This window comes from Sinohyriopsis cumingii, chromosome 1 (genome assembly GCF_028554795.1).
Source record: "Sinohyriopsis cumingii isolate HCF-2022 chromosome 1, ASM2855479v2, whole genome shotgun sequence".
NCBI classification, from domain to species: Eukaryota; Metazoa; Mollusca; class Bivalvia; order Unionida; family Unionidae; genus Sinohyriopsis; species Sinohyriopsis cumingii.
The window spans coordinates 111,273,849-111,345,937 of NC_142961.1; the positions used below are offsets into that span (position 1 = coordinate 111,273,849).

General features: G+C 36.4%; 2 protein-coding genes and 1 long non-coding RNA gene across 4 annotated transcripts; 2 read left to right on the forward strand and 1 right to left on the reverse strand.

Annotated features, from left to right (window-relative positions):
• Positions 1-5,566: 5,566 nt before the first annotated feature.
• On the reverse strand, positions 5,567-12,611 carry LOC149807611 (uncharacterized). 2 transcript variants are annotated; one of them, XR_016423053.1, is made up of 3 exons: positions 10,926-12,611; positions 7,370-7,516; positions 5,567-6,106 (listed from the first exon to the last, which is right to left on the reverse strand). It is a non-coding gene; the product is annotated as an uncharacterized LOC149807611 (long non-coding RNA). The 2 variants fall into 2 exon arrangements; XR_016423052.1 differs by having other exon boundaries at positions 10,832-12,611.
• A 341-nt stretch (positions 12,612-12,952) lies between these two features.
• On the forward strand, positions 12,953-18,416 carry LOC149807612 (growth arrest and DNA damage-inducible protein GADD45 gamma-like). Its single transcript, XM_089968821.1, has 5 exons — positions 12,953-13,145; positions 13,798-13,908; positions 16,758-16,878; positions 17,275-17,524; positions 17,859-18,416. Exons 1-4 carry the CDS (start codon positions 13,099-13,101, stop codon positions 17,491-17,493), a joined length of 498 nt encoding a protein of 165 aa, XP_089824947.1. The 5' UTR covers positions 12,953-13,098; the 3' UTR covers positions 17,494-17,524; positions 17,859-18,416.
• A 29,955-nt stretch (positions 18,417-48,371) lies between these two features.
• LOC149807613 (growth arrest and DNA damage-inducible protein GADD45 gamma-like) lies at positions 48,372-51,761 on the forward strand. The gene is made up of 5 exons (XM_089968843.1): positions 48,372-48,555; positions 49,195-49,305; positions 50,031-50,151; positions 50,525-50,774; positions 51,121-51,761. Exons 1-4 carry the CDS (start codon positions 48,509-48,511, stop codon positions 50,741-50,743), a joined length of 498 nt encoding a protein of 165 aa, XP_089824969.1. The 5' UTR covers positions 48,372-48,508; the 3' UTR covers positions 50,744-50,774; positions 51,121-51,761.
• The last annotated feature ends 20,328 nt before the right edge of the window (positions 51,762-72,089 follow it).

Below are 72,089 nucleotides of genomic sequence, written 5' to 3' on the forward strand. Positions count from 1 at the left end.
AGATATCAGACGATTTTGGTTCTATGGATAAATTGTGCATAAACAAATTTAGCAATTGAATATTTTTTGAAGAGGTATTATTTTTACCTGAATTTATACTTATCATAAATTTAACGCTTGCAAGTACACAACATATAGCGCTATACTAACAAGTTGCATGATGACGATCCTAGTAAATAAATCAATCGGATTATCAGCTCTCCGCCTTACTACGTGAAGATCTGATGACGACCGCTTAAGGATCATGTTCTGGTGACCTTTGAATTGACCAATGGAAATGCAGCTTTCAAAAATCTGAAATTGAATCAAATCGATCGGTACGCTTTCATGCTCTTCATCCATAGTGTTCTGTCTCCAAGCGCGTAGATATAAGACTTAGTCTGACTGGTTGATAAAATTAGTGATTATAGTAATATCGTAAGTTACCAGACATGACTCATAAGGGGTTGATGTCAGATCTTCATGTATAAGAGCAGAGATCTGATTTTAATCAGATTGGTAAATAAATAGGACTAACTCTATGAAATATTTTCTTTTATGCTCTTCTCCATTTTTCGAAATGGAAAGACGCTATTAATATTGCCGAACGCTATTCACAGTGATTTAGCGAGTGGAAAACTCAATACTATTTATAGAACTAATTCGTACAAATGAGAACATGTGACAAGCACAGGGAAATGTACATACCACTCAAATACTGAATAACTGCAAAATAATAATAATAATAATAAATGTAAAAACCCAAGATTGGCCTAGAAATTATACAAGATCATCGTTGCATTAAATACATATAGATTAACTGACTGATTGATTTCTCAACATGGCCTAAAAATAACCAGTGTTGATTTGAGATAACATTAGTTATTTCGTATTAAGGAAGTTACTTACGGGGACAATAAAATAACATGGTACAGCGACAATAAAATAACATGGTACCTGAAATTTCATACATTAGTTCTTAATAGGTTAAACAGTTCAAATTCTGTATTGATTTATCCGGATATCCTGACTCGGATGAAATCAGATAAAATTTTCGGCCAAGAAATCTAAAGGAGCCAAATACTTGCATATTTTACGAAGAGTGGGGGTGGAGACAGTGGTGGGCAATGTTTATTCGTGTCGATAAGCTACCCTAAATATCCTCAATATCACCTTAATCCATTTCCAGCTATGATTCTATTAAAGACGGCTGGAACCATATGCTTTTTACCCCTTATTACGGATAAATCTTTTAACCTGATAAAACGGGGCATATGTACATATATATTATGCCCCCCCCCCCTTTTATTGTCTGGCAATTCAACATTCATTAGCATCCGTTAATATTCACGCCGGAATATGTCCTCTTAGTGACATTGAAGTCATTTTCAGTAATACGTATCGAGGTATTGCGCGACAAAGATCACAAGTTTGACGCTAATCTCCACGTATTTCTCTCATTTATTCACCCACCAAGGTCTCCACTTCAATTAACCGACAATGAATATGGCCCCCCACCCTCAATTAAGCGACAATAAAATCTCTCTCTCTCTCTCTCTCTGTCTCTGTCTCTCTGTCTTAACAGTTTGTTGTACATATCAAGTGCTTTTTAGTCGGACTGTTTTGACTGCACGTGCCGTCATATGACCTCTTGTCATGCGTTGTTTGTCAAACTTAGAGCTTGTCACTGCTGTATACTCGTGACAGCGTTATCTATAGTAGCTGTGTTTTTTTTTTTTTTTTACAAACGGATATTTTGGGTCTGTTTTTATTTCTAAGTAAATGAGTACTTCATTACTGGGCCCTCTTTTACACCTTCATGAAGAAAGGTAAATTTTAACACTAGAACGGTGTACAATGCATATACGATGTATGGTGTGCCCGATAATATTGAACCCTCTTTCGCACCTTAATGCTTGACTAAGTTGAAATAGCAGGATAGACTATCGGTCCCTTACTTAGTAAATAAGCATCAAATTTATTTTAATGATATCATGTCTCTTTTTCGCTTTCTGTGCATGTATAAGGAGTAGGCATTCGGACCACTTCGACTATTTCTGTCCCTCGGATTGATCATCGACATCCTTCTTCGGTCAGACCTGGATTTTCTAGAGTCTGCGCAATTACATTTGACACTTCATGCGGTAGGCTAAAAATAGATTTTCATTATTGTTTGCAGTTATAATCTGGTGTGAACTTCAAGGAGCACCATTATCAAAATACATTTGTATGCATTCTTTCTGTAACCTTTGTTATTTTACTGTCCGATTGAAAATGTTGAAAAATCGTGAAATTAAGACTGTTTAATGTGCCGAAAATTACGTTGAAAGAAGGTGAAAGGTGAGGTTTAGTTGACGGTTGGGTTATCACCAGCTAAAAATAGACCATGCCAAAAATAGACTATGCCAACGAGTACGTATAGTTAGATGACACCTCAATGTGTAGCCTGCGACTAGTCTGGTTCCCTGATATCTCTCCAGTCCGTTACTCTTCGTTATGAGGGTCCCTCATAACAAAGAGTAACGGAGTGGAGAGAGGTCAGGGAACCAGACTAGCCTGAGACACGAATGTTTGGTATATGATCTAAAGTTAATTTCTTTGATAATAAGACAACGATTTACTGCTGTCGTATTTGGGATGAAATTGTTGTGTTCCACTGTGATGTATTTTCCAAGGAGTAATGCAATTTTGATCAGCAGAATCTGAATCAATATTTAAAGCAACTCTCTCTCTCTCTCTCTCTCTCACACACACACACACACACACACACACACACATTAGTTGGATTTATACGGCGATCAAACCTGCAAAGTATCTATTACGTTGCTTGTTGTCGTCGTGCGTTGTTTGCTAGCTGCAAAGCTTGTCACCGACAGACTTATTACCTTTTACGTTGGCTTTAGTTTCGTTTCCGTTAGATACCTAATTTCTCGTCCCATATATAGGTCGCCTCACGTTTTGGAGTTCGTATTATCTTGTCTTAGAGAAGTACAAATGAGAGAGAGAGAGAGAGAGAGAGAGAGAGCATATGGATGACATGAGCCGGCTGATGTGTATAGCTGCATGCTGTTAATAGTTTCGCAAACATTTTCCATTTGCACGATTGTACAATATTGGTATTGTTTGGAGGATTAGACTGTGACATTATATACTTGTAGCCTTGAATTGTATTCCAAAATAATTATACACCAAGTGTCCCCGCATTACAGCGTTTTGTTTCTATTAGAAACAAATTAAAGTGTACGCCCTAATTTATTCTACTCAATCGTAGGCGGTGGTCCCTAATCTTTCCCAAAGAAATAATTCCTTTCATCAGATTTAGACAGCTCAGAATCTGTGTACGACAGTGCGTGACAATTTCCCTTTGAAAATATGATAAGTGGAGATAGGTTCCTAACAAGCAAAATGTCAACCTACTTCAGCATTGCTTTTTGCCGTATATACTTCTCGGGTCGGGTAAATAATGACCTTCAAACCGATATAGATGTATCAAGATCCAAATAAAGCGAATAATTGCTATTTAATGGAAGGACCAATTACTGCAATACTCGTTGTTGAAAAACATGCATGACCTGTATGACTTTTACTATAGTAGGTCCTACGTTTGTCACTATGTGCTGACAATCGGCAAAACTTTGGGCCAACATAATGTGGCGTTTGGTAGGGTTGGGGTGGGGTGCTCCCAATATATTATTTAAATTACTATGGAAGTCCCACCCGGGCTCGATTTTGCAGGAAGTGAAATTAGTGATAGAGAGAGGTAAAGCTCCGAGCCTCCAGCCAGCAATGCTGACAGTTAAATTATTGAGAACACACAGGTGAAATTCAAAGGAATAACTTTAATACAATTCAATATTCAAATGATAAATGTAAATGTTTTGTAAAAATCATGTCCTTACCTGAATCTGTATTGTCGTTTGATTAACTAAAGAATACCACATGACATCAAATTAGTGTAGATTTACTTTCCGATATGGCATTATAACTTTACACCCCAACATTTACAGGTTGTGGAACTAGTTTTTTTCTATGGATAATGACGTAAATGTAATGTTTAAAATGGTAATAAAGTGACGCTATTTTGTCTATTTTGACATCCTTTCACAAGTAAATCAAGGATTATAAATGCACACTATACAATATTCCAAAAGCTATGGACATAAACAATACCTTTTTGGTGGCATTTTTATACTGGAAATCTGGCCTACGTGCATGTTGAAAATTAATGTGAGTGGGTAAACGGAGCAAGCGTTATGAACGAGGTTTTACTATGCGTGTGGTGGGTTTGCGACCATGAAGACGATCTGACAAAAGGTGGAAACTGACTTGCGTAACAACTCTTTTGCTTGATAGCAGGGTATCATACTTTACAGGTACCAGTGACCCAGATTTTATGAAACCCATGACGGACTTTTCTGTACCATAGTGCTCGGGTTCGAAACCCAGATGCAACAATTGAATATAACTTAAGATTACTCAAAGAGTCTGCAAAGTATAGAAGAGAATGCAGTTGATACACAGACAGACAGGTAGACCGATAAAGCAGAGGGGGTTTAGCATATTTAGGAAGCATCCCGTGATGCCTGGCATTTAGGTATCGGAACAATAATTATTTTACAGGCAGTCAGCTGGTAGGTAAATAGATAATATCTTACAAGAGGTTCTGAGATGCACCCGTTGCTAATAAACGGATTTTTTCCATTAGAAATGTCTTAAATATATGTACTATAGTTGATAACACGCTATTTGCATTTTAATTAGATATTCTATATTACATTTCTTTTTGACAAAATGTATGACTCGTGGAGCAAGGATGTGTGTTCACCCATTAGGTTCACCTGTTTAACAGCAAGACATTCAAAAAAATGAAGAAGATACATGCTTTACAACCATTCGTGGTTTGCATGCCGATCTAATGCACAAATGACATTAATGTTTAATATATTAATATAAAGTTTTATGGGAAATTAATTAGTGCTCAGATCCCATTCAAATCTTGTGCTCAATTGGTAACATCTGTGGACCTGATTCTCATGAAAATGATTATGTAAATTGATTTATTATGTAAATTGATTAATTATGTAAATTGATCAATTATGCAAATTGATTAATTAGCTGGATCTGTATCAGCAATGCCTATCCAGGGTTAAAGAGTCAAACTAGTTTATTCTAATTTTTACCAGTGAAATATTGTCATATTTGCTGATAATTTTGAAGCTTGGAAAGGTGATATTTACAGGTAAGCAATAAAATTCATAATATTTCAAGCAGTTTGGTACAGATAACATTTTTGACGGACTAGATAGAAATTCTTACCATTTAGATACCTTACTATTTGGCATCATAAACTATAACATCATTTGCTTTAAAGCGATGGCATAATTTATTTGTATGGTTTATGCACATAAAGGATTTAACTGAAGAAATTGAGAAGAAACTCTGCTATTGCACAAAGTTCATTTTATATGCAATGTCTCAATATGCTTGTTTCCAACTACAGAGCTAATGAAAACAAACAGTGCAGACAAAAATACCGTGATCATTCTGTACGAACGAAAGAGCAGAAAATAAATAAATGGAAAATACATGTAATTACTTTGTTTAATTTCATACTTACAGAAAAAGAGAGAAAAGAAAGCAACAAATAAACCAAACAAACAAGAAAACTTTGATAACTGGGTGAAAGTTTAAACCTCTACGCGTCCTGAAATATGAAATATAGTTGAATGTCATACATACTTGCTAAGATGACGAATGTTCATTAAAATATTTGAATATAAGAAGGTAAGAGGACTATAGCCAGTACAAATATATTCAGGTAACAAGGTAAGAGGGTTATAACCATTGCTACTATCTCCAGGTAAGAAGGTATGATGTCTATGACCGTTGTAAATATTTCCAGGTTAGAAGGCAAGGGGGTTATAGCCATTGCTGATATCTCCAGGTAAGATGGCTATGTTCACTGTAAATATTTCTAGGTTAGAAGGCAAGAGGGTTATAGCCATTGCTAATATCTCCAGGTAAGATGGCCATGTCCATTGCAAATAATTCCAGGTTAGAAGGCAAGAGGGTAACATCCATTGCTAATATCTCCAGGTAAGATGGCTATGTCCATTGTAAACATCTCCTGTGAGAAAAAAGTAATAAAATATGACATACATAACATATATTTGTTTTCGCTCTATTCAGAATCTATCGCAGGTATGGTGTGTCTAAAAAGACCGCTAGATTTACCTCTCTTCTTTATTCGCTTGTCAGAGGCGTAGCTATGATATTTTGCGCCCGGGGACGAACTATAAAATTGGCGCCCCAGCCCCCTCCCCGTTTAATCACATTTTTGAATATTACCCTTGTTTACTTATTATAATGTAACGTTGTAAGCCTCATTTTGGCGCCCCTGTACCTTGGCGCCCGGGGACATATGTACCCCCCTGCCCCCCCCCCCCCCGCTACGCCTCTGTCTCTACAATATGCCTTAGTCTTTAGTCAAAATAAAACTGTTGATATGGTTCTTTCCGCTGAAACAAATATTGAAACAAGCAAAAACTGAGTTTAAAAAATGAAAATGAAATAATCTTAACGTACAGATAAATAGAAAACTGAGCATGAAACAATCGACTTCTTTTCCTGTTGGATATATGTCCATGAGGTCGTGAGAAAGTACCTGCCATATTTAAAAGTTAGTTTAGTATTATAGTGAAAATATGGAAATCTTTATATTGTATATCAATTTACGGCCTTTGCACATTTAGAACACTAGCCCAAATGCGAAAAATGCAGGGGCAGATCTACCATCTCGCCGGCAAATCAAGATCTCGGATGTTCAATATTATTTATCGACGAAGTGTAATACTGCCTGTGCATATTATGACAACACAGGCTCTATATACATGGCCTGATATGATTTTTGATAACACACACACACACACACACACACACACACACACAGATATATAATTGTGTACAAAACTTCATATATAAAATTTTAATTAATTGGATATTTTGCTGGTTAATCTTCTATTCACACGAATTACTTGCTCCATTTGCAAAAGCTGTTTTATTTCAGACAAAACCCTAAACTGCGCATGAATATGCATGTCCACAAAGATAAACACACACATACACATATGTATAATGTTCATCGATATTCTTACTCCATTCGTTTTTCTTACAGGTCATGCAAAATGAATTTTGAAAATGAGAAAAAGTGATATCGACACAGACTAAAGAGTACGAAGATGTAAATCGATTATAGTATTAAGTATTTAGTCTAACATCAGTGTTTTTCAGACGTAATTACATACTTACATATATATATATATATATATATATATATATATATATATATATATATATATATATATATATATGAGTAATAAATGCAACATACCTTTCTAACATCATTTGGTAGGACTATAGTCTACAATGAAAACTCTCCAGAGTCAGGGAAAATCAACTCTGTGCCGAATCGAACGTCACAAATTTCATGTGCTGTTCACGGTACTCTTGTTTCCCATCCACGAACACGTGAAATGTCCTAATATGAGATACGATAAATGGTAAAATCGCCCTTTACACCTTTATTATTGTCAATGCTTATGATGATAAGTTCAAATAAATTGGTCTCTTTGGATTAAATAAGGCATTGCCTTTAACACCAATTTATTTCTCCTATCACTTTTATGCAATTATTTCTCTAAACAAATATATTCAGAGTATTCGATGTACCTTACGAACCACCAGGGAATATGCATCTGAGATGGCTTGTCTATCACAGTCTGTTTGGAAATTTCTTTGAATCTAATTTGTACATGCTTAATTCTAAAAAAGAAACAACTCTCCGCTCACTCGTTCCCACCCGTCCCCCATCTCACAGTCACATAATCCACATCTCGTGACTGCTCTCTGGGGCATTCGAATCGGCCATATATCAGGCACAAGATTAATTGAACTTTTAAATTGGTTAAAATTTAAATATCATATGTCGAGAATCCCTAATTAACACGTTGTATGCAGCTGTTTGTGATGAAAATTCCATTTAATATGGCGAGTATTTATATTTCATCTGTTGAATTTCATTGTAACGAGAAGCAGCCTCTTTGTTGAAATTTCAACCACCGCCGTGTAATTCAAACGACACAATCTAAAACCTTGACATAAAAATATAACTTTCAACCACTACAGTTTAATTCAACAGATACAATCTAAAATCTTGACCTGGAAAATGGAACTTTACTGACAAGCATTTTTGATGCTACACGTGAAATTGGAATCTGGACATATGACATTCAAATTTCAACGGCAACGTTCTGATTGGACAAGCTTTTGTCCGCTACGACGCCTCATAGTATAAAACAGATGCGCCCTCTTGCGTGGTGGAAGAGGGCACTAATAGAGGTCTGTGCGATAACTCTGTGATTGTGTCCAACTGAGGTCTTGAATTTTCTTTTTTCTTTTTTTTAAAACAATTTTTGTTGATTATACAGAAATACATCTGACCTTATTTTGTACGTATATTACCCTATTTTAACCTTAGCTTTGGTTTGCATGCACTTTGTGTGGTTTTGTGCAAATCGTAGCATGGTATATATTGTCGTATGATGAATATGTACCTTTGATTACACTTTGTTTGCATCCCTGGAAATTTTGGCAAGAATATGCCATTTGTACTACCTATTGTTCGGAAATCCATCCATCCATCCATCCATCCTCAGACTCAACTCAAATTTATACCTCGTAATTCGCCATTGATTTGACCTTCTCCAATCAGACAAAAGACTTTTGAGATGGGTATGGTAGTTATTGTATATATGTGGTCATAGCCCTCTTACCTTGTTCCCTGGATATATTTGCAATGGTCATAACCCTCTTACGGTCTTACCTGAAGATATCGGCATTGATCATAACCTTTTCATTTTGGCATTTGAACTAGACCTAATGTTCTAAACGTGACAAAGACCGTAAATATGCAACACAAGATTTCCCTATTTTCACTATCGTACTTAACTATTTGTAAAATCTGTGTGTGTGTGTGTGTGTGTGTGTGTGTGTGTGTGTGTGTGTTTGGATTTTTAACGTAGCTTTTTTAGCACTTTTTTTAAAGTCATATCGCTACGATGTCTGCAGTGTGACAGTTTATAGTGATGTCTAGCACTGGGGAATCATGCCGCAGACATGTAGCATGATGTCCCACCCAGTCCTAACACTAACCTCTTAATGTTGAGTGCCAAGCGAGGTAGCTGTTTGTACCATTTTTGTAAGTCTTTGGTATGATTCGGCGGGGGATCGAACACACGACCTCCCGCATTCGAGGAGGACGCTCTAACTACTAGGCCACCGGAGCGGTCGGCACGTATTCATGTACTGTTTTGGATATACACAGATGTGCAGTACAGAAAATGAAGCAAATTGCTCTCTTCTGTCTTTATTTGAACTTTAGGAATTAAAAAATAAAAAACTTTTCTCAGCGGAAAGAATGAGGTCAACAGTTTTATTTTACCATAACGCTACACGCATAAAGCGCAAGCGAATAGGGATGGGAGGTAATTCTATCAGTCAGGTAACATTCAGATATAATAGTAACACACTGTTACAATAATAATTGTAGAATCTTATGTAAACCGTGCGCCACCTTTTCACTGATGACTTTAATATCCATCAGCTGTATTGATACAGTGATCTAGATTTTAATGTGAATGTTTTTTGGACAAAAATATTAGATTGTAACCATTCCAGTTATTCAGTTTGACAAGGACACGTTGTTTTAGTTCTAAAGTTGACCTTTTCACTCAAGACTATTCATATGCAAAACTGATAACGAGAAATAAGATTTACCAGAAAGATTATATAAATCCAGTTCGTACGTTGTTCAGTCAGTAAACCAACGTTGAAAAGGAAAATGACAAAGTGTGCAATATCCTATACTGAATATTAATAAAGAGAAATTATAAAATTGATATGCTGCTAATTTGTTTGGACGATCTTCAGGAGAACACTAATATGCAAGTTAAACATTATGAGGAAATGTAAGACATAAAAGGTTTGTTGTTGTTGTAGGGTTTAACGCCATTTTTCAGCACAGGATAGGCTATACATGGCGGCCAGTATTAATGGTGGAGGAAGAACCCGGGAAAACCCCGGAAAGAACCAACGACGCACGAGAAGTTTCCCGCAAGCTTTCTCACATATTTACATTGGCCGAGCCCGAGACTCGAACCCACGCAGTAAAAGGTTTGTTCAAAACGCATGATTTATGGACATTATCAGAGAAGAATAAACGGAGCAAACGAAAGGAGAATAACTGATAAAATTAAGCAGAACCTAAATATGTTTTCGGAATTATGTAACATGTGTCATGAAACACACACACACACACACACACACACACACACACACACATATATATATATATATATATATATATATATATATATATATATATATATATAGAGAGAGAGAGAGAGAGAGAGAGAGAGAGAGAGAGAGAAATTAAATTTGTTTCAGTAAGAATTAGTGACTTTAGTTAGATTAGAATGAAGATACTTCTGATATTTGTATACATGCAGAAATATTATATACACTTTTATCCAATATATTTATTTTATGTATGCAGATCTGTTATATATATATATATATATATATATATATATATATATATATATATATATATATATATATGTTGTTTTTTTCGTAAACATAACATCAGCATAATCTTCACAACAGTATGTAAATTCAAATAGCAAGAAATATTGATAAAGTCCAAGAAGTTAACAGTATAGGTGAGCAACAATATATACATGAAGAATAGAAATGTTAGTGAAAGTTACTTTAAAAAGTGATGTGCAAGATGTACCTAATTTTTGAACGTCGGTGGGAAAAGTTGCCAAGACCAAAGTATTAACTACATAAACGTCCACAGATCATCCACCAGACTTGTTATCCGTTACCTTTAATGAACACAGATCATCCACCAGACTTGTTAGCCATTGCCTTCAAGATACCCAGATCATCCACCAGATTTGTTAGCCATTGCCTTTAATGTACACATATCGTCCACCAGACTTGTCATCGACTGCCTTTAATGTAAACCGCTCGTCCACCAGACTTTTTAGCCATTGCCTTTAATATACACAGATCATTTACCAGACTTGTTAGCCATTATCTTTAATGAACACTGATCATCCACCAGACTTGTTAGCCATTGACTTTAATGTACACATATCATCCACCAGATTTGTCATAGATTGCCTTTAATGTAAACCGCTCGTCCACCAGACTTTTTAGCCATTGCCTTTAATATACACAGATCATCCACCAGACTTGTTAGCCATTATCTTTAATGTACACAGATCATCCATCAGACTTGTTAGCCATTGCCTTTAATGTACACATATCATGCACCAGACTTGTCATCGACTGCCTTTAATGTAAACCGCTCGTCCACCAGACTTTTTAGCCGTTGCCTTTAATATACACAGACCATTTACCAGACTTGTTAGCCATTATCTTTAATGAACACAGATTATCCACCAGACTTGTTAGCCATTGCCTTCAGTGGACACAGATCATCCACCAGATTGTTAGCCATTATCTTTAATGAACACAGATCATCCACCAGGTTTGTTAGCCATTGCCTTTAATGTACACAGATTATCCACCAGACTTGTTAGCCATTACCTTTAATGTACAGAGATCATCCACCAGACTTGTCATCGACTGCCTTTAATGTAAACCGCTCATCCACCAGACTTTTTAGCCATTATCTTTAATGAATACAGATCATCCACCAGACTTGTTAGCCATTGCCTTTAATGCACACAGATCATCCACTAGGCTTGTCATCGATTGCCTTTATTGTACACAGATCATCCATCAGACTTGTCAGCGATTGCTTTTAATGTACCTGATTATAACGATATTGAAATTTTCAAGGCTACACAAGTAAAATGATGATATTTCCAATTGTGTCACATTGTTGACCAACCCCTCTTTTTTACATTCATTTCTGACAGCAAGGAGCTATTTTGAATATTTTCCTGTGACAAGGCAGCTAAAAGAATCAGTATGTGCATTATGCATGAATAAAGTTCACTAGTACTATAACAAATTATCATACTTTCACCCCTCAACCATCTAGATTTTTAGATATTTACCTCTTTAGCAGACACATGTAAATACGTAAGTCACGTTGGCTGTTCATTTGCAGCCCACGTTATGCATTTTATCTCCAATCCTGTCTACCTGTGAGAGCCATTCACCGAAAGGCCAACCCATTTCCAAGCCTAACTCAAAGTAAATATAAAAACCACATTACAAATTTAGCTTCTGTGTGAATTGTAATATAATCTTAATAAAACAAAACGGAACAAGTCGGGAAGGCCAGGAATCCAAGGGTCACAGCTATTTATAGACACACGGAACAAATATGAATGCACAATTCAACTTCTGCCCAGCAACATTTCCAGTACTCTGCCGATAATACGTTTCAAAGTAGAAAAAAACCCGTATATATATATATATATATATATATATATATATATATATATATATATATATATATATATATATATATATATATAGTTTAGACGTGGATGAAACTGCACCGGCTGACTCAGCAAAGGATTATGCAATATCAGAATTCGTTTGCTTCACGTTTGGACGGAGATTTTACTAGTATCACGTGATATGACGTAACTACTGTTAGTAAGGAGAATTGAGTCTTCCATCACAAATCGGTCACATAATTCAGCAAATATTATGAAACTAACCTTCACAATTTTGCATGGTCATCGTCTATTGTAGTTATTTTAGCTATTTTTTATATAAAGCATGGTAAGAAATTAATGAAAAGTTGCATGATTTAATTGTTACTATGCATTCTTAAGGAAGAGCCATAGCATCGGCTCATAGCCAATCAGTTGAGGTGTTGCCCGGCTTATAGCCAATCACTTGAGGTGTTCCGGGAAAAGTCCTCTGATGGTAATCAAAATTGTCGATCGTCATTCTTGCTGGCTTTCCATTGCTTGAGATCGAACGGATTACACCTGACACCTCATAACTATTGTACTGATTATTCCTCTGTTGGATTATTCTTTCAAACAGGAATTAATTACCAGTGAAATGACATTCCCAGACGTTGTGGAGGAAACTGAACAGAAAACCGATCTGTAAGTGTGACTTTAACACTTTAACTTTAGGTTACTATGGTATGGACTATTGATAAAATATTGATTTGTATTCTTTATAGGCCTATTCAGTTTTATGTAGGTCGTCTTCAGTGCCCGATATTTTGTCGTAAAAGTTAATGTAAAATCATTTTATTAAAAAGTGAAAAAGGTTCTACCTGAGTGATCTATCAAAAACTTACTTTTTTAATAGACCTATGCTAATAAGATGATTATTGCGAGACAGGAATGAATAAGCAACACATGCGACTCAAGTCGAATAAATCTATGCGTGATTTAAAATATCAACATTTACCTTCCTGTGCGTTTTTAGGAATATTTCGACAGAGTAACGTGATGGAAATCTTGACATGTGGCTGAGCCCTTTTTTTTAAAAAAATTTTGTATTCAGAAGAAAATGTGTACTATGAAATGCCTTTTTATCAGGGACGTCATTTCAACTTTTTTCGGGGAGGGGGCACAACCTGCCCCTCCCCCCCATGACGTCCCTGCTTTTTATAACACCTTTTGTATTAAGAAGAAAATGTGTACTATCAAATGCTTTTTAGCAAGTAAGAGTACTTGTTTAATTTGATGTAATTACAATGTGATTCATTCTTCTTAATCACTACTACTACTTGGTTTTTCATTACAGAGATACAACGAACGTGAAAACTGCGGAGTTTCTGCAGATGGTACTGCTGAAGGCAATGTCCGAGGGAAGGCTAACCAGTGGAATATTTGAATGTGCAAATGTTTTCCGAATGTAAGTATGTCAATAACTTTTCAGACTATATTAAATAGTGGGCGGTTTTCAAAATAAATACGTGACTCTTTGGAAATATACTGATAAAAATCGCAGGAAATTTTTTGAGATTAATACTATAAGAAACATCCCAACTAATTGGGCGGGAAAGGGCGGTATCGATATGAAGTCAGTATAACCCTTTCTGACGAAACGATAGCTGCAGTTGGTGTGAGTGGAGAACATGATACTACAGGACTGATAACCTATTTCCCAATATTTTCCTTTGTTTCGTTTTTGACCTTACAAAAGAACGAATATTTTCTGTCTCAGATTACACTGGACAACAAATTTTTACAAAAGTCATGTTACTGAAATAAAATTAGTCAATTCTTATCAATTTTTATGTGCTGAACACGAATATGACAGTCAAATTGCAAAATTGGCTCTAGTTTTTTTGTAATCTGCAAGAAATTAATGTTTACATAACGAAATGCATTCCAATAGTAAAAGGTCAACTGTAATAGCCTACCTATAAAAAATCAAGTCATTGACTACATCTTAGATTTCTTCGCCTGTCTCTTGTACAGCTGTTCGGGAGCATCTCTGAGGAGTGTCCAGCAGTAGTCAGCCAGCATTGTAGTGGACCATTTTCCCTGGTATCTTTGTTCCATTGTTGCGATATCTTGATGAAAACGTTCGCCGTGTTCATCACTAACAATACCACAGTTGCTAGGAAAGAAATCCAAATGGGAATGAAGGAAGTGAATCTTTAGAGACATATTGCAGCCAAGTTTCTTATACTTCATCAACATGTCTTCTGCTAGTTCCTTATTGTTTTCTGCCCTAACATTTCCGAGGAAGTTTGTAGAAACTAGGCGAAAAGCATTCCATGCTTGTTTCGCGTCACCTTCCAGCAAGTTGTTGAACCGGTCATCTTTGAAAAGCTCTCGAATCTGAGGACCCACAAAAACTCCCTCTTTAATCTTTGCTTCGCTGAGTCGAGGGAATTTTTCATGCAGGTATCGGAATGCTGGCAAAGTCCGGTCAATGGCTTTCACGAAGTTCTTCATCAAACCTAGTTTGATGTGAAGGGGTGGTAGCAAGATTTTCTGAGCCTCAACCAGAGCTGGGTGTTGGATATTCTTCTCTCCAATGGCTACATTCTGCCTGTGAGTCCATTCCTTCCTCATGTAGTGCATTTCCCTTGCTCGGCTATCCCACTCGCATAAGAAACACATGTATTTTGTATATCCTTGCTGCAGTCCCATTAAAAGGGCAACTACCTTCAAATCACCACAGAGGTGCCAGCTGTACTTGTTATACTCAATGGAATTCAGTAGCTGCCTTAAGTTATCGTATGTCTCTTTCATGTGGACAGCATACGCTACTGGAATAGATGGAAGAATGTTTCCATTGTGCAAAAGCACAGCCTTGAGACTCAGTTTCGAAGAGTCCACAAATAGTCTCCATTCTTGTGGGTCATGAGTGATTTTTAAAGCATTCACGAGGCCCTCAATATCGGAACAGAATATCAGATTACTTTCCTTTCTGAAGAAAGGCTCCAATTGCTGGTGGCGCTTTCGATATGCAGTAATTATGACATCTTCTTCTAGAAGATTCCATTGTTGGAGTCTTGATCCTAGCAATTCTGCCTTGTTCTTTGATAAGTCCAAATCACGAATCAGGTCATTTAGTTCTTCCTGTGTTATTCTGTGTGGGGTTGATGATGCACCACAGTGAAAATCTGGATCACTGCATGCTGATGGACCAGGAGAAGAACAGGTTGACTCACCTTTGTCTTCGTCAGATGAATCAAGAGAATATTCTGCTGGAGGTTCTGGAATAGGAAGTCCCTCACCATGTGGAACTGGTCTCAATGCAGACGGAATGTTTGGGTAGACTATTCTCGACTTCTTTCGCTTCGTTATTCCGCCGGAAAGAGGAGGAACCAAGCAGAAGTAACAGTCATTTAGGTGGTTGCTTGGCTCTCTCCACACCATTGGGACTGCAAACGGCATTGATGACCTTTTGCAATTCAACCACTGTGAAAGCTGTGTTGTACATGTAGCACAGCATATATGCGGAGCCCAAGGCTTGTCTTGGTCACCAACCTTGCATCCGAAGTAAAGATGATATGCCTTCTTCACTTGAGAATTGATACTTTTCTTCTGGTTGGCAAATGTCACTTCCCCACAAATATAGCAAAAATTGTCCGCGGTATTAACACACTTTCGAGGCATTACTGTTCTTTATTGTACGTAAATGGATAAAATAATAAGTTTTATGTAACAGTAGCTTGAACTGTCTCGCACAACGTCTAAAATATTTTAAATGCTGAACCTATCTGATTGGGCTTTATATAGTACACTGCTTACGTCAGCTTCAGCAGCCGCCTGGCATTAGTATAATAGGCCTACACATGTATAGTACACTGCTGACGTCAACTTACTTCAGCAGCTGCATGGCATTAGTATTGCATTGCATCAGAAAATGATGCAATCAACTGTGGATGATGTGAGCATGATGCTATTATGCAATGTTACATCATTATTCCGGATGTTGCTGCAGTCCTACTGGAGAAATTTACACAGTGAAACATAGAAAATGAGGTATATGAATATCTTCAAAACGAGAGCCAATACAAATTTTTCACGGTTATATTCGTGTTCGGCACACCAAAATACTACAGATTAGGGCCTTTTCAAGTCAGTAATGATTTCACTGTTGACCAGTGTTATTTATAATTCATAATTAAGTTTTATTCTGCATTCTTCTCAGTATCGTAATGTTTAAGTATCCATAACATATTCAGTTTTTTCTTCTTAGCAATATCTCATTGACTGATCGAGATTGTATGTGTTTTTCAGGGATCCGGACAAAGTAAGACTGTGTATTTTGCCAGTGTCAGCATCTACGGACGTGTCTGTCCACATTCAACATAAGCTGATTGAAGCCTACTGCTGGGAGAACGAGATACATCTGTTGAAGGTAATGGCCTTGATATATTTACACACGCTGCTGCTATGAGACGAGAACTAACTAATCATGTGATGATATGGGATCACTAAAGCCTATAATTATACATGTTAATTAGTAATTCAGATGTTAAGAAGAAATGACATCTAGAGAAAAGATACCATTAGCATTCTTCTATTTTATATGAAAAATAAAGAATAATCAAGCTCTGACCAGAAATAAACAAACCATTAAAAAATAAATTCTTTACATCACATTGCTGTTTTGTTTATCATGCAAGAACAGCACTGTAAAGCCAAGGTGTATCTGCTCTCCAAGTCATCACGTTATTTACTACATATAAAAATTCTTATGTTTCAAAAACACGTGATTACAAAGATTCTCATTCAAACGATTTCTTGATTGCAGGTAGACAGCGTTGAAAAATTGTCAACCATATTGAATTTTGGGGAAAAGAAAATGCACCAGAAAAGCAAAAATGCCATGCCAGTGACAACAGCCAGCGTGGATTGCAGTTGTGTCCTGGTGACATATCCACCGAAAGATGAACGGGATAAAGACGAGGAGAGCTACGCATTCATGGAGCACATTTCGACTCATCACGTGATTGAACTTCCACCCGACTGACAGCTACGTTACAACAGTGGATTGATTAGAGGTACATTTTAAGTCTAGATTCTCCTGCAAATGACCTTTAGCAGAGCTGCATGTTATAATGTCAAAGCAAAGAAGACATTTTCAGCTAAACAGAGGGAATCATGGACAAGAATTAAAAAAAAAAATGTATACCTTACTTACCCTTATTTTTCTCTGATACCACGTGTTTACTGCTCTCAAGTTATTTTATGTACATACGTTGAGTTTTTCGGGGAAGACTGGTCTATTGCCAAATGCATCACCTCGTTAAGTAAAGTGTAACGGAAAAAAATAAATAAATAAGCTGGCACTTGCTTGTGTCAACTGTTTTGACAATTTTGTTCTCATCTTTTCAGGTTGAAAAAATACCAAAAATATTTGCTGTACAGTTCTTGCCTCTGCATCGAGGTTAAATCACCCTCATCACAAGGGATATGACTCATCACGAGGACGATTGGACAAAGTCAACATAGAGCTTCATCGGGTGTCATACAAGGATTCCTGATATCACATTGACTGTTTCCAAGTATCTAAAGGAAGAGAGATAACTCTGTCTACTGCGGGCCGAGTTTGGTGCTCAAAAGGGCATATTCAATAAGTGCACAAGACACTCGATAGGAATAGACATGTAAAGTAAAGGTGGCATCCACCCCCTTCTATTATGTGCATTTGATCCATAACAAGTATGAAATGTTGTCAGACATAAGTGTTAACATGTAACGAGTTAATTTAAAAGTTTTCTCATATGACATGTAAATCCAAGATGGTCACAACTTGCAATTATAAGAACCATTTTGTCACAGAATCGGATAAGCAAGTATTTAGCTACATGTTGTGACCTAGATCAGTTGCTATGTTCCTTTGTACTAACAGTACTTATCAATACTTATCTGCTGAATATATATATATATATATATATATATATATATATATATATATATATATATATATATATATATATATATATATATATATATATATTGATGTTAATAGAATATTTCTTGGGGTATTTTATAACATCTTGCCTATAAGTGTGTCTTGAATAAACTGATATGGATAAATCAAATATGTTGATATTTTATTATTGTGCAAAATATTATTCATGAATAGCAGCAAGAATTTATGTATACAATAATGAACACGAATATTTCTTTTCTTGTGCATCTATCCACTGGATAATCAACATAAGAAGCTTAAGTATTCTTTTCATGTCCATCTTAGACCATTTAGTACATACTTTTTCGTATCACGGTTTCGTATAAACCCACACAGATATATATATATATATATATATATATATATATATATATATATATATATATATATATATATATATATCTTCTAATGTCGACCTCTTAGTAAGAGGGGTGGTTAATCGGATTTGGCTGGCGTTATCTAGAGGATGACCTACCTCGATATTATAGCCCGGTGGGAGTGGATGATAGACTTTCAACCGAGAACTGATTAAGTATATTGGGAAGAAATAGTGCAATACGAGCCCCCTTGGACAATTTTTTTTTAAAAATCAAAACAAATTAATAGCGGCAATTCCAAGTCAGTCTAACTTATGTCAAGATAATTTAATAGCAATGTCTAATTTGGATTTATTTCATCATAATAACGAGTGGTGAAAGGAGCGCAATGTCCACGACTGATTGCATCACCTTCCTCCCTTTTCCGTGTATCAACGTCTTCCTGTTTCCTCGAGCCTTCCTATTCTCTATGCTTCACCAATTCTTGGACTTCCTAGTCCTTTATTCTGAATTCGTCACTCCTTTTTTCGGACTTCTGTCCTCGAACTGTCCCGTCTCTCCCCAGAAAGCTGTTCCTTAAAGGACAAAATTACCCCATAATTCTCTGTATGTACCACTTTCTTCATGTTTATAAAATTCCCACACTTACGTTACTCAGAAGCATACTAGCTATCCACACTACATAAATTCTGAATTAATCCGATGGAACATCACCCTTGCTTCACAGCGACAGGCCATAATTAACACGTTAGCGGTATATCTAACGTTACCGTATATCTTACCTACGCTACCACATGCTCGATTACTATTGCATGGGGCCCCGAGTGGCCGAGTTGTCTAAAGCGCTCTCCGTTACGGATCACTGCCATCTCACCTCTATCTGCGTGGGTTCGAGTCTAGGATTCGGCTAATGTGGGTATGTGAGAAAGCTTGCCAGTAGCTTCTCGTGGGTCGGTGGTTCTTCCCGGGGTTTTCCTGGGTTCTTCCTCCACCATTAATACTGGCCGCCATGCATAGCCCATCATGTGTTGAAAAATGGCGTTAAACCCCACAACAACAACAACAACAACTATTGCATGAAATTCACAAAATTAGAGCTCACAGCAATCCCTAACTTACAAGATTATTTAAACATTCAAAATCAGATAAAAATATCCGATTATCGTTAACTCACGATAATCAGCATCGTCCTAACAGACAAAGAAATTTATTTCATATAACACTATGAAATCATACACATATGAAAAATTGGATAGCTTGCAATCGTCAGTTCTATCAATGAACTAGTAACTGTAAAATTAAAGAGATAAATTTTATAACAACTCTAGCATCAACATATTTCCATGAAATTGAAATAACGATAATAATATGGATCATAGTCATATCAAACACATTTGCATAAAACAAACAATAAAAAATAGAAAGTTATGTGGAAAATAAAATTGCGTACCTTAATGCTATTCTCTTTCAGAAATTGTGCGTCCTAGCACTAAAGCTTGTCTTTTCTTACAAGACAGCCACCTGGTCCAATTTTCTTGTTTAAGGAGGAAAGCACTATCCTTTTTAGGCTTCCTCTGCGTCGAACTACTCATCTTCCACGAAATTTGAGACTAAAGAATTTCGACCAATGTCGTCACTTTAAATTCACATTACTTTCAAAGTATACGCCTTGATTTACTCTGCCCAATCGTAAGCAGCGGTTCCTAAATTTTTCCCAAGATAATCATTTTTTTTCGTCAGATCTTAGACAGCTTACGGTGAATATCAATTTCCCTTTGAAAATGATAATTTGACATGGGTTCCTATCAAGTGGTTATGGTTGGTAGCTCAAATGTTTACTTTCTGAGCACAGCGTAACAATGCCCTGGTCGAATCTCACTGAGTCATAAATGCTAGCCTTTTAAGTTTTAATGTTCTGAACATTATCACCTTTGGCCTCGTCTTACAAAATGGGAAATTCAATTTCAGCTCTTTTGGTAAATCACTTGCGCGTGACGCTTGATTTGTGACATTTCTAACTTATAAAACTGACGTAATTGTGGTGGTTTAATCTGGGCCTGAAGGTGAAAGAAAATGGAGATTCACACCTGATTAAACAACCCAACTTAGATGGTCAACTTAAAGACAACAATCACTCCTATGCATGGCGCCATGATGTACATCTCTTTATATATATATATATATATATATATATATATATATATATATATATATATATATATATATATATATATATATATACGTAGGGAAAGTGAGTAAATGTTCGACTCACATGTAATCATGTCTCTTAGTTTTTCTTAAGTTTTCCTCTTCCATTTTTTTATTCCGTCTTCTTTTTACTCATTTTTATATTCATTCTAAGTAGTAGGATATATTTGTCAGTCTTAACATGCAAAATCAGATATGTCTGTCTTCAGTTTTAATATCGCAATGTGCTGCGTTGTGTTGAAAACAAGTGGTGGCCTTCGAGTCAGAGACAATTACATAAATAAGACCCCGTCGATATCTGGCCGTCCTGCTTGTCTAATCGCGTGATCTTCAGCACGTCACGATGAGTGACATCATCAGATTTACCCATGTGATTTGTTTGTCACACTTTATTACTAATAAGAGATACGTGGTTTTCACCTACAGCTTAATTTAAACTTGTTGAAATGCGTTATTTTTTTGGGTGGGGTGGGGGGTAAAAATGCGGAGAACTTAATTTGATTTTGCGCATCTCACCTCCCCACTGCCCCAATTAATACCCACTTTGCGCATCTCACCTCTCCACATCTATAATTAATTCCCGAAGGACAGTAAGGTCGATTAATACAATTGTTCGTTTAACCTTGACATATCAGTTGATTTTGGTTCTATGAATAAGTCATGTATAAACAAGTGTTTTCAACTAAATATTTTGTCCACTGATATTTTACCTGAATGTAATTTACTAATGCTTGCATGTACACAATATATAGCGCTGTACTAACACATTGCATGATGTTGATGATCCTAGTAAATAAACATGACTAACTTTATTAAATATGTTATGTTATGTTATTCTCCATATTGCGCAGTGGAAAGACCATTAATATTGCCGAATGGTATTCGCAGTTCTTTAACGTGGAAAACTAACAATACATGTCTTATTTATAGAATCATTCGTGCAACTGAGAACATGTGCCAGTCACGGAAGAATGTACCTTCGGCGCAAATAATGAATAACTGCTAAAGACTAAACATGATTGGCGTCGAAATTATACGCGATAAAGTTAGCTTTGAATACATACAATGGATTTGTTGGCTGGGCCTAAATTAACCAGTTTTGATTTGAGATAGCATTGGGGTTTTTTTTCTATTTAACAAAGTTCATTACAGGGTGTTACGGAGTTCTTTGAAACCGCACAGTGCAATAACAAAGTTTTCGAACAAAATTAAAAAGGCTGGATAAATAAAATTGAAGAGTCCCTGTTTCCATCTATTGTGTACATTTCTATGCAATTATCTTAGCTGATGAAATTTTATAGTTCTAGCATAGCTCTGGTAGTTAGGGTTCTGTCAAATAGTATAATGTGGAAGCACTCATTGATTCGCTAAATATTTCTAAATTCCAAATGCAACATTTTGCACAACATCCAGCACAAACGCTTTAGATCCACTTAAAAACAAACTGATCAGCATTACGAAAGTACTGAATTTACTCTGATCCTCCACTGATGTAAATTAAAATAATTATATAATAAAGTGATCTAAACAAGAAATACATGAGTAGGCAAACTTTAACAATCCTAATTATTTTGGCTTTTAATATAAATGTTCTCCTTTTCTGTCATTCTCCTTGCGCTTCCGGTCTGTGTTCTTATTTATCTTCTTTAGGAAGGGCCATTATCAAAACTGAATCCAGTTTTAAAACTGGACCACAGATCCACCAAAATCCACGGCGAAAAAAGTTTTCATTTCAAAACTGAGTCCAAAGTTTCAACAGACCTTGAATAATTTCACTTTATCCACGGCTCATTATAAAAAACTGAATATAAAGTTTTAAACTAGACTTGAAGTACTTTCACGGAATCCAGCAAATTCGCTACAATGTCATTATGGTCCTATCCCTTGAAACTTATCCAAGTTTCTTTTTTCCCGCCCTTATCTTCTTCATGTTAGGGATCCAAACGCTGCCACCAAGCGTTACAGGATCTCTTTAAAACCACACAGTGAAATAATTAGTATAGCTTTAGAATTCGTTCATGTTCACCCAAGCTAGGGCTTAAGACGACTGCTAGCACACAGGACATATTGGTATTTTTACAACAGGGCGATAGTTTATCAAAACTATGGAATAAAGAATAAGTCAGAGTTTCATTAATAGTAGAAATTCTTGCCTTTACAGTGATGACAAATAGACCCAAGTCTTATGGGTCAGCCCGATAACCAGGATTAAAAGTGTGAACTATGCAGAATTTATTTCTAACCTTACCAAATGTGACCGTTTAAAGTCTTTTAGATATAAAATACGATTTACTTGAAGACTTCTTGACTTAAGGACGGGGACCGTAGAGAGCGATCACGGGCCTGGGGTAAAAAACAGCCGGGCCTCTCCTAATTCTTGTTCAAACAAAAAATTTCTTAATAAAATTAAAACGTGTCGATCGGCCTGGACCACCTTACGGGCTCGGGCCCCGGGGATATGTTCCCAGTTGTCCCCCCCCCCTTCTCAGCCCTGCTAAAGGATAATTAATATTTATGCAATAACTTGGAGGGAAATGTTAGGAATTAATAAATATTACGGCAACACGGGGACAACATAATACTATGATACATGGAACTTCATCCAATAGTTGTAAATCGATTAAAAATCTAAATTTCTGTATTGATTTGTGCGATATCCTGATTCAGATTAAATTAGATAGCCTCTTGGATAAATTTTCACAGCCGGCCAAAAATGTAAAGGTGCCAATGCTTCCATAATTCAGGAAGAGTGGGGGGTGGGGGTGGCGGAGGATTAGGTGGGTGGGAGGGCAAGGTTTATACATATTCATGTCCTCTGTATCACCTTAATCCATTTACAACTATGATGCGGAAGTTGAAGTCATCAGCATTATTCCTTATTATGGATAAATCTTTTAACCTGATAAAACGGGATATATGTAAATATATATCATGCGCCCTTCCCCTTTAATGCTCGGCACCGACAACATTCATTCGCATCCAATAATATCCATGAAGGAATATGTCCTCTTAGTGACACTGAAGTCAGCTTAAAAAATACGAAGTCGAGTGTAATTCACGACAAATATCACAATCTTGACACTAATATCTACATATTTGTTTCTCAGTTAATCTATCTCCATTTCAACTTTTTTTGGGGGGGGGGGCAAAACTTGATTGGGGGGGCAAAACTTGATTGGAGGGGCAAAACTTGATGGGGGGGGGGCAAAACTTGACGGGCTTGTTACTTTTCGTATATAGGCTACAGCAATTTTACAGCGCATGCAAGTTCGGGGGGGGGGGGGCGAATGCCCCCTGCCCCCACCCCCCAATGACGTCCCTGCTTTTAGCCAGACTCTGTTTTGACTGCACGTGCCGTCATATGACCTATTGTCATGCGTTGTTTGCCAGCTTTAGAGTTTGTCACTGCTGTATACTCATGACAGCATTATCTATAGTAGATTGGTTATTTGCATACGGATGTTTTGGGCCTGTTTTTATTTCTAAAGTAAATGAGTGCTTCGTTATTGGACTGACGTCACACTTTCATGAAGAAATGTAAACATCAACACCAAAATGGTGTTGTACAATGTAAATAGTTTGTTGTGCCCGACAACATCGAACTAGCTTTTTCACCTTCACGCTTAGTTAATTTGAAATATCAGAAAAGAGTACCGGTCCCTAACTTAGTAAAATTAAATATCAGATTTATTTTTGATGATGTCATGGCCCTTTTCCGTTTTCTGTGCTTGGTTAAAGAGTAGGCATTCGGGCCAACTCGATTATTTCTGTCCCTCGGATTGACAGACCCGGCCCTGGGGCAAGGCGAACGAGGTAACAACCTTGGACCCCGCGCTTTCAGGTGCCCCGCGCTGCTGACGGAAGTCAACTCCGCAATGCCATCTTTTTACTTGGGGCCCCACTCATTGCATGCTGCCTTGGGCTCTGCACATCCCAGGGCCGGGCTTGCGGATTGACCACCAACATCCTTTTTCGGTCAGACTTGGATGTTATAGTGTCTGCGCAATTACATCAGACACTTTATAGGGCAGGCTCAAAATAGATTTCTACGAATTTTCATTGTTAATGTGAGCAGTTAAAATTTGCGGCGACACTTCAAAGAGCACCTTTTAAAAAAAAAAATGTTCATACATTTTCTTTGAACTTGTGTTTTGTCTTCTTTTAACTCTCAGATTCAAAATGTAAAAAAATCGTGAAATTAAGACTGTTTTGTAGGTCAAGGTCGAAAATTGCGTTGAAAGAAGGTAAAAGGGGGTGTTTTGCTGTAGGTTGGGTTATTCCCAGCTAAAAATAGACCATTCCCCGATTTAAGACGGTCACGTGACGCCTAACTGGTTAGTCTGAGGCGCGAATAGTGGGTAGATAACCGATCGTTAATTTCTTTGATAATAGAAGACTATTGTTGTCGCTTATGGGATGAAATCGTTATGATGTACAGTACTGTATTCTCCAAGGAGTAATGCCATTTTGGTAAGCAGTATTTGAAGGAACAGATAAAGCAAGTCATATACTGTGTATTGGGATCGAGGTGATCATTCCATGTTTCCAAGTGAACGCTTACGTTATGATATACATTCCCCCTTCTCTCTCTCTCTCTCTCTCTCTCTCTCACACACACACACACACACACATTAGCTGGATATATACAGCGATCAAAGCTGCAAAGTATGTCACTCTTTATCGCTTGAAGCTCATGTTCCAAGACAAAGTTGCACGTATGGTCATGCAACTGTTGTATGTATAGTCATGCAACTGTTGTATGTATGGGCATGCCAGAGGCGTAGCTGGGGGGGGGGGGGGCAGGGGGTACATATGTCCCCGGGCGCCAAGGTACAGGGGCGCCAAAATGAGGCTTACAGCGTTACATTATAATAAGTAAACAAGGGTAATATTCAAAAATGTGATTAAACGGGGAGGGGGCTGGGGCGCCAATTTTATAGTTCGTCCCCGGGCGCAAAATATCATAGCTACGCCTCTGGGGCATGCAACTGTTGTATGTATGGGCATGCAACTGTTGTATGTATGGGCATGCAACTGTTGTATGTATAGTCATGCAACTGTTGTATGTATGGGCATGCAACTGTTGTATGTATGGGCATGCAACTGTTGTATGTATGGGCATGCAACTGTTGTATGTATAGTCATGCAACTGTTGTATGTATGGGCATGCAGTTTGATGTATGTATGGGCATGCAACTGTTGTATGTATGGGCATGCAACTGTTGTATGTATAGTCATGCAACTGTTGTATGTATGGGCATGCAACTGTTGTATGTATGGGCATGCAACTGTTGTATGTATAGTCATGCAACTGTTGTATGTATGTTGTATGTATAGTCATGCAACTGTTGTATGTATGGGCATGCAACTGTTGTATGTATGGGCATGCAACTGTTGTATGTATGGGCATGCAACTGTTGTATGTATAGTCATGCAACTGTTGTATGTATGGGCATGCAGTTTGATGTATGTATGGGCATGCAACTGTTGTATGTATGGGCATGCAACTGTTGTATGTATAGTCATGCAACTGTTGTATGTATGGGCATGCAACTGTTGTATGTATGGGCATGCAACTGTTGTATGTATTGTCATGCAACTGTTGTATGTATGGGCATGCAGTTTGATGTCTGCATTCCGATTCGTCACTTATGTTAACACCCATGCAAACTTAATGGTGGTTGAAATAACCTATGCTTGCTATACTGTCTGTTGCAAGAATTTTGAGTATGTGCTATACGGGCGACACAGACAAGGACATCATTCAACATGTTCATTCTTAGCACAGACGTTCAAATCTGTATCCAATTATAAGCTTGAAAGATGAAAATATGTTTCATTTTTAGTTTGAATTCATGCATTGTTCTATATTTCATTCCCGCCCCTCTTTACTGTTCTTGCAATCTGCCTGAAGTTTTATCAAGATTTGTCTGCAACCTGTAGTGCCATCACCGAATTATTTATTATCTATATGGTACCTGTCGTTGTTGTCATGGGTTGTTTGCCACTTGTAAAGCCTGTCACCGACAGAATTATTATTACGTTGCCTGGCGATATTTCATGCGTTGTCTAGCTGTAAAGCCTGTCACCGAGTTATTATTACACAGCCTTTTACGCTGCCTGACGATTTGTCATTCGTTGTCTAGCTGTAAAGCCTGTCACCGACATTTATTATTACGCTGCCTGACGATTTGTCATGCGTTTTCTAGATTTAAATCCTGTCACCGACAGAGTTATTGTTACGTTGCCTGACGATTTGTCATGCGTTTTCTAGTTGTAAATCCTGTCACTATCACCCGAAGAGAATTCAATTAGTTTTACTATTACCCGAAGAGAATTCAATTAGTTTTACTATTACCCGAAGAGAATTCAATCAGTTTTACTATTATACCCGAAGAGAATTCAATCAGTTTTGCTTGAAGAGAATTCAATCAGTTATACTATTACCCGAAGAGAATTCAATTAGTTTTACTATTACCCGAAGAGAATTCAATTAGTTTTACTATTACCCGAAGAGAATTCAATCAGTTTTACCCGAAGAGAATTCAATCAGTTATACTAGTACCCGAAGAGAATTCAATCAGTTTTACTATCACCCGAAGAGAATCAATCAGTTTTACTAGTACCCGAAGAGAAATCAGTCAGTTTTACTATCACCCGAAGAGAATTCAATCAGTTTTACTTTTACCCGAAGAGAATTCAATCAGTTTTACTAGTACCCGAAGAGAATTCAATCAGTTTTACTATTACCCGAAGAGAATTCAATCAGTTATACTAGTACCCGAAGAAAATTCAATCAGTTTTACTATCACCCGAAGAGAATCAATCAGTTTTACTAGTACCCGAAGAGAAATCAGTCAGTTTTACTATCACCCGAAAAGAATTCAGTCAGTTTTACTATTACCCGAAGAGAATTTAATCAGTTTTACTATTACCCGAAGAGAATTTAATCAGTTTTACCCGAAGAGAATTCAATCAGTTTTACTATCACCCGAAGAGAATTCAATCAGTTTTACTATTACCCGAAGAGAATCAATCAGTTTTACTATCACCCGAAGAGAATTCAATCAGTTTTACTTTTAGCCGAAGAGAATTCAATCACTTTTACCCGAAGAGAATTCAATCAGTTTTACTATTACCCGAAGAGAATTCAATCAGTTTTATCCGAAGAGAATTCAATCAGTTATACTAATACCCGAAGAGAATTCAATCAGTTTTACTAGTACCCGAAGAGAATTGAATCAGTTTTACTATTACCCGAAGAGAATCAATCAGTTTTACTAGTACCCGAAGAGAATTCAATCAGTTTTACTATTACCCGAAGAGAATTCAATAAGTTTTACTATTACCCGAAGAGAATGTAATCAGTTTACCCGAAGAGAATTCGGTCAGTTTTACTATTACCCGAAGAGAATTCAATCAGTTTTACTAGTACCCGAAGAGAATTCAATCAGTTTTACTAGTACCCGAAGAGAATTCAATCAGTTGTACTATTACCCGAAGAGAATTCAATTAGTTTTACTATTACCCGAAGAGAATTCAATCAGTTTTACCCGAAGAGAATTCAATCAGTTATACTAGTACCCGAAGAGAATTCAATCAGTTTTACTATCACCCGAAGAGAATCAATCAGTTTTACTAGAACCCGAAGAGATATCAGTCAGTTTTACTATCACCCGAAGAGAATTCAATCAGTTTTACTTTTACCCGAAGAGAATTCAATCACTTTTACCCGAAGAGAATTCAATCAGTTTTACTATCATCCGAAGAGAATTCAATCAGTTTTACCCGAAGAGAATTCAATCAGTTATACTAGTACCCGAAGAGAATTCAATCAGTTATACTATTACCCGAAGAGAATTCAATTAGTTTTACTATTACCCGAAGAGAATTCAATCAGTTTTACCCGAAGAGAATTCAATCAGTTATACTAGTACCCGAAGAGAATTCAATCAGTTATACTAGTACCCGAAGAGAATTCAATCAGTTTTACTATCACCCGAAGAGAATCAATCAGTTTTACTAGTACCCGAAGAGATATCAGTCAGTTTTACTATCACCCGAAGAGAATTCAATCAGTTTTACTTTTACCCGAAGAGAATTCAATCACTTTTACCCGAAGAGAATTCAATCAGTTTTACCCGAAGAGAATTCAATCAGTTTTACTAGTACCCGAAGAGAATTCAATCAGTTTTACTATTACCCGAAGAGAATTCAATCAGTTATACTAGTACCCGCAGAGAATTCAATCAGTTTTACTATCACCCGAAGAGAATCAATCAGTTTTACTAGTACCCGAAGAGAAATCAGTCAGTTTTACTATCACCCGAAGAGAATTCAATCAGTTTTACTATCACCCGAAGAGAATTCAATCACTTTTACCCGAAGAGAATTCAATCAGTTTTACCCGAAGAGAATTGAATCAGTTTTACTATTACCCGAAGAGAATTTAATCAGTTTTACCCGAAGAGAATTTAATCAGTTTTACTATCACCCGAAGAGAATTCAATCAGTTTTACTATTACCCGAAGAGAATCAATCAGTTTTACTAGTACACGAAGAGAAATCAGTCAGTTTTACTATCACCCGAAGAGAATTCAATCAGTTTTACTTTTAGCCGAAGAGAATTCAATCACTTTTACCCGAAGAGAATTCAATCAGTTTTACTATTACCCGAAGAGAATTCAATCAGTTTTATCCGAAGAGAATTCAATCAGTTATACTAGTACCCGAAGAGAATTCAATCAGTTTTACTAGTACCCGAAGAGAATTGAATCAGTTTTACTATTACCCGAAGAGAATCAATCAGTTTTACTAGTACCCGAAGAGAATTCAATCAGTTTTACTATTACCAGAAGAGAATTCAATAAGTTTTACTATTACCCGAAGAGAATGTAATCAGTTTACCCGAAGAGAATTCAGTCAGTTTTACTATTACCCGAAGATAATTCAATCAGTTTCACTATTACTCGAAGAGAATTTAATCAGTTTACCCGAAGAGAATTCAATCAGTTGTACTATTACCCGAAGAGAATTCAATCAGTTTTACTATTACCCGAAGAGAATTCAGTCAGTTTCACTATTACTCGAAGAGAATTTACTCAGTTTACCCGAAGAGAATTCAATCAGTTGTACTATTACCCGAAGAGAATTCAATCAGTTTTACTATCACCCGAAGAGAATTCAATCAATTTTACTATTACCCGAAAAGATTTCAGTCAGTTTTACTATTACCCGAAGAGAATTCAATCAGAAATTAAATAAGGATATCAAAATAAAAAAGAAAATATATAGTACATAGATTGAAGATTGCGAAATTTACAACGGAAACATAAACGCATTTATCAGTAACCGGTGCACCTCAAAACGTATAGTAAACTATTATCTATTCACCTACCAATAGTCTGGTTCCCTGGCCGTACAATAGTCTGGTTCCCTAGCCGTAAAAGAAAATTAGTGGCCCGATAACTAAATGACAGGCATAACGAAATACTTCCTAAACATGCTAAACTCCTCACGCACCTTTCATTTGTCTCCCTCTCTGTCAATTTCATCCACTTAATTTCTTTGTATACTCTGTGGGTTATATGCAATCGTTACAGCTGTGTTTCGAATCCGAGCGGTATGACACATATAAAGAATTAGTCCTAGATCTTACACAAAATGAGTCACTGGCACCTGTATGATATAATACTATACTTATAAAGCAAATGACCCGATACACAAGTAAGTATCAATCTTTGTTGCAAGCTCTTCATTGTGGTAAACCATTCACATGTACAGGAAAACCTCGTTCATAACACTCGTTGAATTTACCTGTCACACGCCGGGTATGGCTGGGTCTGCAAGTACCTAGAAAACACACGACGACGCCGGTAATTTTTATCGATATTCTTCCTCAATTTTTTCCGTAAATTAGAAACTTGAGTTTAATTTTCCCCTGTTGTTAATAAGGCCCTAATAATAATAATAATAATATTGATGACTTTGTATAGCGCCTAATCTTTAGAAGTTCTAAGCGCTTTACAACATTAGACAACACCTACAACATAAAAAAGATATATTATGATATGATTGCAAAACACAGACAACATGAAATTAGAAAACATAAAAGCATGCCGAAAATATTTAAGGTCGGAAACAATATTAGGTCTTTACGTTTGTTCTTGCAGTCGAAATAAGTGAGTTTTGAGAGCACTCTTGAATGGGATCACTGTGCCTTTGTGTCTAAGTTCAGTGGGCAATTCATTACACGTTGCTGGGCCATGGTATGCAAAAGAACGTTGTCCCTATGACTTCGTTTTCATAGTGGGAATAATGAGAATACGATTGTCAGAACAGCAGCTTATGTATCTTGCTGGTGTGCATACATGGGTGAGGTCGGATAGGTATGTTGGGCTGAAGTCCGTTAGTGAAACGTAGCACAGAGAAAAGATTTTGTGTTTGATTCTGGATCGAATGGACCGCCAGTGTAGGGTACAGATCAGCGGGGAGGTGTGCTCTGATCGTGGTACTCTAAGTATGATCCGAGCAGCTGTGTTTTGAACTTTTTGAAGTTTCTGGAGTAGATATTGAGATGAACCAGACAGAAATGAGTTACAATAGTCCAGTCTTGAAAGTACTAATGAACACACAAGTGTTTTAGTGGCATCAACTGAAAGATATTTGCGAATGGAGCTGATGTGTCTCAGCTCAAGATATGAAGCCTTGCATATGTTCATGACATGTTGGTGCAATGTGAAAGTACTATCCCGAGTAACACCTAGGTTTCGTACTGACTGTGTTAATTTATGTTGGTGTTGCTGATATTTATTGTTTGAAGTCAAGGATGTGAATGAGAAAGTCTTTGTCTTGTGATCAGGATGGCCCCAGTTTTATCATCATTCATCTGCAGCTTGTTACACGTCATCCATGATTTCACATCAGAAATGCACCTGTCTATACCTTTCAGTTGGGTGGCTAGATTTGTATATTTGGGTCTCGTCAGCGTGCAATTGGTGAGACACTGGATGATGATATATGACACTTGAGAGCAGCTGAGTGTATAGAATGAAGAGAACATGTCCAAGAACAGACCCCTGTGGAACACCACAACATAGATTAACTGGGCTGGAGTGCATTCCATTTGCAGACACAATTTGTGTCCTGTTGACCACGTAGGACTTGAACCACAGTAAGGCTGTATCATGAATGCCAAATACATGCTGGACACGGTGAAGTAATATATCATGGTCTATTGTGTCAAATGCTGCAGACAAATCAAGATGGGTGAGGACTGTAATCTTTCCGCTATCCAACGCAGAGAGAATGTCATTAACTACTTTTAGAAGAGTAGTTTCAGTACTGTGGTAAGGGTGATATGCAGATTGTACATTGCTAAAAAGACTATTTGAATTAAGATGAGATACAAGCTGGGATAGAACAACCTTTTCTAAGATTTTTGAAATGAATGAGAGATTAGAAACTGGGCGGTAGTTCTTTAAATCGTTATGGTCTAGTGTTGGTTTCTTCAGCAGAGGCTTTACAATGGCAGTTTTGAAAAATGATGGGAATTCCCCAGATGAAAGAGAGGTATTAATAACATCAGTTAGTGACGGCAATACTGGATCGAAACACTCAAGCAGCAGTGATGTTGGAATTGGATCAAGTTCACATGACTTTGGTGCACTCTTCATCACGATTGTACGTAGGAAATCCATCGAGACCGGTTCAAATGCTGCTAATGGCTGCCGCTCAAATTCTGTATCCCAACTGTATGGTGACGACGAGTCAATTGAAATTGTGGTGTCAAGCTTATCTCTAATGGTTTGTACTTTGTCACAGAAGAAATTTGCAAACATGTCCGGAAGGTCGACTGGAGAGAAGGTAGTTGGAAGTGGTGTTGATTTGTTCCTTGACATTAGCTTGTTAGTAATCTCGAAGAGCTCTTTGCAGCTGGAACTTTCCATGATCTTAGTAGTGTAGTGGGCTGATTTAGCTGCATCGACTATATTTGTGACATTCTTCTTAGCGACTTCATAGATTTGCTTATTAATAGTGAGTCTGGAGGAAAGCCAGAGCCTCTCAGCTTTACGGCTTGTCTCTTTTAGCAGTGCGAAGCTGGTCCCTAACACTGCTATACCATGGAGAACACTTTTGAACTGATACTCTGCACTTGGTAGTTGGGGCATGTTTGTCAAGTAATGAACGCAGACAGTTATCGAGTTGTTCTGCGGTAGGAGGTAAGCAAGTTGTTAGGTTAGCTTGGATGTCGTGCATTAGTTTGGTTCTATTTATCATACGTAGGTTTCTCTTAGTAGCAGATAAAGGTGGCGGGTTAGGGACTGATACGTCAAGATGGCATATAATGCAGAGGTGATCTGATGCAAGGTCATGGGATACCAGGGAGGACCGTAGAATGTTATCATCAGGTCTATGAAGAATCCAGTCTAAAATGTGACCATGTTTATGGGTGGGTTGGTTAACTGACTGTTTGAGGTTGAAAATATTAATAGAATCTATGAATTTTGATGTATTGGAGTTTCCGGGACAGTCAAAGTGAAAGTTGAAATCTCCAAGAATAATCAGGTTGCCACCTATCGAATTTCCATAGTCCAGGAGATTCGGAAACTGTTCCAAAAAGAGAGAGTTAGCCAGCTTGTTTATTCTACTAGGAGGAGGGCGGTATAGGCAGAAAAAATGGACTGACCTTTGCTCCAGTGTGAGTTTGGTTTGGACTAGTTCAAACGATGTGTGGTCGAAATTAAATGTTGTGGTATAGTTAAGATGTTTTATCATGGAGTTCTTTGTGATGACAGCTATTCCACCTCCGCGAGAATTACGGGGGAACGACTTGATGGAGTAACCAGTGGGTGTTGAATCCGCACAATTGGGCTCATCGCCTGATGTTTTTAGCCATGTTTCTGTCACGAAAAATATGTCAACATTTTGGTCGTTGATAAAATTAACTATTTCTGTGCGCTTTTCCGGCGGTCCTACTGACTGGGCATTGAACAATGCAATACGCAGAGGTATTTCTTGGATAGTTGACACAAAGGTTGACCAGTTAATTGGGATTTGAATTAGGTTATCTAAATTAACGGTCTGAATTTTTTTAAATGGTTGTGCCGAAATAAGGGAGATAACTGGAATTCTTCTTCCTGTTCCACGCCAGCCAGCTTTGAAACAACTTTTCTTTTATCGCTTCTGTTTACATTTAGGTAATGATGAATGTAGTCCCAGTTCGTTTAGTCTAGAGCACAATGTAGTGTGGAGAGCCAAGGAGTGAACATTTAAAGCAATTAATGAGGGTCCATCGTAGCATAAACGGGCTGACTGGCGAGTATCACGTGATGGCGGTTTGTTCAAAAACAGTGGAGCAAGACAGCTGAGAAAAAGTCTAATTATTCTCGTTTCCAAAACAAGGAGATGAAGAAACACATACGAATTTAACAGCCAATACATAATGAACACAATAACGAAGATGAAAACAGGCAACAAGCACAAATATCATGAAATCGGCACTAAAAAACGGAACAGCTGCTTCCAGCCGGTTAAGCGATAACGGCCATCTTGGTTTCACTGTTCACATCAAACTTATATATTATGATAGAGAGGGTCCTATGCCAGAACGGGTCATGGGGGTAATCTAAGGTATTTTTGTCACTCTGTATGATTTTTTCCTTTAGATTACTGCTTTTTTCTTCTTGTCAACATCAAACTTATATATTATGATAGAGAGGGTCCTATGTCAGAACGGGTCATGGGGGTAATCTAGGTATTTTTGTCACTCTGTATGATTTTTTCCTTTAGATTATTGTTTTTTTTTTCTTGTCAACATCAAACTCGCGTTGTCACGGGTTTGCGACTATGCATACCTTTCGACGAAGCTGTCAACTGACGTTTATAACGGTTCTTTTGTTTGATAACTTACGTCACAGGTACCAGTGGCCCAGTGTTTATTAGTCCGAGTTTCCTCTGACCCTTGCCACCCCATGTTTGATATTTGGACATTTATGTTGGTGTGTAGGGTCAGAGTCCCTTCTATATCGAAAAGTTGGAATTCGCCGGTGTCGGCATGGGGTAGCCGCTTACTAGACGGCCCAGCAAACCTGAATGACCTTTCATCAAAATATACATGCATGAAATCGATAGTAATATGATTTATTGTCTCAGAAATTGCGATCATAGCATTCATTATGTCTCTAATCCGCTGACAGACGAGACGAACATACGTCGTTGCTGAAATTTGACCTGGATCTGGTCATTTGCAATCCTAGACACGTGACTACGCAACTCTTGCAACTTACATGTCAATGACATCAGAGGTCATACAGTCACGTAATATCAACAATACACCATTTCTAGTGTTGCTGCAGAAAAACAAATCAAACATACAAACGAAAGTCACTTAATTTTTATAGAAAAATGAGAGAAAAAGACTCAAAATATTTATAGTGAAAACAACGACCGAAAATCTGTAAATGATGCAGCAATTTGAAGAAAACCAGATTCACTACGCAGAGAGCACATGTCAATGTGGTAGTCACTTGACACCAACAAAGACATCGCTGACACGTGCTCGGTACTTCTTGAAAATGGTTTTCTCCACCCTTCCGCAATACCGACAGGTTTCTGGTCGTTCTTCTCAAAATAAATATGTTGTGAATTAAGTGTGCGTTATATTTATTTACAAACATTAAGTGACTTCTATTTAATATGTCTAGATTCTATGTAGAACAACTTGGGAAATTTGTTTGTTGTCGATATCACGTGATTAAATGACCTCTGAGGTCATTGACATGTAGGTTGCGAGATTTGTATAGTCATGTGACTCGGAATGCAAATGGCCAGAACAGGTCAAATTTCAGCAACGAAGTACTTTCGTATCCTATGTCAGCGGATTAAAGACACGACGAACGCTATGCTCACAATTTTTGAGAGAGAAAAAAATCACATTCCTATCGATTTCATACAGGTATATCTCGATGAAAGGTCAAGTTTGCTGGGCTGGCTAGTAAGCGGCTACCCCATGTGTCAACGAATTTCAACTTTTCGATAGGGAATGAACTCTGACCCTACACCCCAACATAAATATCCAAATATCAAAAATAGGGTGACAAGGGTCAGAGGAAACTCGGACTAAGACTTTATGAGACTTAGGACTGACTTAGTGATCGTCTGTACTATAGTACCCGGTTTAAAATCTTAACTGTAACGACCGAGTATAATGCACGATTACAATGCAAAAAAATATAATACAATTGAGAGAGAGAGAGAGAGAGGAGTGCGTGGAGCTGTGTGTGTATGTGTCTCATATTTAGGAAGATCTCCTGATTTCTGCGACTTCGGTGTCGGGCCACTAACGAATTATTTTGCAGCCAGTGGTGGGTGAATAAATTGCACCCATCTGTTAATAAAAAGATTTATTTTTCCATTATAAATTTCAAAGACTTTAATCTATGTACTATAGTTGACAAAAATATTTGCTTTTATTTTAATATGTTGTGTTTAATTTCCTATTGGCAAAATATCCAATGAACTCGTGAAGAGATGTCGTATTATTAAGTTCCAACAATCAGAGCCACCTGTTTAACATCACGAGGTTTACATTTATAAAACTAACTGCTGAGGAACACCTGTTTTTCAAGGCTGAACACAGATTTCTCAGTCTCTAATGCATGTGTAGTTTGCATGTCAGTCTAATGTACAAATTATTTGTACGCATTAATATGTTTGCAGTAGGTTCTATGGGAAACCAATTAGTGGTCCGATCCCATTAACTGCTGGCGTTCGCTGAGTAACATCTATACAACTGATTCTGTTTAAAATGGTTATGTAAATCGATTAATTCTCTGGATCTGTATTATTAATTATATATCCTGGTATGAATAGTCAAACTCGTCCAATTTCCCCCCTTTGAAATGTGTCTCATTTGCTGATATTTGCAAGCTTAGAAAAGTGATATTGTAAATTAAATTGCTGATATTTGTAACCTTTTGAAAGGTGACATTGTAAATTAAACCAGAAGAATCATAATGAAATGTATTTCAAGCAGTTTGGTACAGATACTTTTGACTGACTCGCTGGAAATATTTACCATTTACTTATATTAGTATTTGGCATCATAAGTCTAGTATCAATTGATTTTAAAGCAATGGCAGAATTTATTCTGTACGTTCATGTACTTCAATGATTTCATCGAAAAAACTGGGAAGAAATTCTGCCTTTACACTAATCTCTATATAATATTTTTTTTGGGGGGTGGGGGTGGGGGGTGGCCGAATGGTCTAAAGCGCTCTCCGTTACGGTTCACTGCCATCTCACCTCTGCCTGCGTGGGCTCGAGTCTAGGATTCGGCCAATGTGGGTATGTGAGAAAGCTTGCCAGTAGCTTCTCGTGGGTCGGTGGTTCTTCCCAGGGTTTTCCCGGGTTCTTCCTCCACCATTAATACTGGCCGCCATGCATAGCCTATCGTGTGCTGAAAAATGGCGTTAAACTGACAGTGTATCCCCCAGGGGTGTAAAATTGAGGGTACAAAAAAAACCTTGGTGTCAAAACTGGGGGTCAAATAAAAAATGTGGAGGTCAAAAATGTACTGACAAATTTTTATACGACTCGTACTTTTTCAGCTTGAAATAGGATGTTGCAACTTGCACAACATACTCTCTCTCTCTCTCTCTCTCTCTCTCTCTAAACATACAAATACACCAACCTTCACAATTAACAAACAAATGCATTGTCCATTCAAAGAATAATTTTATTAGTTCATTTTTCTTTTAAAGTCGTACTTTTAACAGTCTCCTCATGCAATATTATAACCCAACACATTACATATAAGCCAATACAAATAGCCAAATAAACCATTTTAACCACATGAGAGTTAATTTATTGCCTTTCATAAAATGTATACTATCATAGGTTTCATTGTACTTCGTCCTAGAACACATTTATCCAAATATCAAGGAGGATAATGATTCATCTTCTTTCTAATAAGTTACACTTGAACTTTAAGATCTTTCTTTTATTGCAGCAATATTAAAAACCAACAAAATTTGCAATGACCCGCTGACTTTGTAATCCAAATAACGCATTTGTCTAGTTTACTGATTTCTTTGTTGTGTTCTGCTTCTTTCACTTTCTTCGCTAATGCTTTTTAGTGCATGACGTTTTAATCTGGAGATCACATTCTAGTGCAACAAGCCTTGAGGTTAAACATCTAGATGACAGCTTGCTGAGCTCGATGGAAATCGTGAGAAGCTCGCGAGATTAGGGTAAGCTACTCTGGCATAACATTGCCTATGCTAGTCTGGTTCATTGTTTTATATGTTCCCTGCGTTGCACTTTGCTATACGAATAGAGGAGCGCAAAGCGGGGAACCAGTCAATGTCTATACTCGAAGTATATGGAATCACGTCACAATTAATACTTCCAGTTCAGTACCCACAATGTAGTTCTAGTCTATTTTTAGAACATTTTTTCCTCTCTCATTTTGGTGGTGATAGAAGAGTTTTATTTATGCATTTTTGGTAGGAATTTAAAGGTAACTGTTTATTCTTGATAATATGAGCTCAGGGTGTTGTTGTCTGTATGTATTTTGGCGACAGTGCACAGTGAGTGATAAGGCCTTGGTGATGATCCGGAAGTGAAATATGTGTTCTGTTTACATGCTGTGATGTTGACAGTCAATCATCTAAAAAAAGAGCAGGTCAACCTTTGACAAGAACTTCACCGTGAAGTCATCTTTGAAGGTATTTTAGATTAACATATGATTTGCATTGATTATCACACAGTGGAAAGGTCAGTACTGCGAAACAAATGTAGAGAACATATAGTAAAATTAATTGTGTACTATGTCCATATACGATGCCATACATCGTCCATTGGGTATTAAATAAATCCTGATAATATTATCAAAATCCTTTTGCGTCAAAAAAAAGCACGGCAACAAAATGTGTGCGTCAGTTTTCTCCAGTGTGCGTCCCTGACGCACAAATGTGCATAAAGGGAAGGGAAACACTGCTCAGTTAAACCCTACAACAACAACAACTATATAATATTTTTAAACAGCTTTGCCAAGTTCATAGCTGATGCAAACAACAATGCAGAACGAAAAGAAAATAAACAAATCTAAAAATATGCAATTCCTTATATTTATTGTTTATAATTAAGGATCAAAAATGAAAAACCCCACTGCAACAACAGCAAAAGAACAAAATAGCAAATAAGGAAAAATGGGACTGAAACTGGGCAACAGTTTAAATATCTTCGTCTGATGAAGCACGAGATCAAGTTGAATGAAATTCATTTATAATTGCTGCGATGATGGATTTTCATTATAATATTTAAGTAAAAGAAAGCAAGAAGTTTATGGCCAGACGTTTTGGTATGTCTGCCTAGCAAACACCATGTCACTGATTAATCACACGTCATAAATTTGAATTAAACATGCACAAATTTGAATGCAGGAAATGGGACTAGACAGAGTTTCACAGTCAAGTACTTCCCAGAAGCATACCCTCTGATGTCTGCCAAAGATTTATTCGATTGGTTGCATAAGTTTTCGATAATAATGACAATGACAATAATAATGACAATAAATGACATACACAGTGATAAGAAATAGTAACTGATGTTAAATCCAATGCCATATTGACTGAAATGAGACCCATTTATCTGTACTCGTCAAAAGCATGTCAACGGTACAGACATTGTTAAAGTGCAACTTATCATTTATCATAGGTCAGTATAGGGATAGGTTTTGAACTTTCACATGCATCAGTATGTAAAACGAGAATATCATAAAGGTACATATATATATATATATATATATATATATATATATATATATATATATATATATATATATATATATATACACATGACCGTCCAGTTTTAAATAGTTCTCTATGTAGGCATATCTTACTATAGAGATTATCAATCAATGGGTCTCAATAACCTCGACCTTTGGTCAAACTTACTATACAGTAACCAATAATTTCTTATGGGTCTTTCCATGACCATGACCTCTGACCTTTACACCTCATAGCCTGTAGATGTGTGTCTTGCCCCAAGTTTAAGGCATCCGCAAAGTTTGGTCAAAGAACTTTATCAGGAACAAAGGTATTCTGCATTCTGAACATTTGGAAGATAATGTGCATATAAGGTAAAACTCGTGATGAAATGCACAATCAAAAGAGAACAGGAGAGACACAGCTCTGTTGTCGTATAATGCGAATATAGATATGGGTATATACTTGGTTTTTTTACTATTCTTTTGTCAATGGGAGCTAACAAGTAAACGTAGTTAACGGTCCAAGGTTACATATATTGGCTGAGCCAATATTCTTTACCTTAGACATATAACCAGGCCAGTAAGAAAGCTCACATTTAATAACATAATATGAACTACCGTTGATATATGAATACTAAACGATGACCCGTGAGACTGACCGATATCCATTAACATTGATTTTTGTTTTTTATTATAGTTCTCGCAAGATAAGCCAACACCAGCTTTCTTTCTATTTCTAATATGAAGGTCACGTGTGTGTGTGTGTGTGTGTGTGTGTGTGTGTGTGTGTGTGATTTGGATTTTTAACGTAGCTTTTAAAAAATTCAGTCATATCGCTAACCACCAGCTTTCTTTATATTTCTAATATGAAGGTCATGTGTGTGTATGTGCGTGCGTGCACGTGCGTGTGTGTGTGTGTGTGTATGTGTGTGTGATTTGGTTTTTTAACGTATCTTTAACAATTGTTCAATCATATCGCTACGATGTCTGCAGTGTGGCAGTTTATAGGGACGTCTAGCACTGGGGTATCATGCCACAGACATGTAGTATGATGTCCCATCCAGTCACATGATCTTGACACCTGGCCGACCAGTCCTAACACTAACATCTTAATGCTGAGCACCTAGTGAGGCAGCTGTTAGTATCATTTTTTTAATAAGTCTTTTGGTATGACTCAGCCGGGGTTCGAACCCGCGACCTCCCGCATCCGAGTCGGGCAATCCAACTACTAGGTCACAGGAGTTGTCTAATATCAAGATTATAATTCCAGTATAGATATATATTGCACAAACCTTAAATGGCAGGGTGTTTCAAATATAATAACAGCTGTGAGAGATCTTACCCGTAATTCGAATAAATTAATTCTTTGCAGTAAGATTATCCATGGTTTCTGGGATTAAAAAAAATGATGGCCAGCTCAGAGAGTTGCAGGGGTTGTACCAGGAGGTTGCAAGATGAAGAACACGTCATATCGCGGAAAAACACTGGTATTTACTGCGAAATATAATCAGTTTTCATTGTTCCTTTCTGTGTCAACACAATCAACTCCGCATCCTGTGTCGACGGCATCATCCCTATTTTATGTAATTATTTTAATTACTTTTTGATCTGTAAGAGAAATGAATGAAGAATGACTATGCTATGGTTTAAGAGATTATATATATTGTAAATGAAACAAGTAAAGACACGGGGAAAAATATCCAATTGATGACATGTTTGTATCTCAACTTCACTGTTACAAAACGCATTTTTTTTAAAGTTGTATCTACTAAGTAATTCAAGCATTATATGAATTGTACAATAAACTGACAAGCTACTACGATTGGGCAGGCAGACTTTACACTGTACGGGGCATTTTATGGCAATTTGTACAGGGCCTATAGGACCCTGTGACTCTGTCTACTATCACTTTGAGAGAGAGAGAGAGAGAGAGAGAGAGAGAAGCCATTAAAAATCGTATTAAATACTGTATACGGAGCCTGCCGTGCCGTAGTATGGTACAGGCAGTTTTCAATGTATAACCCTTTCTTGAGTAACACTGGTCAACAGTGAAATCATTACTGACTTGAAAAGGCCCTAATCTGTAGTATTTTGGTGTGCCGAACACGAATATAACCGTGAAAAATTTGTATTGGCTCTCGTTTTGAAGATATTCATATACCTCATTTTCTATGTTTCACTGTGTAAATTTCTCCAGTAGGACTGCAGCAACATCCGGAATAATGATGTAACATTGCATAATAGCATCATGCTCACATCATCCACAGTTGATTGCATCATTTTCTGATGCAATGCAATACTAATGCCATGCGGCTGCTGAAGTAAGTTGACGTCAGCAGTGTACTATACATGTGTAGGCCTATTATACTAATGCCAGGCGGCTGCTGAAGCTGACGTAAGCAGTGTACTATATAAAGCCCAATCAGATAGGTTCAGCATTTAAAATATTTTAGACGTTGTGCGAGACAGTTCAAGCTACTGTTACATAAAACTTATTATTTTATCCATTTACGTACAATAAAGAACAGTAATGCCTCGAAAGTGTGTTAATACCGCAGACAATTTTTGCTATATTTGTGGGGAAGTGACATTTGCCAACCAGAAGAAAAGTATCAATTCTCAAGTGAAGAAGGCATATCATCTTTACTTCGGATGCAAGGTTGGTGACCAAGACAAGCCTTGGGCTCCGCATATATGCTGTGCTACATGTACAACACAGCTTTCACAGTGGTTGAATTGCAAAAGGTCATCAATGCCGTTTGCAGTCCCAGTGGTGTGGAGAGAGCCAAGCAACCACCTAAATGACTGTTACTTCTGCTTGGTTCCTCCTCTTTCCGGCGGAATAACGAAGCGAAAGAAGTCGAGAATAGTCTACCCAAACATTCCGTCTGCATTGAGACCAGTTCCACATGGTGAGGGACTTCCTATTCCAGAACCTCCAGCAGAATATTCTCTTGATTCATCTGACGAAGACAAAGGTGAGTCGACCTGTTCTTCTCCTGGTCCATCAGCATGCAGTGATCCAGATTTTCACTGTGGTGCATCATCAACCCCACACAGAATAACACAGGAAGAACTAAATGACCTGATTCGTGATTTGGACTTATCAAAGAACAAGGCAGAATTGCTAGGATCAAGACTCCAACAATGGAATCTTCTAGAAGAAGATGTCACAATTACTGCATATCGAAAGCGCCACCAGCAATTGGAGCCTTTCTTCAGAAAGGAAAGTAATCTGATATTCTGTTCCGATATTGAGGGCCTCATGAATGCTTTAAAAATCACTCATGACCCACAAGAATGGAGACTATTTGTGGACTCTTCGAAACTGAGTCTCAAGGCTGTGCTTTTGCACAATGGAAACATTCTTCCATCTATTCCAGTAGCGTATGCTGTCCACATGAAAGAGACATACGATAACTTAAGGCAGCTACTGAATTCCATTGAGTATAACAAGTACAGCTGGCACCTCTGTGGTGATTTGAAGGTAGTTGCCCTTTTAATGGGACTGCAGCAAGGATATACAAAATACATGTGTTTCTTATGGAGTGGGATAGCCGAGCAAGGGAAATGCACTACATGAGGAAGGAATGGACTCACAGGCAGAATGTAGCCATTGGAGAGAAGAATATCCAACACCCAGCTCTGGTTGAGGCTCAGAAAATCTTGCTACCACCCCTTCACATCAAACTAGGTTTGATGAAGAACTTCGTGAAAGCCATTGACCGGACTTTGCCAGCATTCCGATACCTGCATGAAAAATTCCCTCGACTCAGCGAAGCAAAGATTAAAGAGGGAGTTTTTGTGGGTCCTCAGATTCGAGAGCTTTTCAAAGATGACCGGTTCAACAACTTGCTGGAAGGTGACGCGAAACAAGCATGGAATGCTTTTCGCCTAGTTTCTACAAACTTCCTCGGAAATGTTAGGGCAGAAAACTATAAGGAACTAGTAGAAGACATGTTGATGAAGTATAAGAAACTTGGCTGCAATATGTCTCTAAAGATTCACTTCCTTCATTCCCATTTGGATTTCTTTCCTAGCAACTGTGGTATTGTTAGTGATGAACACGGCGAACGTTTTCATCAAGATATCGCAACAATGGAACAAAGATACCAGGGAAAATGGTCCACTACAATGCTGGCTGACTACTGCTGGACACTCCTCAGAGATGCTCCCGAACAGCTGTACAAGAGACAGGCGAAGAAATCTAAGATGTAGTCAATGACTTGATTTTTTATAGGTAGGCTATTACAGTTGACCTTTTACTATTGGAATGCATTTCGTTATGTAAACATTAATTTCTTGCAGATTACAAAAAAAAACTAGAGCCAATTTTGCAATTTGACTGTCATATTCGTGTTCAGCACATAAAAATTGATAAGAATTGACTAATTTTATTTCAGTAACATGACTTTTGTAAAAATTTGTTGTCCAGTGTAATCATACAGAACATTATAGATCTTGATCTGCCCCTATGTTGCTAGCATTTTGGGCGAGTGTTCTAAATGTGAAAAAGACCATCAATATTATCATCATACTAAAATGTCCATCAAATATGGCAGGTACTTCCTCACAATGACATAGACATAAACATATTTGCCCTACAAAGACTGAAATTAAATATTTTTTTCTTTTATCATTGCTTTATCTGTACTTGACGATTATTTCGTTTTTAGGCTTGTTCTAGAGGGAAGAACCATTACTGCAATAGCGTTGTGCATAAAGGTACTAATGATACTGAAAAATGGGAACCAGTCTAGAAATGGGTGAGCATATATAATGACGCATGTATGGGTTTGTCTGGCCAAGACGTATTGATAATGAAAACAAAATCTTAGTGAAAAGAAATTGTTTCGAGTTTATCTTAGTCTCAAATTATATTTAAAAAAATAGAGACAATGTTTAATTGATGGAATGTCAGTTCTTTTACAGACTTGAGTCTTCAAACACATATAGATCCAGAAAATGCCGCGGCTCATATGGTTTTCTCTACACAGAAGCTGTCATCAAGGAAGTGTCTACACTGATAAATAAAGATTTGATCGTGTGCATTCAGAAATTAAAAGTTATAAATTTTAAAAATCATTGTGTTTACATTGGTTTAATATAGTTGAATTAGTACCACGAGTCCTACAAGCATGCGTGCAGTGTAAGGAAATATTATAAGGGAAGTAAATTCAACGGTCTTATTAGACAGTTGCAACTGTGATAATGCAGCAAAACTAAATAACTGTTACGAATTTTATATTTACTGTTCATTTTAAATGTAAATATTTCCCTATCTGTAAACCAATCTTTGGACTCTAATTTCACTTCAGAAAATTACAAAGAGCAAACATTGGGATATAATGTGTGTGTATCTCTCTGTGTGTGTATCTGTGTGTGTGTGTGTGATTTTAATTTTTAACGTAGCTTTAAAAAAAATATTCAGTCAATTCGCTACGATGTCTGCAGTGTGTCAGTTTATAGTGATGTCTAGCATGTAACATAATGTACCAGCAGTCACATTATCCTTACACTAAGCCGACCAGTCCTAACATTACCCTCTCAATGCTGAGCGCCTTGCGAGGCAGCTGTTAGTACCATTTCTAATAAGTCTTTGGTATGACTCAGCCGGGGTTCGAATCCGCGACCTCCCGCATCCGAGGCGGAGGCTTTCACCATTAGGCAACGGGAGATGTTTTGGAGACAATAGCAGCAACATTTGTTGAACATGTCTCAATAATAATAATAATAATAATAATAAGAAGAAGAAGAAGAAGAAGAAGAAGAAGGAAGAGGAGGATGAGGATGAGAATAACAATACCAATTATCATTATTATCATTGTTATTGTCAATGTCATTGTCTTGTTATCATCACGCTTTATAACGCGCAAGGAATACTACTGTACCATCAGTCTATCTACATGTCGTTTTCATAATCATGTCATAGACCGCTGAATGGAATTTCACAAAATTGTGTAGGTATGTTGCCCTCTTGGTGACCATCAGTCTTCCTTGGCTACGGTCTCTAGGATCTCAGTGAGTGGACAGGTAGAGGTCAAATATACAAAGAAAAATGCAATTACATTGACACTTTCAAATATTTTTCAACCGGACTTTATGCATGCAAAGATTGCAGGAAGATATTGTAAGTGGTTGGGGTAAGTAGGAATTGAAGAGTTGGAATATGCATCGGGATTTGCTATGACGACCCATTGCAGTTGCTCTTGTTGTTGTTGTTCCTAGTATTATTATTATTATCATTGTTGTTGTTGTTGTTGTTGTTGTTAGGGAGATATCGCTGTTGTCATGCAAAAAGATATATATTTTCTGACAGGACACAAATCGTGAAATGCTACTGCAACTTTTGATTGTAAATCAGTTTTAAAGTTCTCGTCGTCATAATCATAATCTACGTTTGCTATCGACACATCACCATCGTTGTCATTTTTGTAGTGTTACTTGACGACTCATCATTAAAAATAACATTATTGCCATTAGTGATTCATCTTCGTTAACCTAGGATGTCGATGTGGAAAGAACGACTATTGGCTAGGGAAGATAATAACGTTGCAGTAAGGAACGTAAAAGGTTTCCTGGCAATAGCGTTTAGTTCCAGTGGCTGATAGGCCTGTAAAACTATTGCAATGGATACAGCTGTATATACTATAACGTCGTCTTCCTTTTGTTGCCAAATATATCTTATAGTAAAGTAATACAGTGAACTAATGCTTCTGCCAACATTTACGTTAATAAAGTTTTCCGTCACAACCTCCCCCAAAACAAGAAAAAACAAATCTCGATGATAGGCAGTTTTGTTTAACTAAATTACAAACATTAATTCTATGATTCTGGATATTCAAATATCAGTAATAATTTTGTGTTTCTTTTTGTATTTTTGAATGCGGGATCAATACAGTCTTAGGAGGCATTTTATCAGTGGTCCGGAAAGAATATATAGTGCTCAAAGAAATATTGCACATCCTCGTTCAGTTCGAAACTAATGGTGATTTTCTCTCTTTGGAGGATCGCTCCAGTGGTTTAAATGATTAGATCGTCCGCCTCGGATGCAGGAGGTCGCGGGTTCGAGTCCCGGTCGAGACATACCAAAGACTTATAAAAAAAGAAATAGTACTAGCAGCTGCCTCACTTGCATTAAGTGGTTAGTGTTAGGATTGGCTGACCTAATGGGTGGGACATGATGACCTATGCCTGAAGCATGACGCTCCAGTGTTAGCACTATAAACTGCCACATTGGATACTTTCTCTCTCTCTCTCCCTCTCTCTCTCTAGAATCCCCCAAAAGTAAGATCTTCAAATCATTCCAAGAGATCTTTTAATAAAGCCCCATAGCCGCAGTTTCGTGCAAAAAGTTGTATGCGCCAAACCATCTGAATAATACTGAATCTTGAAAGATATTGGTCTAGTGCATCATTGAGTCAAATTGTTCTTGTGATTAGATTAGGCACTAGCGGAATTTATCGAATGAATCACATCAATAGTTTGAAGCACTCCCTAAAAAGATTGAAGTTACGACCGACTTCGGTGACTCAATGAAGGGGTGGCGCCTCTTATTTCTAAAGTAAATACTTAAACCTAACATCTTGATTACTTCAAAGAACGGTTATTTCCTTCCTTCCAAACTTTAGTTAGATTGGAAGAATGGTAAAATTTATGATAAACGGCGGCATTGGGGGTTTAAATAGTTGTCTTTTTTATCGACAGTTGCACCATCATTCTTTCTTCTCATACACCATAATTTTCACGAGAACGACGACGACAACATAAACAAAAGTCGTGCAAAGAGATTCAATATTGTAACTGTTTCACCGGAACATCTAATCACAGATTCTTCCTCATGGACCCTTCTTCGTACAACATGAAGTTACTCAAACTAAATGGAACACGTTGTACAGGTCACAATGTAAGATGGTTGGGGGTGGTCATGGCTATTTATAGATACATGGCGCGAACCATCATGTTAGCAAATTTCAACTTATATCCAGCAATTTCAAAATAAAACAAGTGGAACTTGTAAAACTATAAGATCACTTTCCCCTATACTCTTTAAATAATTTGATTCCGCTATTTTAAATGTTTGCTTCCAATTTAAAGTCTGAAAGGGCATATTATTTGTATTATTTATACTACAAACTGCTGACGAAAACTAAAAAAGAATAACTGAACTAGCTTTCACCAATGGCAAGCAAAATAAATCATGTTCAGAATTTTCTTTGCCATGGACTCCAAGACTGATGTGTTGGTTTTAACGGATACAAAACTGCACCGCCTGACTCAGCAAAGGATTGTGCAATACCAAGAACAGTTTACTGTACTACACGTTTGGACGGGGATTCCGCTCGTATCACATGACACCACGAGATAAAGAGAACGGTAAGGAGAATTGAGTTTTTCGTCATAAATAGGTCACATAATTTTGCAATTATCATTGAATTGGCCCTGCATAATTTTGCATGCCCATCGTCTTTTGTAGTTTAGTTAATATATTTTTATACAAATCGAGGTAAGGAAATAGAGAAATGTTGCATAATTTATTTGTTACTATGCGCTATTAAGAAAGAGCCATACCCTAAGCTGATAGCCAATCATTGGAGGTGTTCTGGGAAAAGCCCTCGACCGGATAACAGTTTTATAGATCCCCTTGGTAGTCGGCATTCCATTGCCTGAGCGAGTAGATTACACCACACCTAACGCCTAACGCCGCATAACTACTGTTCTGATTATCACTTTGACGGATTACTCTTTCACAAAGGGATTAATTACCAATAAAATGACGTTACCAGACGATGTGGAGGAAACTGTGCTGAAAACCGATTTGTAAGTGTGATTTTCAGTACTAAAGAGGTTTCTATGGCATGAATTACTGATCAAATAATGATTTAGATTCTGTATATTAAGTTCTTTGTAACTCGTCTGCTCTTCCCAATATATTCAATGCTGTAGCAGTTAGATAAATTAACATGTTTTTTTTTTTATTAAAAGGTAAAGAAGATTCTTTCTGAGTGAACTGATAAAGAACGACTCTAAAAAAAAATTAAATTACAAGACGTATCGTGAACGAAGAATTTGACACTATCTCTGAGAAAATATAAAACTTGCTTCTGCAATAAGATGACCATTGTGAGACAGGACTGAACCAGCAGTGAACGACACTTATGTCTCATAAAACAATGCATGATTTAAAATATCGACAGTTGTCAAATCTACATATAAAAAACTCCACATTTGCCTTCCTTTGCGGTTTTCAAAAAAAATGTGACCGGGTCACGTGATGACAAACGTGCGCATGGGAGCTATATTGTCATGTGGCTGCGTCTTTCTATGGCACATTTTGTGTTCACAAGAAAATGTGTACTATGAAATGCCTTTCAGCAAGCAAGAGCGCACGTGTTTAATTTGATGCAGTTACGATGTGATTAATTGTTCTTAATCGATACTACTCGGTTTTCATTACAGAGATACAACGAACGTAAAAACTGCGGAGTTTCTGCAGACGGTATTGCTGAAAGCAATGTCCGAGGGAAGGCTAACCAGTGGAATATTTGAATGTGCAAATGTTTTCCGAATGTAAGTAGTTGAAGTAACATTTTACATTATATTAAATAATTTTATTTGAAATTAAATACTAGATTATTTGAAAATGTACTGATAACAACCGCGGGAAAAGCATGCATTTGAGATAGTAATTGGCTTGATACTGTAACGAATTCTAGAATATCCGAAAATATCTCGGGGTAGGGTGGGTGGGGCAGTAAATCAGTATAAACATTTTTCATGGAAAGGTAGCTGCAGGTGATGTATGTGGAGAGCAGGATGCTACAGTTTTAATGACCCATTTCCCCTTCGTACTCGTGTTTCATTGTTGACTTTTCCAAAGAACAACCATTATGTGCCTTAAATTATTTATAATTCATAACGAAGTCGTATCTGTATCTACTTCAGTAATATAATAAGTACATTGCATCCTTATGTGATGTGATGTGATTTTGATTTTTAACGTAGCTTTAAAAGGTTTTCAGTCATATCGCTACGATGTCAGCAATGTGGCAGTTTATAGTGATGTCTAGCACTGGGGCATCATGCCGCAGACATGTAGCATGATGTCCCACCCAGTCACATTATCCTGACACCAGGCCGACTAGTCCTAACACTAACCTTTTAATGCTGAACGCCAAGCGAGGCAGCTGTTTGTACCAATAGGCCACCGGAGCGGTTCATTACTTCCTTAACGTTCATTTCTTTTCTTCCTGGCCATTTTTCATTGTCTGATTGAGATTCTGTGTGGTTTTCAGGAATCCTGACAAAGTGAGACTGTGTATTTTGCCATTGTCAGCATCTACGGACGTGTCTGTCCACATTCAGCATAAGCTGATCGAAGCCTACTGTTGGGAAAATGAGATACAGCTACTGAAGGTAAGAACTTTGTTTTATTTACACCCGCTGTTGTTATGTGAAAGGAAAATAGTTCTCACATATTATCATGAAATGGGATCACTAGATTCTATAATTATATATGTTAATGTAGCTATTTAGCTGTTCAGAAGAATATATATATATATATATATATATATATATATATATATATATATATATATATATATATATATATATATAATGATTCTATCAACATTCAGTGGCTGCGCGAGGGTGTGAAACGCCAGGGAACTACTTTTTTTTAGTGGAGCCACTACTTCCCTGCAGAGAACTCCTCTTATATCACTTGCCCTCTCCACCGAAATACCCGTGATTACGAAAGAAACTCATTAAAATGTATTTGTGTTTGCAGGTTGGCAGCGCTGAAAAACTGGCGGCCATGTTGCATTTTGGGGAAAAGAAAAGGCATCAGAAAAGCAAAAAAGCCACGCCAGTGACAAGAGCCAGTGTGGACTGCAGCTGTTTACTGGTGACATATCCACCGAAAGATGAACGGAATAAAGACGATACGAGCTATGCATTCCTTGAAGACATTTGGCCTCAACGAGTGATTGAACTTCCACCAGACTGACAACTAAGCTACAAGAGTTGATTCATTAAAGGTACTTATTAAATATAAAGGTGCCTGCAAATCATTAGTTACTGAGCTGATGTTCTATTTTCAAAATAACAGAGACGGCTTTTGTCAAAATGAATATTGATATTGTTAAGGGAAAAAAAACGTGCAAGAGAAAGAACTTAAAGGTATGCATTATTTACCTTTCATTTTGCCTGATACTACTTGTTTACTGTTCTCTATATTTTATGTAAATATTTCGTGTCCTAAAGGGAAGACTGACCTATTGCAAACTGCATCGCCTCGTTAAATAAAGTGTAAATAAATAAATAAAATTTCTGGCCTTCGCTTGTGTCAACTATTTTTACCATATTTTTCTCTCATGTTTACAGGTTGAACCAAAATACCAAAAAATATCTGCATTAGAGTTTCTGCCTGTATATTGAGGTTAAATCATCCTCATCACAAGGGAGATGCGACCAAGTCAACGCAGTGCTTCATCGAACAAGAAAACTCCGATGTCACGTAGACACGAACATTTTCAACAATCTAAAGCAAGGGAGATAACTTATCGTGTCAGTTATGTTATTTAATGGGTAAAATTCAGGACACATGCCACTTGATATGGATAGACATATACAGCTACAGTCAAGGTGGTATGCGTGACCTTCTTGAAGCAAATATATCTGACACGATCATGTGAAAATGGCTCAGACATATCAGTCTTAATTTGTGATGATTTATTTTAATCGGAGCTAAAAGTCTTCACGTGTGATATGTAATCCAAAGTTGCTGACAACTTGCAAGTATTGCAACCATTTTGTCGCCGAGTTAAGTATGCAAGTATTTAGCTGCAGGCTTTGACCTTGATGGGTTGATACCTTGTACTAAAACGTTTATCAGTTAATGTATATAGTTATGTTGATGGCAACATTTCATATTTATCATAAATTGAATTACTGTTGTTGTTTACATGTATTTTTGTATCTTGTTAGCAAATATATCTTGAATAAATGACCAATGAATACATGCATTACATTCTTATTATTGTGCAAAATAAATATTTATGCAAATTGTTAAGTTACACATGAAACTGATTTGCAGTATCACCTTATGATCGCATATTTTCTCCTCCACTCGTGTATCAGTCCAAAAGATACTCAACACAAGAATCGCATATCTTTTTTTTCTTCTTGTGCATCTAAGATCTTTTGTTCTATATGTTAATGTGCTTCACATACATACATACACGCACGCACGCACACACATACATATATATAAACATACATTCATACATACATACATGCATAGACAGATACATACATATATACATACATATATGCACGCACACATAAGTACATACATTCGTACGTACACGTATGTGCACCATCATGCATACAAAATGCACATACACATGCAGGCATGAAAGTTTCATTCATTTGGATCGGTCTCTACGAATTTCAGCTAACATCGAGCTCCGCTTTCTCTGCTTAGCTAAGATCGATCGTTAATACGTTAGTACCACAGTTCTATAGCAGTGTTGTTTCGTTATGCTGTGCCTGGCTTTTTGGAGTCAGTGCATTGTCGCCCAAAATTACGTCATCGTTTTGCTGAAATGAATAATACGATTGGTTCAAGTGTAATGCATACCCTTCAAAGGCAAATACAAACTTTCCAGTCGATTGTAAAGGCTTTGTACAGCATCTATGCATACCGCAGGCTATAGATGCCTGTAACCATTAACTTTGTTTCAGCTATACTTAGTTATATGAACTATTTTTAAAAAAATATGTTTTTGTTTGCAATAAACATGACATACCTGAAAAGCATCACGTTTCAATCTACTTGCAAATAAATAAATTCGAAAAGCTAGGCTTGGTATCATTTCACTTCCTGTTTTTGTGTATGGTCGACGAGTTAAACAGTGATGATCGATCGCATAAATGTTAGTGCATAGATGTTTTAATGCAAACGATTTACGCTATGATCTGTTCTTGGCCTTGCCATCTACTGGGACAACCCATGTAACTATCTTTGTCTGGTTCCCTGACCTCTCTCCACTCCGTTATTTCGAAGAGTAACGGAGTGGAGAGATGTCAGGGAACCAGACTATAAGAGTCTGAACTAGCCATCATTATGTGCTGGAGTCCATGGAATGTTTTCGTTTTATTACCCTAATTATTTCGCAGAATGGGCTGATTCTAATTATGGATACGATCTCTCAGTGCGATAATGATGTTGAAAATTGCTCAGATTTAAGGTTTGTATAATTAGTTTCCAAAATAAAATTATGATTTGCTTTACAGTAGGAAAACCCGACAATCTTAAAATATCTTGCGTCTACTCTTGACACTTCTTTTTAAAGACTAAAAGCATGTGTATTTTTGCTTTGGGTTTAGTAGACTTTCATTCCGTTCATTCCACTGGAGAAATACGAGGAATGACAAAAATTTAGAGCGGGTTTCAGACTAATTAAGCCCATTGGATGAGTAATCTGCCAAATTTGTGACGCGTTCCAGGCTATGTAATCCCATTCGTGTCAGTATTCTGCCAAATTTGTGACGCGTTCCAGACTATGTAATCCATTTGGGTCAGTATTGACAATTCTGAGCATGACCTTGTCTTACAAAGTCAATTATATCACATGCACATCACGGTAGATATGTGACCTTTCAAATTAGAAATGTATGTGTTTAAAGGCTGCTGTACAGGTTCTAACAACTTGTATGTAGTACTCATACCTGGATGGTGGTGATGTGATGTGGAAATGGTAGTAAAGGAAGACACACTTTTATAGTCAGATTTAAGTTTACTAATCTCTCATATAGAGCACCACAGTATGTATCTTTCAAAAAACGAAAATAGCTATAATGAAAAGTGATGAAATGGTTAGCTCACTATATTAGTTATCTATGTAATCAATTTGAGTCGTAGGATACTTTTGTCAGTCGTTATACGCACAAAGACATGTCTGTTTTCACGGGAGAACTCACTGTTACGTCTGCAGTTGTGATCTCTCTTCTGCATTGCCTGACATGGCCTCTCTCATTGTTTTATTTGCAAAGTATTTTACTGTACATTAGCGAGATTGGTTACTCTGAGTCAGATACACTATACATTTAAAAGAAGATACTGAGGACTTCTTATAACAAACAAGCCTTTTTGCTTGAATATAGTCACCATGACAGCCATCTTAAAAATGTACCGTTGCTCTTCCAAAATGGAAAGTCGTATCAACATGTTGTTTCACCAGAAGATTTCTTGCGATTTCTTCTTGTTGGTCTTAAATGAAATCTTGCTGGTTTTACAAAAAAAATTGGTGCCAAATCTGAAATACAGTAGATCCACCACAGCAGCTAATTTGAAACTGTTGCTATGGCTGGAAAATATCATTAGATGAGATGGTTTCAACACTCAGCACTTATAATTAAGAAATGGTCTTATACTGACTTCTTGTACATTCTTTTCTGCCGGTAGACTTTGTTACTAATGGGAGAAACTTGGTCTTTATCTACGTGGTTAATTGCACGTGGTGACATGAACTTGAATTTTTTTCTCCAATATTCTACTTTAGAAAGAGCCAGAATTTTATCGTCACTTCCGACTAGCGGGAAGGGGGGCTGGTGCCGAGTGGTCCGAGACGCTCGTTTTAACAGATAATTGACATCTCACCTTTGTCCAGGTGGTTTCGAGTCTAGTCCAAACGTGGTCATGTCAGTCAGCTTGCCATTAGCTGCCCGTGGGTCGGTAGAACTTTCCGGAGTTATCCCGGGTTCTTCCTCCACCAGTTGGTCGTCACGTAAATCGTATCATGTATTTAATAATTTCACCTAAGACAACAAAAACTAAATGACACCTTCAACTCGTGACAACAAAAACTAAATGTAGTAAAACGACACTGTCGTCTTCTTGTTCTGTATTATCATACACTGTACTCTCAAACAAGGCTGGAGCTACTTTATCCTCGAGGTTTCCTGGATTCAAAAGCAGTGTACCTAGCGATGGAATGCCAACACTAGCAGCAAACAAATCTCTCACAGCAACCTCGGTTAAAAAACATGCGTTATATGTAAAATATACGAACGGGCCAATTCACGATTTTGTCAACTCAAAGGTTAAAAACAGTTATTCATTTTTTTAAAGTAGATAATAGAGCCAAGAGGTCCGCCTCAAAGAAGATCACGTTCGGAAACCGCGTACCAAAAACATTACTGTCAAGTTGTTGTTGTTGTGCGGTTTAACGCCATTTTTCAGCACACGATAGGCTATGCATGGCGGCCAGTATTAATGGTGGAGGAAGAACCTGGGAAAACCCCGGGAAGAACCACCAACACACGAGAAGCTACTGGCAAGCTTTATCACATACCCACATTGGCCGAATCCTAGACTCGAACCCACCCAGACAGAGGTGAGATGGCAGTGATCCGTAACGGAGAGCGCTTTACAACCCATTTACGGAAGCGTATAATTGGTAACACTGGTGAGCTTTCATTAAAATGAATTTGAAATTATAAATATAACAATTGTCTCAAAAGTGATGGGCATTTAACAAAAACGTAATCATCACAGTAATGCGACTTTTGATTGCTAGATCAATATCGTTGTCAGCATCAACTGGACGCTTTGCGTCTCGCAATAATCCAGATTTTCTAATGCTGGCAACTCGACCTGGTCAGGCAATCAAAATCGCGATACTATATACTTATCTTAGTGAGAAAGTAGTCAATTTCAATACGGGATAGTGTGAATGCAAAACAAATAGCACAAACATTTAAAAAGGTACACATATTTCTCGCAACACCACCTTTCTTCCCCCCCTCTCTCCCTTGTTCTAGTTTGCACTAGTTTCTTGGATGTCGGTTACTCGGTCACAAGTACGCGTTACATTTTCGTTCTTCTATAAACCAACATATTATGAACCCCAAGGCATGATGCAACCTATTTGTGGACGATAAAGGTTAGTTACCGAGTAGACTAAACTACAGGGAACGATGTCGATTGTATCTATGCTGGTGACGGACTCTAAAGCTGGCAAACAACGCATGACAATAGGTCACATGACGACACGTGCAGACAGCATGACATTACATCGCCTCTTAATTCAGGAAGAAAGAGAGAAAGCGAAGGAGAGAACAAGATGATGTGACTTGCATTTATGTTACTAGAAAGGATACAATTATCACCTTAGTATATATTAATACATGTCATATCTTCGAATGTACTGTTCATAAATTTGCCACACAGAATATGTTGGTAAACAAATGCTAACATAAACGACATGGCGTACAAAATTATCATCTCGTATAATCACAGTTCATTTAAAAGTACGTGCACTTGAAAATGAAATGCTTCTTCAACAGTGTCATTGGTTTTCTTCCAAATAATTTGGTGAAACACTGGAGACAGAAGAATTAGTGTCATGGAACTCCTTATAATGTCTTCTCAGTCGATCAATGTCTGACCATTTGATTATTTTCAAAGTAATCTGTCTTCTTATAACATTTATGTACCAATGATTAAAAAATATCATCCATTTCAGATGTAAAGTATTCTTTGAATTTCGCTTGAATCTTTACAAAGTAGTTGTAAAAGCGTTCTCTCAGCTTAGGAGGTGGATTTTCACTTGGCTTCTCTAAACTGTCCATTTACAGGAATGTCTTCCGTCCATTTTAGCGTTTTCAAACTAATCAGCTTTCTATATAGCACTCAGGTACCATTATTTAAAATCTCTATGTCGTAAAGGATGCAATTGTTCTTTTTGTATACAAAAAGATTCACAAGCTGAAAATGTGAAACGTGTTCCTGTCAGTAAAAACATACTGCCCACATTCTCTTGTGCAAGTATATCCTACTATCAAATGGTGTTCTTAATACAATATGTATTACTAGTAAAACCCAATCCCCATCCAAAATTTGACAGGCTAATCATCAACCAACTTAGACTTTGCCACACCCACCCCACCCCACCCCCAAAAAAACGTGCAAGCCCGGACCTAGTGATAACGGGGTTGACATTCTAAGTTCAAATCCTTTCTATCCCACACACATGGGTAAAGATGAGGCCCCATCAGAAAACGAAGAGATAGTAATCCAAACAGAAGTGGGACCGGTGGACCTGATCGGGACAAAACCCTTAACATCAACACCGGCCCACCATTAAAGAAAACACACACCTTTCCCACAAAGCTCCTCCCAGGATGGTGAGTTGAGCTTATAAGAAAGAGAAGCAAATAAGACAAAATAAACAATAATCCCGCCGGTTATGGCTATGAATTTAACCAGAAAAAAAATCAACAACAAAAATGAAAACAGACAGACTGACGACACTGAGACTAAGATAAAAGACAACGACAAGGACAATGACTCAGATTCAGAAATGGAAACGGAGGACGAAAATGACAAGGAAAGCGAAGAAATTAAAGACAGAAAGGACGTAACAGATTTAGAAAAGGACACAGACACAGAAATTGAAGAAAAAACTGAGGAAGAAATGCAAAAATCAAAAGAGGCTCTGGTGACAGTCCAGAACCCTATTAAGATAAAATAAATAATATAAGCCCCCACATATTTCATTTACAAATATAAATAGGAAGTAAAGAGCTAAGTGATGCGGCACCTGGTGTAGTGCAGGAAAAATGGAAGGAACAAACTTCCGAATTGCGACGATAAACAGTAATGGGATAAATAAAACGAAAGTAGAATTGTTAGCCAAAGAAACGTACTTTGAGGTTATTATGTTACAGGAAGCACACAATGGGATCGCAATGGAACTAAAAATATTCTTAGAAGACAAGCTTAATTCAACAGTCCTTTGTAACGACAATACAAATAACGATATAAGAGGTGAGATTACTATAATAATAAAAAACAAACGGGGAATACATTGGGAAAGAATTGAAAATGTAAGAATCCCAATAGTTAGAATATCATCCTGTGTCGTCTTTGATTAACGCAGCCGATACTGAAGTTAATATCAAATTGCAAGACTACCTCGGTTTGAAATAACTGTACCTGAAAGTCAAAGATCTCATAGATGACATCAACAATCCATGGAAAGATGCCAGAGCAGTTCAAATAAAAAATTCCATGCATTTTTTTATTTTGAGAAAGTGGTGTTAAAGTTTGCGTGACCATCCAATCCCTCCATTGACTTCTCTTGGGACCAAACACATGGAAGCTGTCTTGCAACAGAGTACGGAGACTAAATGTGGTTCATCAACTTGCTTGACAGAACTTATCAAAAAAAATGTCACGCGCGTATTGATGATATATCATTACCTGCGAAAACATAAAGGAATGCATACTTGGAAACGTAATTACCTTCTGTCTTGCAGTTTCTACAAAGCTTTGTTGAATTTCGGGATGTGCGCTAAAGATGAACTTCTCCATCGCGAATCTAAAGACATTCAAGGCTATGTCATCAACACAGACGACAGTGTGTATAATAGTATAAAGGGATAGTACAAGCGGGTGTGTCGGATAGTAATCAAAACGTGGGTGTTGGATAGTAGTCAAAATGTTCCTTGGATTGTGTATACGGTGTGTTTGGATTTTACCTAAAATTTTACCATTACATTTTCAATTATCCCCATTAACTGTAGACTCTTTATCCCTTCACCATTTTAATATTACATTTCCCTGTCCCTAAAAACTGTCAACCCTTTTCCCTTGACCATTTTAACATTACATTTAACGGTCCTTTTCAGGGCCACTCGGATCACTAGGAAAAAGAGATACTACTCATTTTGGGAAAAAGAGTTTTGTTTTGTGTTTGCTGACAACCGAAAGTCCCCGTTTACTCATTCTGTTGTGATAGCGTGTTGTTGTATGTAAGGATATAGTTGTGTGTCTGTAAATAATTCCTTAGCCTTTCTTGTGTGTGATACTATGTTTAAATGTTTGTATGAAAGTATGTGTGTCAACATTTTTCATAGGATGGTAGGGGTGTGTGTTTGGATAGTAACCAAAAAGAGTTTGCAGTATTGTATATGCGGTGTATGTTTGGATAATATTCAAAAAGCGGGCGCTGGATTGTCGAGGGGGTGTTTGGATAGTAATTAAAAACTTGTATTGAATATTAAAGGTATTTGTTGGACTGTAGATAATATATTAACATTACCATACACGCCTGAAGCTATAATGCAATCCAATGTTACAACTGTGGATAAATTTAATATAGGATTTCCCGTATGGCGTCCCATCATGTTAACCTACGACGTAATGCTAATTTGTAAGACCCCAAATACTCTCGTACCACTACTAACGATTTAGTACGCACACATACACACACGTACACATTTATACGCGAGTGCACACATATATACATAATCTGTCAAACACACTATTTTCCAGTACTTAACCATTGGCAGATAACACAGATAATTAGTGGCCGAATACTTCTAAGTAACCTGGGTAAAATTTTCAGCACCTCATCGTGTGCTGAATTTTACAATTGTAGTGTACAATTCATTGTCAATGCCATCCACTAAAATAGGCATATCTGAAAGACACATTACAGGTAATAAATTTCCCATAAAATTAACCTGATATAACACTCCCCTCTGTAAGGCGGTCATTTTTTTGCCAGAGGAGGCTATCTTGTACAGGCTTTTCAGCATTAACATAAGTGACTGGTCGTGCTTTTTTGTTCTTTTCAACATGTGGATGTATCCATTTCAAATACCTAAATGCCGTGCTTTTATATACGTACAAAAGTTTTATTTAACAGATAAATAACATTTATTATTGAGCTGATTTCTGAAAAAGATTAGTGTCAAGTGTGTGTGAACTGGATTTTTAGTACTCGGCCCAGGTATATAATATATTGAAAGATTTATTAACGTCCATTAGCCCAACTGGACTGTGGCGATGCAAGTACTTAATTACTTTCATTCCCTCGACTGGACTGTGGCGACACAAGGTCTAATTTACTTTCATTAGCCTAATTGGACTGTGATGATACAAAGATTTATTTATTTCCATTAGTCCAATTGGACTGTGATGATACAAAGATTTATTTATTTCCATTAGTCCAATTGGACTGTGATGATACAAAGATTTATTTATTTCCATTAGTCCAATTGGACTGTTATGATACAAAGATTTATTTATTTCCATTAGTCCAATTGGACTGTGATGATACAAAGATTTATTTATTTCCATTAGTCCAATTGGACTGTGATGATACAAAGATTTATTTATTTCCATTAGTCCAATTGGACTGTTATGATACAAAGATTTATTTATTTCCATTAGTCCAATTGGACTGTGATGATACAAAGATTTATTTATTTCCATTAGTCCAATTGGACTGTTATGATACAAAGATTTATTTATTTCCATTAGTCCAATTGAACTGTGATGATACAAAGATTTATTTATTTCCATTAGTCCAATTGGACTGTGATGATACAAAGATTTATTTATTTCCATTAGTCCAATTGGACTGTGATGATACAAAGATTTATTTATTTCCATTAGTCCAATTGGACTGTGATGATACAAAGATTTATTTATTTCCATTAGTCCAACTGGACTGTGACAATACAAACTCGGTATCTATGTAGCAGATACTGTAGTAAGTAAACATGGTTACAATGACATACACTGTGAGTGATGAAAAACTTCGGAAGCAAAAGTCGTAATTGTATGAAAAGAGTCGAAATGATTTTTAAGGAAAGATTGTATTCACTCACCCACCCATTCAATTCATCTGGAAACCAAGAATTAAAATATAAACAACAACAACAATAATAATAATAATAATAATAATAACGGCAATTATCATCGATGCCGCAACCATTTTCGACGTTGCGGTCACCAGTTCCACCACCACCACTACCATCAGTTATTTAGATATAAAAATATCGTAATATTGAATGCAATATTTCAAAGTAGTCATTTTTCAACGCAGTGTACGAAAGGGTAATTTTACCTATATTTTAATCTTGTTAGGTTTGTAATTCAGAATATGAAAGAAGTATTACTCTATAAAGTTGCTTTTCAAAATTATTTACTATTTTAAATTAAAGAAGTCTCAATTGGGCTAAAAAATATGTTACAGCATATTCGAATGCTCAATTTGCTTTCAAGAATTTCTTGTGAACTTTTGATGCCATTTTTGTTTTACGTTGCTTGATTAATAAGTATCAAAGTATTAATAAGTATCAAAGTCAAAATAGTTTTTCAGATTGTGTTGAGTTTTAAAAGCATTTGATCGTGTTTATAAACAGAAATGGTTTGTGGTTGATGATTTTCAGACAATGTGTTCTTTGTTCTACGTACAGTGTAGCTACAAGATGTTTCACGTTGGAAAATTAATACTGCTTTTTAAATATGGAGTTGGTTTCATACAGGGGGAAATTTAATCAGCGGTACTATTCTCGTATTTATTAAAGATCTGGAAATATTGCAATCTCCGGGATATATTTCCAAAGAGCTGTGTTCATTCTCTATTGACGAGTTAAATTATTAAGTAGAAAACATTGAGGGTTTCCATTATCTCGTGGATAATTTGTACGATAACTGTAATATATGGAATCTAAATATTAACCTTGATAAAAATAATCTTAGGGTCTTTAGAAAAGATGGTACTTTAAGACAAGACGAAACATAAAATGTAACCAGAAATAATATTAATGTGGTTGGAAATTTTAATTACTTCGATATTGTTTTCTAGAGCATAGAAAATTTCTCTAAATCTCAACAAACATTGGCTGATAAAGAATTGAAATCAATAAATGTGCATATATGTAATTCAAAATAATCTTATTGATGAATGTTTTAACCTTTCTGATGTATCTGTTGTCCAAATCGTATTCCTGCAACATCAAATTCCAACTTCACAATCTCTGATTTTCGCTTGTCATTTTGTTAATAAAGTTAGAGGCTGTGATCACTGAATACAATAATTCGAGAAGTGTTGTGAAGCCAATATGAGAAAACCCAAATGTGGAATAATTTTTGGTACTTCTTTAATTTTTAAATAGAAAAATAGCACATTTGATGATCATTACCAATCAACACTCCACCAACCTCAGCATCAATTACATCAACAGACATTTTAAATGATTAAATTCAAATCTGAAGCCGAAAGAACTGGTGTACTGTTCAGTGTGGTCTTTAAATTATAGAAGAAAAAAAAAAACGCCTGACATTTGCATATCAATGAAACTTGGTTTTCTTACTCAACAAATTGGTCAGAGATTCCGCAATTACGGAATAATTGGAGCAAAATTTCCTATAATATCCAGCCATATCCAAAAATCGCATCATCGGCCTTTTACAGATAGGAGCAGGATATCCAGGGATAACCTTGGTCTTAGCTTTTTAAGGTTTAACTTGACCGCGTCCCACGATATGTCCTAACGTGTAACACAAGCACGGCAAAAGAAACCTAACTTTTACCTAAATTAAATTGTCAACCTTGCATCAATGAGTCGATTAAAGAATTTTCGAATGTTTTCCAAATGAGTTTCCATGTGTCGTTGTAGATGAAGATGTAATCAATGCACGCTTCAACATTATACAGCTCAGATGTAATCGTGTTCATTAAACGCTCGAACGTTGAAGGAGAACCTTTCATACCAAATGACATCACTTTATGGTATAACGGTACCAATTGCGCAAGTCCAGGTGGGCGGAGCTTAAGGTGTATGGAACATTGTATTCAGAATTAAAGAACAACACTAGCTGTGATTGGTGCATTATGTAAGAGTTGTACTTTCTGTTTGGCTTAAAAAAATGTTGAACCTCTTGGCAACATGTGAGTTTGTGTTAATTTCTATCTAGATCATATTTTGTATTTTTTATGATTTTTTTAAAATATGGTACACATGGCTGAAAATGTGCTTGTTGTGACTAGATAACTCTTACCCCTGTCTAGTTCCAGTAGAGTTATCTCTCTTAAATGCAATGGGGTACCTGGTTATGTCATTGTCAAATTGACAATCTAGCATTGTTCTATATGACAGTGTGTGACATGCATGCCCAAGTAGGACAGAAAGTATATTTATTTCACAAAACATTAGCATTGAGGTATATGGAAAAACAATTGGTACCGTGATACCTAAAGGAAAGAATAGCTTCACAGTGTATCCATAGAAACGCATACATGTGGGCGGCATTTATGAACTATACTAGTTTGATGTAGGAAAACAAATGTGTACTGAACAGTTTTGGTCAAATATTGAAAGTTCTTTAAGAATAAAATGTATGAAATCTTCGGAAAATAGCACAAGTTGGCTTTGGATGGGGACTTTTGATAACTATAGCTATGATAGATATAGGCTTGTGTTACCTGATGCCTTTATGTATGTGCTGTTACCTCCTAGATTGGAATGCATGCAACAAAATAAGTTATGTAAACATAATATAATTGATTTTGGCCAAATATTGGCTATTTTACCTGCAAAAGATGAAAAATCATGTGTACAAAAACAGCTATCTTGTTCTTGCAAGGCATGCCATAAACCAGGATAGAGAACACTCTAAGCACACTTGTAGATAGATCACTTGTACCATGTGGGATGTTCTGGCATGAGTAATTTTTAGGTAATTTATTAAGGATATGGTATTTCTTCCCACTTTGATTTGAATTGTCCTGCTCTAATTGTCCTTTTTTTTTTTACACTTTCCTGCTTTGAAATTGTTCATGTAGTTAGTCCAGTTCTCTTGCATTCCCTTTTGTTGAAGTAGCAGTGAATACCAACAAACAAAAACAGTTTCCTTAAGTCAGCATTTCCCATTGGCACTTGTATAAGCCCAATTATAATCTACTATTGACTTTCAATTAATCCTATTTCTTTGTGTCAAGCTGCTCTTGTGGAATTTCCATGTTTAGTCCAACTTTACAGAATGATAACCATTTTAGTCACACAGTGCGTATTCATTCCATTCAAATCCACACTGTTCTTGAAACTTTGCATCTCATCGCAAGAATCCAAATTGGCATGAGATGATATCTGCATGGTTATGGAAGGCTGCACTCTACATGGCTGGCATTGTAGAAAATATGAACTATGTGATATGAAAGAGCTGCGTCATCTTAGAAATTAAAATTACATGACTCTTGAGGTCTCCACTAAATATAGGAGTTTAAATGTTAGGTCCTCACTTTATCAGTAATGTATTTTGAGATAATTAAATTGCAATGAAGTTAATACAGGTTGTTGATGAACTCATCTATATTACAGGGATACTGTATTAGAGGTTACCACACCTTATGTATATCATTCAGTTATCTCCCTTACACCAGTCATAACATTTCAAGGAAATAAAATCTCACATTTTCAGTGACTGGTTATGAAAATAAAGAGAAGATTTGTGAAGTATTATATTAGCCCTCTATCTTGATGCAAATGTAAGTAGAAGCAATTTAATAATTTCTTACAGTAAAGTTTACAAGTTTGAAAACTGATAAGGTATGTTCTGTTTGGATCTGAGATAAGTTTCTCTCTATCTTATGCCAATTATTATTAAATTCTTATGTAGAAGATATATACTTTATATGTATCTATATTATCTAAATTATTCACCCTTTCATATTAGATGGAAATGAACACAACTTCACTTGAAATTTGGGTACCTGTAAGGGATGTTATAGCACAGTTGTCATTGGGCTGTCCTTGGACCTGTTGGGCCCTGCCCCATATATTTGTCCAAGGTAAGGTCATCAAACTTTCACTTCTCATTTTCAGCATTGCTGATTTTGCCTCCTTTAATTCCTTTATCATAAGCTACCTCTCCCTTTTAGATAAACACTTTCCTCCTGTTTTTAACTCCATTTGATGTGCTATACTTAGTGTTTATATTTGGCATTTTTCTGTATTTTATTCCCCTAAGTTCACCCCCCAATCCAACATAACCACTTAGAAGCTGTGATTTACTATATTTGGTGACTGATTGGCTTATTGAAACAATTTTATTCACATTACAAAGGAGGAAAGCTTACTATTTGTGTTACAAAGAGGATGGGTAGGTGGACCTTTGTGTGAGGACTGGTGGTTAGTGACCTCTTGTATCTGCAGATAGTGTAAAGTGGTCAAAGCTTATACTTTATAATAAGATTGGGTCATGTCCACCTGTCTCTGATGTTAAGTTCTGCACCTACCAAACAAATATAAATTCCTTTCTTTTAGGTGAATTGTACATTTTGAAATAGGACAGGTACATACTATTTGGTACATTGACCTTTGACCTAGTTATTACATAATATGACATAATGTGATTTATCCCATATCACCTATGTGAAGTTCAATAAGTGCTGATATGAATAAGATACAAGTCATAGTTGAAAGAATTCATTTTATTTCAAAAGATGATTTTGATGGTGAAGCAAAAGTATGAAAACAATAGTTCAAACAGCTCAATGACATTTCTATACACATTCATATAAGACATAGGTTAGTACCTCATCAAATTGTTTTTCACAAGTGAGACTAAGTATATTTGTTACTTATACAGTCCCGAACTATTTCACAGATTATTGGAAAAATTAAGGTTTGATATAGGTATAACGGTACCAATTGCGCAAGTCCAGGTGGGCGGAGCTTAAGGTGTATGGAACATTGTATTCAGAATTAAAGAACAACACTAGCTGTGATTGGTGCATTATGTAAGAGTTGTACTTTCTGTTTGGCTTAAAAAAATGTTGAGCCTCTTGGCAACATGTGAGTTTGTGTTAATTTCTATCTAGATCATATTTTGTATTTTTTATGATTTTTTTAAAATATGGTACACATGGCTGAAAATGTGCTTGTTGTGACTAGATAACTCTTACCCCTGTCTAGTTCCAGTAGAGTTATCTCTCTTAAATGCAATGGGGTACCTGGTTATGTCATTGTCAAATTGACAATCTAGCATTGTTCTATATGACAGTGTGTGACATGCATGCCCAAGTAGGACAGAAAGTATATTTATTTCACAAAACATTAGCATTGAGGTATATTGAAAAACAATTGGTACCGTGATACCTAAAAACAATAAAGTTAATTTGGAGTTACGAATGCCGAAATTTCCTCTGCTCTTTCCAATTTTATCAATGCATTCATTGAATTTTGTCATCGGAAATTAATCTGTTTTGGTGAAACTGTTCATTTTTCTAAGGTCGGTACACATGAGATTTCTGCGCTAGAATGCGTAGTTACATTGACTTGGTTCTATGAAATCTTTCTGCAGCAGATGTTGAATTTCTTTTTTCAATCATTCCTGCTTTAGAGGATTCTTCTTGTAAAGATGTTGTTTTTTTTAAAATTTATACCCGTAATAGGTTGACTACCATTGAACACCATCCCATGGTCACTTTTTAATTAAACACTGCTGCTTATCAGATAAGCTATGAAAATCAAATGTATTGCACAGAACAAGAAAAAGGAAACACTGCACATACAGAGTCCATGTGTCATAAACTTTGCGATAATACAGTAGTTGTTCTTGTTATCGAATTGCACAAGTTACATATTCATGATTGAGGTCCAATTTTTAAATACATTCGTCCTTTTTTATCTAACTTAGAAGTGTATTTTTAAATGTACTTATGCATTTCACCCGTTTACTTGAAAGCATAAATGGAAGGATTGTGTATATTAAATATATATGTGTAAATATAATATTTAGCCAAAATAAGCAAGATATTGCACAAAGTGTGCAATTGTTCACCTCCTAAAAATATTTCTTTTTTAGACAAATATACAATATTTGGACAACAAGGTGCAAAACATAAAGTAAAACAGTACAAAAACTTAGAAATAATATTACAATCATAGAACAGACGTTCAATAATTTCGTTCTCATTCTTACAGAAAGCGCATTTGTCGTCGTCTAACATATTAATTATTTTCCAAAAATTAGTAATTACAATTATTCAATGAATTAATTTAAAATTAAAAGAGATCAACTTTGTATTCTTAGTACAAAGTTTCGCTCGGCTGTAATCTCTGACGATTCCAATTACTTATATTTTTCTTTAACACTTGTATCCAAGTTTCTTACTTGGCAGTGTGTTGCATTATTGCCTGTCTCAAAATATATTTGCCAACAAACGTCTATGAGTTTGTTTCTGCATGTTTATTATTGTATCACCCTGTTTAACAAGTTTTGTGGACTAAATGTTCTTTTTATTTCATCTTTCCATGATTTTGGAAATTCGGATATTAAGGAAAAGTATTTATTAAAATAGTAGAATCCAGTTTTTCGCTTATCATTTGAAAAGGTATTAAATTAATGTGATCATCATCTAAGTCGTTAAGAACTTCAAAGCCGGATTCTTTCCATGATTGGTATTAATAGAACATTCTAGGTGGAACAAGGTTTTTTTTTGTTTTTTTTTTTAAAAACCTTGGGGATAAATACTTATTTGGACTTTGCAGTTCTTCTCTACAATGCTAATATGCCAACATTACATCTCTCCAGAAACTGTTTTTAATGAGCTTACAAAAAGTCTGCTAATTTCCTCCTACCTAAATTCCAAATATCCTTTCTTATATTTCTGAATATAGTTGTATTGACTAGGTTCTGCCAACTCCATCCTCGTGTTCCAGTAATCACTAAACCCAACATGTCTTAATATACCCAATGAATGAATTAATCATATTTAATCTCCCCTCATTATACGGGGATACTAGTATACCACGTTTACTTCTGTCTACTTTACCACCTCATACAAACTTAATAAGGTACGATTTAGTTCAGCTTAAATATTTGCTACCAACAAATCTATATGATTTGGAAATGCTGAAAAAAATATATGAATATGGGCAGAACAAGAGTTCTTAAAACAATTCTCAAATATGTGAAATTGAAATATCTGCAATTAAAAAAAAATTCTAAACAAAGTAAATTTAAATTTAAAAAACAAATTGTAGTTTTCCAAAATATATTTTACAATTTGCATCCCGGACGAGCCTATGATTTTATGTTATGACTCTATGGTCTTAAACTAAGTAAAGAAAAGGGACTAAACCAACACGTTTTTAAAATTCAATAAATAATTATTTCCTTATAAGCTATAATTACAATTTTAAAAATAACCTACAATATTGTGAATTAAATCTCAAATAGTCCTAAAAGTTCTATCACAAGTCCAAAACTATAAAGAATTCCGAAAATGAATTCGAGCGGTGTTCCGAATTAATTCTTTTTTTGAATATGCAAATAGCCTGGAATAGTGCTGATGTGCTATAATCTTGATTATCACAAAGATATAATCTAAAATGTCATTAACTGAATTCACAATAATCCCCAAAATAGTGATTAAGTCCAAAAGACATGACGAGCACATTTTTTGTTGTAATTCCAATGAATACTTTAAAAAAATAAAACCTCTCAAATATTAACTGAAGCACAACTTAAGTTGATACCCCACCGGTGGCCTAAATGGTTAGAGTGTCCGCCTCAAAGTTTATTCCAGTTTTTGAACAATGGGGTATAGATGCACTTCTATTAGACTGGAACAATAACCTACAAAATTCTAGCAAACTCTATATCAACACATGAAAACTGAATTCGGCCTCGAGGATTGTTTCAAATTATTGTCTTAACATAAGCATCGATTGACTTGTACAAACAATTCGAGTGTCTTCTCATAATTTGAGAACTAAAATTGAGAGATACGGAAACAATAAAATAGATAGAACTGACACATGTATGTTGTGACAACCATGATATTGAACGTGAATATAATTTTTTTTTTAGCTTTTCCAGTATGTACTAAACTACGTGTAAACTTAAAAAGTACGTGAAAACAAAAACTGATGTGTAAGTACATTCAAAGTCTGAAAACCTATCATGGATAATCTTTAAGTTCCGGTATACTGCAATGTTAATTCAGAAAGTGCAAGCCTTTATAAGATCCGTACGAGAACTCGAAAATAGAACAAAATGATTAGTGTAAAGCAAAATAAAAAAACTGCATAACACCAATGCAAATATCATTTTTAGCATCCACTATGCCATGAAGATTACATTCCTCTGATCATTTACAACCGTTGACAATAACAAAGGTGACGGACACTCACCTTGTCTTGTTCCAAGGCATACTTAAAAAACTTTTTAGCAATCATATTAATATCAATCTCTCTGGATTAAACTATCATAAACAGATTTAGTAATATCCAAAATGTTTTTCTTCCTACATAAACAAAAGCTGCAATAAATTATATACAAACACAAAATGAAGTATGTGTATGTAAAATAAGTTCATGTAAAATAAACTTTATTAACAATACTCGCGTTTTTGTTTATAAATTCTGCCCGCGCTTCAACTAGTATGAGTGAGCTTTCTGCCCAGTCATTTATTCTATTATTTTTTACCGGAGTGAAGAACTTATCAATACAGCTTGGTAAAGCGATTCCTCTGTAATTGCTAACCTAATTTAAGCCACCTTTAATATGCAAAGGAATAACCAATTAGATACAATCTCAATAAACTGCCTCAATTTAAAAACACTAATCAATGAGGTAAGTGATATTTTCATATACGAAATCTTTACGATAATGATAAAATCCTTGGTAAATAAATGCGAACAATTATTCTGACCAAATTATGATTGCTGCAGAGTCTTATTAATTTCGGACATTGAAATATCATTATATAATTCATATAGTAAACAAATTTTACCTGGTCTTGTACGTATTTTACAATGAAGTATACAGTATCATCATATGATATAAAATATTAGTCTAAAGGGTTACTTATCACTCTAAAAATACCGATCAAACGCCTCTATAATAATATTAGCTGTCTGAAGATTTACAGAATCGTTCAAAAATATCCAATACAATTTTGCAATTTTTAATCTAATTGCTTCAAAACACGATATATGCAATAGATTTCGCAGTGTTTCGTTGTACCCTCATCTGAGCTTCAGAGACCCCCACATTTTTAATCTGACCCCCAGTTTTGATACCAAAGTTTGTCTTTTATTCAGTCTGACCCCCAGTTTTAACACCATGGGAGATACATGATTTCGCCTCTCTTTCTTGCATATATCGAGGATATTTTCTTTCCAACGTTATTACCGGATTCTGCCCCAGTGCTAGACATCACAATAAACTGCCACACTGCAAATATCGTAGCAATATGACTAAAATTTTGTAAAGCTACGTTAAAAATCTAAATCACACACAGACAAACACACACACATAAACAATACCGTATATATTTCTTTGTGTGGTACCAAACACATGATATTTTAACGAGTGGCGAAGACACGAGTTAAAGTGTATAGATTTTGGTATCATAAAATGAAATATCTCCGGTAATAAATTAGAAAAAACATTTTCTTTTTTATTACATATTGCACCTGTTCAAAATGGAAGCTTAGAAGATTAAACTCAGTCTCCGGCACAAAATGCTCACCCCCACCCCCTTTCCTAAATTCCCCTCATTTTCATAGCCTGATTATATAAATATACGTGACTTAGGAATGCGGTAGGTTTGGTTAACCTAATTTGTTGCAGTTATGTCATTTTGTAAAATTTTCGACCCTATCTGAAAGCAGTGCAAAACCCAATTCAGCAATGCATCACGGTGGGCTTGTCGTTGTTGCCAAGAAAGTAAGGAGAAATAACTTGAGAGAGATGCAAACGGTGTCTAGTCAAATTTGTTTATCAAAGATTTATTTCGATGTCTGGAATGATTGGCAGTTTCTATTTATTTGTTCTAGCGGGTATAACTTTTGTAGGCACACACAATCAAGCGTCGCATGGCGTTATGGGAATCTGAAATTTTCTCATCTAAAAATATAAAGAAAAAAAAAAGAAAATTATTTTGGGTGTAAGTCTATGTTTCTAATAAAACGGACTCGTTAAAGGATAGTCTTGAATAAAATTCGCAAAACTGTTTTGAAAAGAAAACCCGTAACTTAAATTCTATGTTATTTTCAGTCATAGTTTGTGATCAATACTAATCGGATTCTTTATTATACACAGAGCTTATGAATCCAGTTTCTGCGGTGTTGTCGTTATGTTTAGGTAACAGGTCTTCCACTTGAAAAGAAAGAGCCTTTACATGTATAATTTACTTTCTCTTCTTCTTCTTTTTATTCTTCTTCTTCTTCTTCTTCTTCTTCTTATTATTATCATTATTATTATTATTGTGAATTCAGGTTACCCAGTTAATAGGAACCACGTACATTATTCACAATTGCAGTAATAGTGATACCACGTCATCTATTGGAGCATTTTACACACAATCAAGGCACGAAATAATGGGTAGATCACTGTATCTTTGACTTATGAAACAGACGGATTAACTTTTCCTTCCGACAATCATCTTACTGAAACTCGAAACTAAATTTGTGTTCATGTGACTATATTTTGAGACCAGCATGCTACCGTAATGCATTGGAAACTGAGGAAGTTCATAGATCATGTATTAGCATGATAGCTGAATATATAACAAAATCACTCTCATCATCACCAGCATAGTAGTCGTCGTAGAGGTTGTAGATGTCATTGCTGTCGTCTCTTATTGTACCTTAAGTTGATCAATTCAATTTATTTTCCATACAACTGTTAACTATAAGCTTCAGAGAAAAACAACTTTCGATATCCTCTCATTTTCATGCCTTATAATTTGTACAGAAAACACCACCATCCCGAAAATAGGAGTGCAAAATAACGACTAGTAATGCCCCGTCTATAACTTCATCGATATATTACCACAATCAGAGTGAATGTAAGAACTATATACATCCATGTATATGTTTATCGACTTCAAAAGGAAGTGTTACATAGTTCTTGTTCTATTAATAGCTGTACAAAATTCAGTAACGATATATATATATATATATATATATATATATATATATATATATATATATATATATATATGTTCAACCCTGGTTTGACTTGCTGGACATGTGATTGGGCGATGTTCTGAAGAAGTGCAAAGTTTGATCAGTTTTTCTATTCCCTGCGAGCAGGATTGAAGTCCATATATAATACCTTCTCTTTCCCAGGCTAAGGTACATTTTCGGAAAATTATTGATGATAATATTTAAATCTTCCTTATAGTGAGGCTCGCATTACATTGTTCTGTGTTAATTTGCAGTTATTCTCTCTCTCTCTCTCTCTCACACACACACACACACACACATTGTTCAGTTTTAATCTGCAATTCTCTCTCTCTCTCTCTCTCTCTCTCTCTCACACACACACACACACATTGTTCAGTTTTAATCTGCAATTCTCGCTCTCTCTCTCTCTCTCTCTCTCTCTCTCTCACACACACACACACACACACACACACACTCAGAGCTAACACATACATACCAGGGACGCAATTTCAACCTTTTTGGGGCAAATCTTGACGGGCTTGTTAATTTTCGTATGTAGGCTGCATCAGTTTTACATGCACATG

Excerpts from the sequence above, each read along its gene's own strand:
- LOC149807612 (XM_089968821.1), top strand. The coding sequence starts at position 13,099 with ATGACATTCCCAGACGTTGTGGAGGAAACTGAACAGAAAACCGATCT. Across the intron at positions 13,146-13,797 it reads ACTGAACAGAAAACCGATCT|AGATACAACGAACGTGAAAA; the intron begins GTAAGTGTGACT and ends TTTTCATTACAG. Across the intron at positions 13,909-16,757 it reads TGTGCAAATGTTTTCCGAAT|GGATCCGGACAAAGTAAGAC; the intron begins GTAAGTATGTCA and ends TGTGTTTTTCAG.
- LOC149807613 (XM_089968843.1), top strand. The coding sequence starts at position 48,509 with ATGACGTTACCAGACGATGTGGAGGAAACTGTGCTGAAAACCGATTT. Across the intron at positions 49,306-50,030 it reads TGTGCAAATGTTTTCCGAAT|GAATCCTGACAAAGTGAGAC; the intron begins GTAAGTAGTTGA and ends TGTGGTTTTCAG. Across the intron at positions 50,152-50,524 it reads ATGAGATACAGCTACTGAAG|GTTGGCAGCGCTGAAAAACT; the intron begins GTAAGAACTTTG and ends TTGTGTTTGCAG.